The 72,089-nt window shown below is 37.3% G+C and overlaps 1 protein-coding gene and 1 pseudogene across 1 annotated transcript; both read left to right on the plus strand.

Moving 5' to 3' along the window:
* The first annotated feature begins 10,347 nt into the window (after positions 1–10,347).
* On the plus strand, positions 10,348–11,912 carry LOC114081475 (ras-related protein Rab-6A-like; annotated as a pseudogene).
* Positions 11,913–30,088: 18,176 nt separating this feature from the next.
* On the plus strand, positions 30,089–31,264 carry LOC114081499 (nucleosome assembly protein 1-like 2). The gene has a single exon (XM_027922969.2). It carries the CDS (start codon positions 30,089–30,091, stop codon positions 31,262–31,264), a length of 1,176 nt encoding a protein of 391 aa, XP_027778770.2.
* Positions 31,265–72,089: the final 40,825 nt, after the last annotated feature.

Genomic DNA, 72,089 nt, shown 5'->3' on the forward strand with positions numbered 1-72,089 from the left:
GTAGACTAGTACAACCACTGTGGAAAGCAGTATGGAGATTCCTCAAAGAAATAGGGATGGAGTCTTGCTGACCTCTGTGGAGCCCAGGCAAGTCCAGGATAGTCCTACTGACCAGCTCAGAGCCCAAGCCCAGGACCAGGACCACCCCTTCAGCCCGTGAGGAGCCCAGGCACAGGCGCTGGCACAGGACTGCTCATGGTACTGAGGACCATGCCTATACACCATAGCACTGCATCTCCAAGAGACTGCTCAAAGACATTTTTCATTCAGCCATCTCTCCAAAAGTGGTCACTGCCATCTTGGGATACCTCCAACACCCTCTCCAGTGACCCCCACTGCTGCTATCATCATCTTTAGTTGTAGCAGCTTCTATCTTGGGACACTGGTCCACGGCTGGAAGCCCAACACTAAGGTACTTACAGGATTGATGCTACCCTGCCATCAAGTACAGATGTGGCTGCTTCCATCTAGGGATAACAGCCAGGATCCAGAATACCATCTCCAAGGTACCTGCAGGATTAGGTACACTAGTGGTATCCCTGGTAGGTGTGTTAACAGCTACCATTTTGTTACAGAGGCAGAAGAGAGCCTTGCACTGGGCCACCTCCTTCTATCTTTTCTCCTATTAAGAGCCAACTTTTTTTTATTCATCTTTCACTCTTTCTATGATCTAGTACTTCTATATTCTTATCTCCTAATTCATGAACATCACACACTACACCCCCCCCATTTCTCCCAATGTCCACCATTAGAATCTGTAGACACTTTTGTAAACCTATTGTTTATATTGCAGATAATAATTGAACACATAATTCCTGTTTATTATGATAAAACTGCAATTATCTAAATAGGAGCTATTTGGTTTAAGGCTGTATATTGTTTGCATTGGGTGCTGTTGATATTGATATCCCCCTTAAAGGTGAGACATTGGTAACCTCCAGAGACACTATAAGATTATATGGTAGAAACTGTAATACCGCAGATCTACACTGCTAGAAGGGAAGACACATGGAAAACATGAAAAACAAGGGAAGAAGAAAGTGCCCCAAACAAACCAAGACGATATGATATTAGAATCCATTGAGAGCACATTAGCTGAAATGTCAGAGGACTTTAGAATGTACATAATTAAATGATCTGAAAATCAAACAATGACATAAAGAGCAAATCCAGGCAATAATTAATCATCCAACAAAGAGATGAGAGAGCAAATACAGGTAGCAAAAGATTACTTTAAGAAAGAGAGATTCTGGAAAAAAAACCCAAATCATTGAAATGAAGGAAACAATAAACAAACAAACAAACAAACAAAAAACCTCAATAGAAAGTATCACCAACAGACTAGATCACTTGGAAGACAGAACCTCAGACAATGAAGACAAAATATACACTCTTGAAAATAAAGTTGACCACACACTGAAGATTATAAGAATCCATGAACAGAACCTTCAAGAATTATGGGATAAAATCAAAATGCCAAATCTTAAGAATTATTGGGATAGAGGAAGGCACAGAGATACAAACCACAGGAATGCACAATCTCTTCAATAAAATAATATCAGAAAAATTCCCAAACATGAAGAATAAATTGGAAAATCAAATACAAGAGGCTTACAGGACACCAAATGTACAAAATTACAACAGATCCACACCAAGGCACATTGTAATGAAAATGCATAGCATACAGAATAAGGATAGCATTTTAAAAGCCACAAGAGAAAAGCTTTGATTATATACAGAGGAAAACCAATGTGGATCTCAGCATATTTCTCAACCCAAACCCTCAAAGCTAGGAGATCCTGGAACAACATAAAAAGCTCTGAAAGAAAATGGATGTTAACCAAGAATCTTCTATCCAGCAAAATGAAGCTTCAGATTTTATTTCAGATTTGATGATGAAATAAAAACCTTCTATGACAAATAAAAGAATTTACAGTGATAAAGTCTGCACTACAGAACATCTTCAGAAAAATATTCCATGAGGAGGAAATGAAAGACAACAATGAAAATCAGCCAAGGGAGGAACTACACTAAAGGAAAAACCAATCAAAGGAGAAATCAAATCAAGTAAAAAACCAAAACAAACCAAAATGACTGGGAACGCAAACCATATTTCAATAATAACCCTGAATGCTAATGGCCTAAACTCATCAATCAAAAGACATAGGCAGATTGGAAAAGAAAAGACCCAACAATATGATGCCTTCAAGAGTCTCATATTCTTGGAATGACATGTCATACTGCTTAAGGGAATCATACATCAACAAGACACAACAATCCTAAATATTTATGCCCTAAACAATGGAGCACCTATATACATCACACAAACCCTTCTCAATTTCAAGAATCAAATAGAGGGGCTGGGCTTGTAACTCAGTGATAGAGCACTTGTCTAGCATGTGTGAGGCCCTGAGTTTGATCCTCAGAACCACATAAAGGTAAATAAATAAAATAAAGTAATTGTATCCATTTGCAACTACAAAAAAATATTTTTTAAAAAGAACCAAATAGATTACAATGCAATAATACTGGATGACTTGAACACACCACTCTCACCATGGGATAGATCTTCCAAACCAAAACTAAACAAAGAAATTATAGAACTCAATAATAAAATCAATAATTTAGACATAACAGACTTATATAGAATATTTCATCCACCAACGAGTGAATGCACTTTTTTCTCAGCAACACATGATCCTTCTCTAAAATTGACCATGTGTTATGCCACAAAGCAACTCTTAGCAAATACAAAAAAATAGAGATGCTACCCTGCATTCTACCAGACCATAATGGAATGAAATTAGAAATCAATGATAAAATAAAAAATAGAAGCTACTCCAACACCTGGAGACTAAATTATACACTATTGAATGATGCATTGGTAGAAGAAGACATCAGGGAGGAGATATAAAAAATTCTCAGAGGTAAATGAGAATAATAAATAAAATTGATAAACTCCTAGACATGCTAATGAAGAAGAGAGAGAAAACTAAAATTATTAAAATTTGTGATGAAAAAGGGACTATCACAACAGATACCCCTGAAATACAGAGGATAACTAGAAACTATTTTTAAAATTTATACTCCAATAAAATAGAAAATATCGAAGACACCAACAAATTTCTAGAGAAATATGAGTTGCCCAAACTGAGTCAAGAGGACATACACAATTTAAACAGATCTATTTCAAGCAATGAGATAGTAGGTCCCATCAAAAGCCTACCAACCAAGAAAAGCCCAAGACCAGACGAATTCTCAGCTGAGTTCTACAAGAACTATAAGAAAGAATTAATACCAATACTCCTCAAATAATTCCATGAAATAGAAAAGGAGGGAACCCTTCCAAACTCATTCTATGAAGCTAGTGTCACCGTGATACCTAAGCCAGACAAAGGCACATCAAGGAAAGAAAACTTCAGAACAATATCTCTGATGAACATAGATGCAAAAATTCTCATTAAAATTCTGACAAATTGCATAAAAAAAGCATATTAAAAAATAGTGCACCATGATCAAGCGGGGTTCATCCCAGGGATGAAAGGATTTCAACATATGGAAATCAATATACGTAATTCATCACATCAGTAGACTTAAAGATAAAAATCATATGATCATCTCAATAGATGCAGCAAAAGCATTTGATAAAATACAACACACTTTCATGTTCAGAACACTAGAAAAACTAGAGATAGAATATACCTCAACATTGTAAAAGCTATTTATGCTAAAGCCCAAGGTCAACATTACTCTGAAAGGAGAAAAATAAGAGGTATTCCCTCTATGAACTGGAACAAGACAGGGATGCCCTCTCTCTTCACTCCTATTCAACATAGTTCTTGAAACTCCAGCCAGAGCAATTAGACAGACGAAAGAAATTTAAAGGGATACAAATAGGAAAAGAAAAACACAAACTATCACTATTTGCAGATGACATGATTCTATACTTAGAGGATCCAAAAAACTTTACCAGAAAACTTCTAGAATTAATAAATGAATTCAGAAAAATAGCAGGATATAATATCAACACTCATAAATCAAATGCATTTCTATACTTCAGTGATGAACCCTCAGAAAGTGAAATTAGAAAACTACCCCATTCACAATAGCCTCAAAAAAATTGGGGAATCAATCTAAGAAAAAGAGTGAAAGACCTATACAATGGAAACTACAGAACACTAAAGAAAGACATTGAAGAAGACATTACAAAATGGAAGGATTTCCCATGTTCTCGGATAGAAAGAATTAATATTGTCAAAATGTCCATACTACCAAAAGCACTATACAGATTTAATGCAATTCCAATTAAAGTCCTGACAACATTCCTCATAGAAATATAAAAACCAATCATGGAATTCATTTGAAAAAATAAGAGACCCAGAATAGCCAAAGCAATCCTTAGCAAGAAGAGTGAAGCTGGAGGTATCACAATACCAGACCTTAAACTATACTACAGAGTTATATAATAACAACGGCATGGTATTGGTACCAAAATAGACATGTAGACCAATGGTACAGAATAGAGGACACAGAGCCAAACCCACATAAATACATTTATCTCATACTAGATAAAGGTGCTTAAAACATTCGTTGGCAAAAGAGAGCCTCTTCAACAAATGGTGCTGGGAAAACTTCCATTATGTATATATGCCACATTTTGTGGATTCATTTATCTGTTGACAGGCACCTGGGTTGATTCTGAATTTGGCTGTTGTGAGAATTGTACTGTTATAAAAATTGTAGTGGCTGTATCACTATAGTATGCTGATTTTAGTTCGTTTGGATAAATACTGAGGAGTGAGATAACTGGGTCATATGGTGGTTCCATCCTCAGTTTTTGAGGAATCTCCTACTGCTTTCCAAATTTGTTGTACTAATTTCCCACCAACAATGTATGCAATGTATGAATGTACCTTTTCTCCTACATCCTCACCAGCATTTATAATTATTCATATTCATGGTAATTGCCACTCTGACTGGAGTGAGATGAAAATATAGTGTAGTTTTGGTTTGCATTTTCCTGATTGCTAGAGAATTTGAATAGTTTTTCATATATTTGTTGGCCATTTGTGTTTCTTTCTTTGAGAATTTTTTTAGTTCTTTTGCCCATTTATTGATTAATTTGTTTTTTGACATTGAGACTTTGAGTCTCAATCCCTGTCAGAGGAGTAGCTGGCAAAGATTCTATCTCATTCTATTGGCTCTCTCTTCACTCTCTTGTTTTCTTTGCTGTCCAGAAGCTTTTTAACTTGACGCATTCCACTTGTTTTTTAAAAAATTTTTTTAGTTGTTGATAGACCTTTATTTTATTTATTTACATGTGGTGTTGAGAATTGAACCCAGTACCTCACTCACACCAGGCAAGTGCGCTAATGCTGAGCCCCAGTCCCAGCCCCAGACCTGACAGCATTCCACTTATTGATTATTGATTTTATTTCTTAAGCTTTAGAGGTCTTGTTGAGGAAGTTGGTCCCTGCACATATATGATGGAGTATTGATAGTGCACAATTTTTTGAACAAGACCCTAAATGCATAGGAAACAAAAGCAACCATAGACAAAAGGGATTACATCAAATAAAAATGTTCGGTATTGTTGTTGTGCACAGTTGCACAACACCTGTAGTCTCGGCATCTTGGGAAGCAGAGGCAGGAGGATAGGGATTTCAAAGCCAGCCTTGGCAACTTAGCAACTGAGGCAGGATAATCACAAGATTGAGGCTAGCCTCAGCAATTTAGCAAGGCCCTAAACAACTTAGTGAGACCTTGTCTCAAATTTTAAAATTAAAAGATCTGGGGATGTTGCTCAGTGGTTAAGCACCCCTGAGTTCAGTTCAATCCCTGGTACAAAAAAAATTATGCATTGCAAAGGACACTGAAGAGAGTGAAGAGACAGCCTACAGGGTGGAGAAAATATTTGCAATGTATCCATCTGACAAGAGTTGAAATCCAGATATACAGATTATATAAGGAACTCTAAAGATTCAATATCAAAAAATAATAATAACGATTAAAAACTGGGCAATAGATATAAGTAAACATTTCTCTAAAGAAATCAACATCACCTATCATCAGAAAATTGCAAATCAATACTACAGAGAAATATCAGCATATCCCAGTAAGAATGAAGACTATCAAAAAAAACTGCAGATAACACATTTTGGAAAGGATGTGGAGAAAAGGGAACACTTGCACACCACTGATGGAAATTTAAATTAGTGCAGCCATTATGAAAAATAGTATGGACTTTCCTTTAAAAGTTAAAAATAGAACTACCATAAGATCCATCAATCTTCTACTGGATATATACCCAAAGGAAATGATGTCAGTATGTTGAAGAGACATCTGCATTACCATGGTTATTGCAGTACTATTTACAATAGCCAAGAAATGGAAACAACCTAAATGTCTATCATTTGATGAATGATAAAGAAAATATGGTACATATGCAAAGAAATAGTATGTAGCCATGAAAAGGGTGAAATCCAGTCATCTGAGATAACATATTTATTATGAGATTATTATGTTAAGTTATTATGAAATAAGCTTGTCAAAGAGAGACAAGTACCACCTGATTTTATATATGGAATCTAAAAATGTTGATTTTACAGACGTTGAGAGTACATTGGTCGTTAACAAAAGCCAGAACAGTGGTAGAGGAGAAAAGGATGGGAAAAGTCTGATCAATGGGTACAAAGTTATAGTTAGATAGGAGCAAGAAGCTCTGAGATACCATTTCACAGTGTGTGGATTATACATAACAATTATGTACTATCCATTTCAAAAAGCTAGAAGAAAAGATTTTGAAAGTTTTCAAATGATAAATATTTGAGGACATAAATATGTTTAACCTGATTTTAACATTATGCAATGCACACATGTATCAAACATTACATGGTACCCCCACAAATATATAACTACTTCTATTTTTTGTGTGTATTAGTTTAAAATTTTTAAAAATGAGAAAAAAATCACCTTTCCACTTTTTTGTTTATTATATGTGGAAGCATAATAAAAGTTAACATAAAATTTATATGCTTGTGGGCTGGGTTGCTCAGTGGTAGAGTACTTGACTAGTATGTGTGAGGCACTGGTTCAATTCTCAGTACTGCATATAAATTAACAAATAAAATAAAGGTCCTTTAGCAACAAAAATATGTATAAAAATAATTTTTAAAATGTATATGCATTTAATTTCATAAGTTGTGGCAGGATGATCATGATCAGGGAAATCTATAAAGGTTAATGCAACATAATTCCCTTGCTTTTACCTGATGGTGGGCAGATTAGTACTTAAACTCTCAGCATAAGGAAGAGAACAAATTTATGTAACTGATGATCTTTGGTATGACTATTCCTTATTACAGCCTTTAAACAAAGGGATATAGACATTGTGAGAAGATAGGCAAATCCAGATGGAGATATACCATTAGGATATTTAAAAAAAACTTTTTAGCTTGTTAATAAGACCATGTTGAAAGGCTGTGGCTGTGGCTCAGTGGTAGAGCACTTGCTTAGCATGCGTGAGACACTGGGTTCGATCCTCAGCACCACATAAAAATAAAATAATAAAATAAAGATATTGTGCCCACCTATAACTAAAAAATAAATATTAACAAATGTAAGCTCATGTTGAAGTGAAATGTTTCTCCACCATAGCCTATTGATTTTTTTGTCCTGATGTGCATATGGTTGAAGTCAATTTGGATTCTAATGATAAGGTAAAAAGAGCTTAGGAAAACCTTGCTTGGTACTTGAACTTGAAACACAGCTGTATGGTCCTTCAAGGTATCTCCTTTGCTGATGACTAAGAAAAGCCTCTGACTTGGTTGAACTTCTATATTTGCAGTTGCTAATTGCCTATGCCTGACTCTAATCTGAAACCTGATGCTGTTTTCTGTATGCCATTTGATCCTCAACACTAACTGTTCTGAATTGAAACTGGATGAAATTGCTCCTCCACTTGAAAAGCAGAACACAAACAGAGACTTGCAGGTTTAAGACATTCCTCTGTGTGACCATATATACTGTGAAAGCGCCCTGGATGTTGACTGAACTATCTGGGTTACATATGGCTGCTCAGGGATTTTTCTAATGTGACCTTTTAACAGAATTTTTGAAGAACTTTTAAATAGTTCATTTCCAATACAGAGATTAATTGTATTCTGAACTTGTAATTCTAGTTGAAAGTTACAAGTAAGAGAAGCATAGCACAGGGCTGTGACATGTCTACCTACTTATGACAAATTAGACACTTGACTCTTTAAGGATGGCTGGATATTGTTGACTTGTTCTATTTGACTCTGGATTAGCTGCAGTTTGTGATTGTGGATTGGTTGCCTAAGTCTACTTTCCTTGCCTTTCTCCTGTTAAACACACCTTAGTAACATAGTTTAAATATTCAATATGGATATTTTCAGAAAGAAATGATTCTTTTTTTGACTGTCATTGGATAAAAGGCCAGGACAAAAGAGGTAGGGACTGTATAAACACATTTTGAACACTTTTGAAAATCTAGGCTTTGATCAAAACAATTGTTTTTCCATGAAAATACTTTGGTCCTTCTTGAATAAAATTTATCCAGATGAATCATCCAGGTGAGACCAAAAAAATGATTGGGAAAAATGTAAATTATGATTACTGAATGAGACAACTGTTTCAGTTGTAACAACTGAAAAAACAACAGAAAACAGGCTCCCAGAGAGGCAGGGAAGGAAGGATAAGGCACCAGAGACCTTCGTTTGTCAGAACTGCTCCTAGAAGCTTTCTCCTCCTCCCCAGTGAAAGCATAAGTATTATCTTCAAGCTACTGAGAGTGCTTTGAATTCAAACTGACTGCTGAGCCTAAGATCATATCTGACAATGCTGATTATAAGACAGTACGGGTGGTCCCAGATCCTGTATTTTCTATGAAGATCACATCTGAATTATGTATCGACACAAGACAGATGTACTGACATCATGGACAAACAAAATTTGGGGGAACTGACTGCCTTCAGGCAGTCTGTCTAAAACCAAGGACTACAATGAATTAATTAGACTAGACTGAAAATCCTGGGAAGATGTGCCTTTGGGGGAAGTCACTTTGGAGGTCCTGTTAATCTGTACATTCTGAGTGTGCTTTCCTTGGGATGAACTAACAATTGCCTAATACCAGAGGGCACAGGGGTAACATTCATGCCCTCTGATATTGTTCTTCTCTCATGTGTGCTCTGTTTTTATGTTGCCATAGCCTTGGAAGGCATTCAAGTCAGCTTTGACTTACTGGTCAGAGTTGTGCTATACTTTATTGGTTGACTCATGTTCTAAAAATTGTTAATACAAAAACTCATGTAGGAAGACACTTAGCTGTCTAAAGTAGATCTCTGTGGTTAATGGGTTTTTTTTTTTTTTTTTGGACTGGCTAAATGCTGGACCCCTAAAGGGCATAAACTGAGATCAATACTACAGATTTATTCTTGTCCTGCTAACTGGGATCTTACTGATGAAGACACCCTGTCCAAGAACCAAGGTTGGGGGGTGAATTGTGGAAAAGAGAGTTAACATAGCCGGTCCAAGGCTGCTACACTCAGGAAAAACCTGCTTGCAATTTGTATTCTTGGCCTGGGGATTTGTTGGGTAACCAATTTCCTGCCCTAATTATAAACTTTCCCAGTTGATACACACGCTTGCTATGCCTAAATATTTTGTAAAAACAGTATGGTTTGTGCTGAGTTACCTTCTGGGAGTGTGAAATTTTGTATGTTCTGGTGCATATGTGATTAACCCCTAGTGAAAACCTTGGGAAATCAGTATGTTATGAGCTTCCACTAGACAATACTTCACAGGAGTTGTCACAACTCATTGTTTGCTGGCAGCTGGAATTTTGCTGGGGCCCCTTCGGCTGTGGCTCTCAACATCTCCCTCTCTCTGTTTAAACAACAAGCATGTGGCTTAGGGTTGGGCTGCCGCCAGCGGCAGCTATGGGAGTCGGGTTGCTGCGAGTGAAAGGTCCCAGACGCGTCTGCGGTTCCGGCCAGCCCCGCCACCCTCAGCCTCTCCCACCCTAGTCTCAGTGCCAGGTGCTGAGGGAAGAGATGGCGCTAGCCTCGGGAGCCCCGCACACACCCCTGGCTGCCTCCGACACCGCCCTCCTTCCCTTCGCTGCGGCTGGCCTCGCCGGTGCTAGGCTACTCTGCGGGAAGGCGGCGTCGTTGGCGACGGCTGCGTGCTGTGGAGAATCCTGCTGCCCTCCAGCCTTGCTCCTTCGCCTGGCCCTGCAGGGGCCGAGAAAGCTCGGCGCCCGCCCTTCCGCTCGCCTTCTTCGTCAGCCGGTTGGAGCAGCGTTGGTCCGGGAGGTCTCTGGGCTGAGGCGGAGGCAGCTCCTCCGCTCCATCATGTCTGCGGGCGGAGACTTCGGGAATCCGCTGAGGAAATTCAAGCTGGTGTTCCTAGGAGAGCAGAGCGAATTGCATCACCTAGGGGAGACATCCTTGGATATGATAGTTCAGTGAAGTTGGCTTGCAGCTGAGTTTTTCTACTGTGATCCCCAGTTGGAAAAACATCCTTGATCACCAGATTCATGTATGACAGTTTTGACAACACTTATCAGGCAACAATTGGCATTGACTTTTTATCAAAAACCATGTACTTGGAGGATCGAACAGTAAGATTGCAATTATGGGACACAGCAGGTCAAGAGCGGTTCAGGAGCTTGATTCCTAGCTACATTCATGACTCCACTGTGGCAGTTGTTGTTTATGATATCACAAATGTTAACTCATTCCAGCAAACTACAAAATGGATTGATGATGTCAGAACAGAAAGAGGAAGTGATGTTATCATCATGCTAGTAGGAAATAAAACAGATCTTGCTGACAAGAGGCAAGTTTCAATTGAGGAAGAAGAGAGGAAAGCCAAAGAACTGAATGTTATGTTCATTGAAACCAGTGCAAAAGCAGGATACAATGTAAAGCAGCTCTTTACGTGTAGCAGCGGCTTTACCTGGAATGGAAAGCACACAGGACAGAAGCAGAGAAGACATGATTGACATTAAACTGGAAAAGCTTCAGGAACAACCAGTTAGTGAAGGAGGCTGTTCCTGCTAATCCCTCATGGCATCTTCAACCCTTCTCCAGAAGCTCACTGCTTTGGCTCCCGTACTCTTTCATTGACTGCAGTGTGAATATTGGCTTGAACCTTTTCCCTTCAGTAATAACGTATTGCAATTCATCATTGCTGCCTGTCTCGTGGAGATGATCTATTAGCTTCACAAGCACAAAACAGTCAGTGTCTTCATTATTTATATTTTACAAAAAGCCAAAATATTCCAGCATATTCCAGTGATAACCTTAAAGATCAGATACATTTTCTTAACATTTTTCTTTTTTTAATGTTATGATAATGTACTTAAAAATGATGGAAATCTCAACAATATGAGCATGGCTTGGTTAAGGAGCAGTATGTTCTCAGCAGCATTTACCTACCTACTTGATCTTTCCCTGCTTTTCTCACCTCTCTCTTATCTGCATTCCCTATTCTCACCCTCCCACAAAGCAAACAGGAGGTGGCAATGCAGCAAACCCATTGGAATTATCTTTCAGTTTTATATATAGCCACTTGCTCTAGGCCAAGATGTCCAAAATTATTCTTGAGCACTGATATAAATTACTTAGACCTTCTTTGAGATCAAAACTTAGCCATCATGGTGGGCAATGCTTAAATGAGGAAAGGGTTCTGGTGTGTCTTCAAAATGAGTCCTAATGAACATACTGAGTACTTACAAGTAGATGAGCATAAAATTTATTTTTGACCAAGACAAATGACCCTTTCACATGTACTTTATTAGACTCTGGGAGAAAAAAAATAACCAAATGCTTCAGAACAAGTTTTTGATATTTAATTATTCATGATAAAATCAGTTCCAATTAACTCTTTCTCCCAAGGTTTTTAAAATTGTTGAGATAGCTATTGTTTGTTTTAAAACAAAAAAAACTCCACCTCACCCTTTTGAGCAATAGATTTTGCTTGTATTTTCTTTCTTTTAAAAAATGCTATGCAGGCAAGGCATTGTGAAAATCAAATTCCTTTAAGAAACAGTGGAAGAATTTAAATTTGATGATTTGATCAAAACTATAACAAATAGAAATAATGATATCTAAAGCTTACCCACAAAAGAACCCTCACAGAATAGCAAATATCCTACTCTGAACATTTGAAGTCAAAATTAAAATGGAAATAATTTTCTTGTAAGCCCCTAGAGGCAGATAAGAACATTGAAAAGGGAAAGGAGAGAATGGAAATAAAAGTCAATCCCTTAAAACACTGCAAACAAATATACTAGGAGTGCACCCTTTTAATCTTTACTAGTTATTGTGACATTGCTGTGTAAGTTAATAAACACATATATTAAATTATGTAGAGACATTAATGAACAAGAGCAAGTCGTGGCAGCTGCAGTAAAACAGGCTTTAGATGCCAGAGACATTAATGAACAAGGGCAAATTGTGGCAGCTGCAGTAAAACAGGCTTTAGATGCCAGGTCAAGAACATGCTACAATTGTGAACAAACAGGACATTTTAAAAGGAATTGCCCCATTGGAGGAGGGTTTAACAAAACTAGGTATCAAAGGAGTAGAATACCAGGTATTTGCCCACGATGCCGTAGAGGGAGACATTGGGCTAATGAATGCCATTCTCAAACCACCATAGAGGGTACTCCATTATCAAAAAACGAACAAGGACCAGGTGTTTATCCACGTTATCGTGGAGAAAGGCATCAGGCTCCGTTGCCAAAAAATGGACAGGGGGGCCCAATGCTCCGGGGCCCAAAACCACAAATATACGGAGCACTGGAGGAACCCAGCAACCCCATCAGGGTAGTGCCCAGGACACATTGTCCATCAGATCCCTCATCAGACAAACCAGAGGGAGCGCAGGGTTGGACATCTGCGCCTCCGCCAGAGCAGTACTAACTCCAGAGATGGGAGTTCAAATCATTCCCACAGGGGTGAAAGGACCTCTTCCCAAAGGAACAGTAGGCTTATTATTGGGACGCAGCTCTTCTACTCTAAAAGGACTTATGATAAGTCCTGGGGTAATTGATCCCGATTATGAAGGTGAAATAAAAATTATAGCCAGTTCTCCAAAGGGTATATCAGTAATTTCACCAGGAGATAGAATAGCACAGTTACTAATAATACCCAGCCTACATGATAAATTTTCCAGTCGTACTGTAGAAAGAGGTTCCAAGGGATTAGGCTCCACAGGTGTACATTGGGCTGTGCTTTCTTTAAATTTAGATTCTCGCCCCATGCTAAAACTAAATATTCAAGGACATGAATTTAATGGGCTACTGGATACAGGTGCAGACCTTAGCATCATCTCTCGTCAAGAATGGCCAAAACATTGGCCATTACAACAAGCCACTCAAACGCTTCGAGGCCTAGGAGTGGCGACTAATCCCCATAGAAGTGCAATGGTATTAGATTGGAAGGATCCTGAAGGATGTGAAGGAACTATACAGCCATATGTATTGGATCATCTTCCCGTAAATTTATGGGGACGAGATGTCCTAGATCAATTAGGTTTGACATTAACAAATAACATCAACCAAAATGCACCCACTATTATGACTAGACAAGGTTTTAGGAAAGGAAAAAGATTAGAAAAACAAGAACAAGGTATAGCAGCACCAATACGAATAGATCAAGGAACAGACAGACATGGGTTGGATTTTCAGAAAGGGCCACTGAGACAATAAAAATTACTTGGAAATCAGAAAGACCAGTATGGGTTCCTCAGTGGCCCCTGACTAAAGAAAAGATACAAGCAGCCCATGACCTGGTCAAACAACAATTAGTGGAAGGACATATACAACCTTCTGTATCTCCCCATAATACTCCCATTTTTGTCATCAAAAAGAAATCTGGTAAATGGAGATTATTGCAAGATTTAAGAGCCATTAATAATGAGATGGTTATTATGGGACCTGCTCAATCAGGGATTCCTCAGTTGTCTGCTTTGCTAAAAACCTGGTATGTTTTAGTTATAGATATTAAAGATTGTTTTTTTTTCAATTCCAATTCATCCTGAGGATAGTCCACGTTTTGCATTTACTATCCCTGCACTGAATCATGAAGGTTCTGATCAGAGATATGAATGGAAAGTACTCCCTCAAGGGATGGCTAACAGCCCAACTATGTGTCAAATTTATGTTAACAAAGTAATCCAGCCACTTAGAAATCAAAATCCTGAAATACAAATATTTCACTATATGGATGATGTATTATTAGCACACAAAGCTAAAAACACATTGCTAGAATGTTATGCCACACTTACAAACTTATTAAAAAATTATAATCTAGAGATAGCAATAGATAAAGTACAATTAAATTTTCCAATTAATTATTTAGGAGTTCTATTATCCTCAACCATGGTCCGTCCACCAAAAATTCAAATACGAGTAGATCAACTCAAATCACTTAATGACTTTCAAAAGTTATTAGGAGACATAAATTGGATAAGGCCTTATTTAGGTATACCAACAGGAGAGTTGGGACCTTTATTTGATATCCTAAAAGGTCCATCAGATCCAAATTCACCCCGAATGTTAACGCCTGAAGCAAGAAAGGCATTAAAAATTATTGAAACATATATGGAAAATATGCATTTGGATAGAATTGATATAAGTTTGCCTTTATTATTTATTGTGCTACCAACAAAAAATATTCCTACAGGAGTATTTTGGCAAGAAGGTCCATTATTATGGATACATTTATCTTATTCTCCTAACACTATTCTTACTAGGTATCCTGAGGCTGTAGGACAATTAATACTCAAAGGAATAAAAGCAGCAAAGGGAGTGTTTGGAATTTCTCCCAATAAAATTATTACTCCATATACTATGAATCAAATTGATGAGTTAGCTAATGAGTTAAATACTTGGGCAATAATCATGTGCAAATCTAATGTTTCATTTGATAACCACTTACCATCTAATCCTTTATTATCTTTTTGGTCATCGCATCCTGTAATTTTTCCAAAAATGACAAGAAAAACACCTATCATGAATGCTCCAAATATATTCACTGATGGATCAAATAATGGTACAGCAGCAGTAGTTACCCCTGATCAAACTTTTACATTTTTAGTACCCAAACAATCAGCTCAAAAGGTAGAGCTTAATGCAGTTTTACAAGCTTTTGTGATGTTTAAAGATTCTGTATTTAATTTATTTTCCGATAGTCAGTATATAGTTAATGCTATAGTATCCCTTGAAGATGCTGGTAGGATTTCCCCTTCCTCTACTGTTTTCTCTTTGCTTTCCACTATACAAAGTCTAATCTGGGACAGAAAAGATCCATTCTTTATAGGACATATCAGGGCACATACAGGATTGCCTGGAGCCCTTAGTTTGGGCAATGATTTAGCAGATAAAACTACACATGACATACATATTTTCTTTACACTAGAAGACGCTATAAATTTTCATAAAAGGTTCCATGTCAATGCTAATACTTTACAAAAGTGTTTTAAAATAACTAAGGAACAAGCTAGACAAATAATAAAACAATGTCAAAATTGTGTGACCTTTTTACCACAAGTTAATCTTGGAGTCAATCCTAGAGGATTGATACCTAACCATATTTGGCAGATGGACGTCACACACTTGCCAGAATTTGGAAAATTAAAATATTTGCATGTTACAGTTGATACTTCTTCTGGATTTTTGATGGGCTCCCTTCATGCCGGAGAAAAAACTAAAGATGTTATAGCTCATTGCTTACAAAATTTTGCCACTCTGGGCATTCCAAAACAGTTAAAAACAGATAATGCCCCTGGTTATACTTCCACCTCTTTTAAACAATTTTGCTCATCATTTGGCATTACTCATATAACAGGAATCCCATTCAATCCACAGGGACAAGGCATAGTTGAAAGAGCTCATCAAACTATTAAAATGTACTTATTAAAGCAAAAAGACGGAATTGGGAAGGGGTATATATTCCCCAAAGATAAACTTAAAATAACCCTTTTTACTCTAAACTTTTTAAATTTGGATTCATCAGGACTTAGTGCTGCGGAAAGGCATATGTGTCCAAAAAATGTGCATAAGCCCAAGGTACTTTGGAAGGATATTCTAACAGGACAATGGAAAGGTCCTGACCCAGTGATTGTCTGGAGTCGGGGGCCTGTTTGTGTGTTTCCACAGGGAGAACAGCAGCCGATTTGGATTCCAGAGAGATTAACCAAGGTCCTGACCCAGTGATTGTCTGGAGTCGGGGGCCTGTTTGTGTGTTTCCACAGGGAGAACAGCAGCCGATTTGGATTCCAGAGAGATTAACTAAAGCGATTTCTACAGACCAAAAAGAAGATGATTTGACTCAAGTCCATAACAGCTGATATCCAAAACTCCAGTTTGGCTATCCTTACATCTGCGATAGAATCAGGATGCTTTTTTCAATATCAATTTTATTATTGCCCTTTCCCACATTCTATTTTGTTTTTTGAGCTCATACAGACCTAGGTTAATGTTTTGCTGATCAGTTCTATTTTTTGACTATAGAGTTTTTAAACATTGCAATGGAGATTTCACCTGTAAAAAGTTATAAGGCCTTTACTATTAGGTTATGTGTTGTTTGTATTATATTATGTGTGCACATTTGTGTTTTGTGTTATATGTTTGAATGTACGTATGTCCATATATCATATATGATGAGTGCTCATGAAAAAATGGATCCAAATTTTTTTTATATTCATGTTATTTAAATGGTTTAATTTAAATTGGGTAAACAACTGTTGAGGATTGTTTTAATATGTGAACAAAAAAGGAGGTTAACAGATCTGTTTGTTTACTTTCACCTTTCCTTTTCATTATAATTCTCTTAAAGACAATGTAAATTGTTAAGAAAATTGTTTTCTTTTAGTGCCTTCTGTAATGTTACATAATTTTTTCTTTAGCCATTATTGCCAGAATTCCTATCTTCATCCCAGTGCTGGTGAAGTCAAAGATAAAACCAATCTACAGCTTCTGCAATAGCCATCACTGAACTGCTTGCAGAACTTGCCTGGACACATTGTGAACTCACCTGTATGCATTGTGAACTATCTGTTGGTGCAGCGACTTGTGGTAGTGTTGGGGTATTTTTGCTGATGATGTCATCGGTGGTACAATTTTTCCAAAAGGAGCCGTCAGTTAGCTTGGTGTGTCTTCCTCCCTTCTGCTTGTCATGATCGTCCAGCTAAAATTTGGGGGCCAACAGAGGTGAGGCAAAGAACCTCATCCCCCTGCTGGTACAAAGACTTCTCCACAGGTGTGGCTGTATACTGGACCGGTAGTCAGTGACGGGTAAGATCCAATTGCAATGGTACCAACCTAATGGGTAAGGACCATATGTACTATTGGAGAACCTAAGGCAGGCACGGTCCCTAAGCCACATGCTTGTTGTTTAAACAGAGAGGGGGAGATGTTGAGAGCCACAGCCGAAGGGGCCCCAGCAAACTTCCAGCTGCCGGCTGATGATTGGCTCACAGTGGCCCCAGCAACATCTAGCTGATTGGCTCCTCTGCGGTGATGCTCATTGGGCTGTTTCCCTGCCCTTTCAGACCACGGAGCTGCTCATTGGGGGACTTTTTTGGCTCCGCCCACATGACCCAGCCAATCGGCCTCAAGAGCAGGAGGATTGTGGGAGGTGGAGAGAGGCTTGTGTGGGAGAGAGAGGCTTGTGGAAAGCCGGTGGTGGCAGTTGAGGCTCTGAGGGTTTTTCCTGAGAGGCTGTTTTGTTTGGCGTGTGTGGTTCTAAAAATAAAGTTAGTTTCTTTTGACAAGTGGCTCCTGATTGTGCCCAGCCAGACTGCGGCAATTGTTGGAGGAATTGTGTATAGTATGATACCACTCAGAGAGGAATCTGACCTTTACCCAATGAGCCCTTCTCCTCTGCTGTTTTTGCTTTGTATCCTTTCACTAAAATAAAACTTAGCAATTAGTCTATAACATGCCAAGTCCTGTGATTAGTAGTGATCTTTGAATTTAGGGATGGTCTCAGGCACTCACATAACAATGGCTGTTGAAAAGGATTTATTATTGGGGGGTGGGCTGGGGTTGTGGCTCAGCAGTAGAGTGCTTGCTTAGCACATGTGAGGCACTGGGTTCTGTTAGGTGCAGGACAAGCTGAGTAAGTTGTCTGCAGGGCATGCCAAACAAAGTTAGCTGCAGGGTGACCTGGTCACTCAAACCCTGTGTATGGCTCTTTATCACCTGTTTGCTTCAAGCCCAAACGCCCAAGCCCCTGCTCAAGGCTGAGCGCTTTGCCCCCCTACTCAAGGCTGAACACTCAACCCCCTGCTCAAGGCCAAACATGTAACCCCCTTGTGTCAACAAGGCAGCTTGCAGACCCAGAGACCTCATTAGATTTGGGCTATAAAAACTCCCTCCTGCCGGGCCCCTCTCTCTCTTGCTTTCTCTAACTCTTTTGCTCTCTTGCTTTCTCTGTCTCTCTCTTGCGCGCGCTTCCCCCCCCTCTCTCTCTCTCTCTCTCTCTCTCTCTCTTTCTCTCTTTTCTCCTCTGTTGCACTGCTGCAATAAAGATCTTTTGGTTGCTCCGAGTGTTGTGGTCACTTTCCTTTCATTGGTGCCGAAAACCTGGGAGAGGGTTAAAACCCACTTTTGGGTCCCTCTTCCTTTGGAAGTGCCACTCACCGGACGATCTGAACCCATTTTCTCGATTGCCAGAACTCCATCAACCACCGGCCTTCGATTGGTGAGTTTCCCCTTCCTGGAGTCCTAAACCCAATGGTGGTGTCAGGAGGATTTGACTGTTGATTGTCCGGCAAACCTCTTTGCCCACCTGCGGGGAGGAAAACACCCCACCACAGCCTTTAAGGCCACGGTGGCCCTCAGAGACTCCTTCCTCGGGCAGAATAGACTCCTGGGTTCAAAATTATTCCCTTCCCTTCCCAGTTGGTAGTTAACCAGCATAGGCTTTGTAGGTCTCCCTCAAAGGACTGTGTAATCTCCAGGAACACATAACAGAGAACTGAACATCACACCCCACCCAGATCTTCACCGTCTCGGTGGCTCTCCTAAAATCCTAGTCCTCACACCTTCAAGACTCGGCCGCTAGAGACACACTTACCCTCCCCTTCCTCTCTCTTCCCCTGTCTCACTCTTTCCCCTCTTTCCGGCCTTGGGAGTCTCCGGCCTCTCCAGGAGGGGTCCCGAAAAGCCTTGGCCAAGGTCTCCCACGGCTCTGGCTCCATCCAGGATGAGAGCTTCAACTGTCAGGATTCAGTGACGACAAATCTCTGCAGCTCGAACCTGCCACTAAGGCACTCCTGATTTTTGGCTCTAGCGGGGACGCCCCTTTTGCCAATAAATCATTTTCCTCCTTCTCTCTTATACTATCTTTGTGTCTCCTTCCCTCTCCCCTATTCTATGTTTGCATCCCCTTCCCTCCTCCTTATACTACGTTTGCGACATGGGTAATGTGTCCTCTGTGCCAGTCGACTCTCCCCTACAATGCCTCTTGAATAACCTCAAAACCCTCTCCTTGACACCAGACATCAAACCCCCAAAATTGATCAAATATAGCACCCAGGCCTGGCCCACTTATCCCTTAGACAACCAAAACAGATGGCCCCCTTTTGGGTCCCTGGATCCCTCCATTCTGAGGGATCTCTACAATTACTGTGAGCATTCAAAAAAATGGGTAAAGATCACTTTCTTCTTGCTCCGAGCCAATCCTGGTCTCTGCACCTCTTGCAAACCTCTACAAATTCTTCCAGCTTGCAAACCAGCTCCCCCAACCACGATCCCCAACTTTCTCCTCCTCTGGACTCATCCACTACTTTTGACCCTGCTAATGAACCTCCATCCTATCGCCTGGCTCGAATAGGTCCTCACCCTCAGCCATCTGCCCTAGACTCTCCGCCGTCACTCCCACCTCAGTAACCTGCTTTCTCCCCTCCAATTACTAGATCAAAAATGTACACCACCACCCTTCCTCAGACCATTGCCTCCTTGCTGAGGTAGCAGTTACTGAAGGAATCCACCCACCCACTCACTCCTCTCTTCTACTGTTAGCACCCACACTGGGTCCCACCAGGTCCTCTTACCAGCTAACCCAAAGCTCAAACCAACTGAGGAGAGCCCTCAGACCTCTATCCAAGATCTAGTAAAAATGGCCTTTAAAATTGCTTTGTTATCACTGAAAACAGGTTACTAAGAATTTAAAGTCCTTCACAGGCTTTTTGGGATATTCACTCCCATCTTCCCCTCTGCTCTACCTGTTCTACTGCTCAAATTTTCCTTGCTAGGGAAAATCCCAAACCCCTTTCCCATTATTCTTTCACATCTCCTTCTTCATTCTTAGATCCACCCTAGCTGCTCTCAACCCCGCCTTCCCATCTTCCCCCTCCCTACCAGGCCCACAGAAAAGTCTTAACTGACCTTCTCCAGAATATTCACCATGGCTGATTTTAGGACTTTCAGCAAAAGAATCTCTACAAAAGAGTTTAATGTAGATAAACTTCCTATTTTCGTGTTGCCCTGTTTTACTTGACCACTGTCTGAAAAAATCAGCACTCCAGGTGCTGGACAACCCCTTACTAGTTTTTCACAAAATATGTAAACAAGGCCTCTGGCCTTGAGCTGGGCTTCACAGTGCTGACTACATTTCTAAGATAAGAGAGTTACTAACTGGGATCCATGGTAACAGCTGGCAGGGGGAGGAAAGAAAGGGAAGAAGTAGTTCTCCCCCTCCCAGGTATCCTTGAAGGATTAACTTGCCCAGAACAGAAAACAAAACAAAACAAAACAAAACTGCTTTTTGTGAACTTCTACAGACTGTGAACTTCTGAGCCCCACCTTTTACATGCTAGGTGCAAAATTCTGAAACTACCTAAACTTGGGGTTCAGGGATTAATTGATTACAGCAGAAGATATGCTCTCTGAATCTGGCTGCAACCAAATAAAACTGTTTCCCTAACTTCAGTGCTATCTTAGGTGCCTTGCCTTGTCCGTTCCTACAACAATATAATTCTATACATTTAAACATTGTTTATGGTTTCACAAAATGGTCAACAGATGTGATTAATTGTGTACTGCAAACAACAAAATCTCTTATTAAAATTGAATAATTTGCCTAAATTCAGAAATTTACAAGGATTGTTTCAAAGTGTGAATAAAAAAAGAGTTAACAGATGGGAAAGAGAAATTAGAAGGTTCTAAGTATGGATTTAATAGAAGGAAAAGATGTTTCTGGATAAGAGAGTCTATTAAGTAAATAAGAGGGTTTAAGCAAGTGATAAAGAAGGTCTGTGTATGTTGGCTATATAGGTTTAAGTAAGTGATAAAGAAGGTTTGTGTATGTTGGTTATATATGTAAGTTTTTTGAGCAAGTAATCTTGAAGGAATTAAGCATTATACAACTATGGTTAAACAACAACTGTTATTTTGCAATATTGTAATATGTTATTTCTTTAAGAGCTAAACTTGATAAATATAAAAACATCAATGTAATTGTGGCACTATTACTTTTCTTTGTATATTAAATGTGTTCATATTTTCCAGGTATATAAGTCTTTAAGATAGAAGCTTAAAAAATTATATTAAGCTGATATTCTCCAAAAGGTTGCATGATAATTTTAGGCTTATAAAAATAACATATTGGAAATTTATTTATATCATTTAATTTTCTATAACTGGACCTGTTATCAATAAGATTAATATAAAGTTCTATAAAGTGGGTACAATTTAAATGTAATATATTATGTTAGCTAGTATTCATGTGACCTCAAACAACAATATATGTAAACTTTATAAAATAATATTTAAACACAAAGACCAACTTCAATACTAGAACACTTTACCTAAGATTTATAAAGAGCCCTGCCTTACCTGAGATAAGGCTGTCCCTCCCATCTTACTACATGTCAGAATGACTCCAAAGTAGGCCAGACTTCAGCTAAAGCCCAGTACTCTTAATTTAAGGTGAAACTGACTTTGCTGGATGTTTATTATCAAGACTTAAAGTTAAATTAAAATGGCCAAGAAAACCAATATTTGGCTCTGGCCCTCTGAGTCACTCTGAAATCCAGGGAACAGGGAACTTTTCTAAAGAGCTTTGCAACTCTAGGTCACATAACCTCCTGATCAGGGAGATTATTGAGACCACTGGAGAATGAAAAGCCAATCAGTGCATTTGCTATGAAGAGGAGGGTCATCGGAGAAGGGAGACATCTCTGATGCTTCCAAGGGAAGCCACATGGTCAAGCAAGACCTGGACCCATCCTAGCGCAAATGGCACTAGCAGAACTAAGAAGCTGCTCTCAAGTTCCCCCACAAGTGACCCATATGGGAACTCGGGTGACTCTTAACTATAGATAAAAACAAAGTCAATTTTGACCAGCTTGATCTTAAACACCTACCAAAACCAGTTAAGCCAAAACACACTCATTCTTGGGGGTAATGAAGGACAAAGAACAGCTAAAAAAGAGGAGACAGCAACTAGGCCAACAGGCTCCATGGGGAATGTTCAGTCAAGTATGGCCTTGGCTTCTCCAACTTGCAGGACCCCTATTAGTCCTCTTTATGTTTCTCCTAATAGGACCATGTCTATTAAATTGCCTACAGAAGTTCCTGCAAGATCAGATACACAAATTCACCAACCAGTCAGTCAATCAACCACTTCTTTAAGACTACCAGCCCCTGATGCCCAAGACAGACACCTACGACTCATGACCAACTCCTCTAGCTTCAGAGACTCTGCCCCCACCTAAAACCCTCCCTGTGGTGAGCCGTTCCTATAGACCGTGGCCGCCATTAGAAGATGGCGCCGGCTTCCACTGTGGCCTGTGATAAACAACTCCTTTTATGGAGAATTGGCGCGCAATCCCTTACCACCCTATGAGAAAGATCCACGTGGCAGCTTGGGATTGGTATGCGGGAGGCTTTATTAGGCTGTGCTTGGGCGCTCGGCGGGCGGGCGCTAGAAGATGATACATGACTCAAGGCCTGAATAAACTGCTGAAAGAAGAATCCTGTGTCGTGTTTTTCCCTTGCCGGCGAGGGGACGCGACACCTCCCTAACCCCTTTTCCAGATTTTACAACCCCTCTTTCACTTCCTAGGAATGAGAACTACTCTCCAGCAGGTCCACTCTGCTTGTTCTGTCTGCTCTACAGTGTCCCCATAAGGAAACATCAAACCTACACTTCCCACACATCAGATGAGGAGTCACCAGCCAGACGAAGACTGGTAGATCAACTTCACTCATGTGCCTAGGCATAATAAGCTTCACTGCCTACTCACTTTGGTTGATACTTTTCAGGTTGGATAGATGCCTTCCCTACATCCAGGGATATTGCTGACACCATTGCCTCCATCCTCATTGAGGGGATCATTCCCAGGTTCGAACTTCCCGCCTCCATCCAGTGAGACAATGGTCCAGTTCTCACTTCTCAGGTTGTTCAGCTAGTCTCCAAAGGCCTCAACATCACTTGGAGGCTCCATATCCCCCACCAACCCCATCCTTGGGTAAGGTTGAGAGGCTTAACGGCATTCTCAAGGACCATCTCACTAAACTTGCTATTGAACTTAGGCTCTCCTGACCCAATCTCCTGCCGTTGGCCCTCACCTGAATTCAGGCAGCCCCAAGGGCCCCCTCAGGCCTTAGCCCCTTTGAGCAATTCTATGGATGCCCTTTCTTAACCACCCAAAGCTTTCCATTCACTCCTCCTCCCCTTGTGTCCTACCTGTCCTATCTTACACTTCTACGCAAACTCCTAAGGAAACATGCAGACCAGTGCCTTCCTGCACCATTCATTGCCTCATCCCCCATCACAACCACAAACTGAAATGGACCTTCTTCAACTGGGTGATACAGTCTTACTTCCAGAACTGCATTCTCAATCGTTGTAACCTCGCTGGACAGGACCCCATACAGTCATACTTACTACCCCAATGGTGACCAAGCTTTTAGACACTCCCCCTGGTACTGTCTCCTGCCTTAAAAAGGCACCTGTTCCAAATGTCCAGTCCTGGACTTCCACCACACCCACTAAACTCAAAAATTTTTGCCAACTCTCTTCTTCTTTTATTAATCATTAATCTCTCTCAAGTTTCTATCCCAACCACAGATGGCACTTTAACATCCAAGCGACATGGCACCAGGATGACACCACCCACTCTCAGTTTATGGCTGTAATCGGGCTGTCACCCTTAACATTACCGGATTCAACCAAGCCACCTCCAATACTTCCTAGAGTCCCTACAACAGGACCAATGGCTGATACCAAGAATCTCCTCCACCTAGGACTGGTTTGATGCCATCAACGACTTGTGGCTTCAAGACTTTACCCCTACCAAAGTAGTTATCTATAGCCACTGAGTGTTAATTTTGGCTGCCCTGGTGTTCTCAGACCTGTCCCCTGAACATTCCTCCACTTCCCCTTCTAGGCCCAACGCTGCCCACCATTAAGCAGGAAGTAGCCAGAGGACTTTACACCGTCCCCCGTGTCACTTAGAAAAACAAAAAGGGAGGAATGTTAGGTGCAGGACAAGCTGAGTAAGTTGTCTGCAGGGCATGCCAAACAAAGTTAGCTGCAGGGTGACCTGGTCACTCAAACCCTGTGTATGGCTCTTTATCACCTGTTTGCTTCAAGCCCAAACCCCAAGCCCCCGCTCAAGGCTGAGCGCTTCGCCCCCCTGCTCAAGGCTGAACACTCAACCGCCTGCTCAAGGCCAAACACGTAACCCCCTTGTGTCAACAAGGCAGCTTGCAGACCCAGAGACCTCATTAGATTTGTGCTATAAAAACTCCCTCCTGCCGGGCCCCTCTCTCTCTTGCTTTCTCTATCTCTTTTGCTCTCTCTTGCTTTCTCTGTCTCTCTCTTGCGCGGGCTTCCTCTCTCTCTCTCTCTCTCTCTCTCTCTCTCTCTCTCTTTTCTCCTCTGTTGCACTGCTGCAATAAAGATCTTTTGGTTGCTCCGAGTGTTGTGGTCACTTTCCTTTCAGGTTCAATCCTCAGCACCACATAAAAATAAATAAGTAAAATAAAGGTATTGTGTCCAACTACAAATCATTTTTTAAAAAAGGATTTATTATTGGATTTTTATTTGCTTTAGGCAATTCAGGTGAGTGCGTAAGCAAGCTAGAGGAGACTAGCGCATAGGCTATATGATTATAAAGCAAACTGTAATCAGTAATGTAGAAGCAGTTACTCCTACTGGCCAAGAAAAGGGAGTGTTTTGTTCATTTTTGTGCTTTGAACACTGTCCATGTATTTTTGTACAGAGGTTTTTTTTTTTTTTTTAAATCTCAATCCATCATTGTCAGTGGCTTTTTCTTATATTGGTGTTGTTAGATTGTTTATGTTAGGCAGAAGAGTACTGTGAGTACTAGATTACCTGCCTGTTCTCTTTCTCAAGACTATTATCATTCACCAAGTTTTGAAAAGTTTTCCTGGATGAGTTTTGTAAATTTAACTAGTCTTTATGAAGCATGAGGAGGAACTTGGGAAATTTGTGATTTATTCCCAACATTATATGACTCAGGGCTTCATTTTCTGATGAAGAAGCTGAATGGGGAAAATATGTGGTGAGGATTTCATAATAAGTCATGGAATCATAATAAATCTCTCAGGTTCCAAATAAAAAGGCCTTTATAAAACACATTTTGAAAAAGATTGGGAATACTTGTTGGATTTAAGCAATTTCTTTTTTTTAAGCAGGAATACAAAGTTTTATTTACAATAATTTTATAGTTTTTTATCTTTACTAAACAAATTAAAGTTGTATATATTTATCACATACATCATGGGAATTTTTTTAAAGTTGTAGGTGGACAGCATGCTTTTTTGTTGTTTAGTTTTTTATGCGGTGCTAAGGATCAAATGCAGTGCCTCACACATGCTAAGCAAGTGCTCTGGCACGGAGCTACAGCCCCATATGTTTTGAAAACATATATATTGTGTAGAATGAATAGAGCTAGTTAACGTATGTAATACCTCACATATTTATCTTTTTTTGTGGTGAGAACACTTAAAGTCTGAAAATAAGGTATTTCTCTACCTATAAACTCATATATAAGTCATTTGTTTTCCAAAAGTTTATTTTGAGTTCAAATACAGCAAAGCCATGAAGGAGAGGGAATTTATAATGTGAAAAAATAACTAAAGTTATATATAGGATTTAATTTTTGTTATTTAGTCCTATGTGGTTAATAATAACGACAACCTGTAAACATAAACTATGTAAGATGTAGGAATGGTGTGATTTCGTCTATGGAAAAAAAATGTCTGTGCATTTATTTTTGGGAGGTTCATAGAGATGGTGTTTTTGGTGGCAAAGTGGTATGAGTATATTGGGGATTTAAAAGCCCAGCAAAACCCCTTGACCACTATGCATAAAGAATTCAAATCCAGACACACATTAATTTGTTATTTTCTTCATTCTACTATAAATATATTCCAAGGGGGACGCTTTTCTTTTCTTTCTTTCTTTCTTTTTTTTTTTTTTTTGTGTTAGCTATGCTGTTTTTAGAAGATAGCCCAATCAATTCATTGGAGATTTTGTTTTTCTTGTAGCCCACACATTGTCCTCTAAACTTAATATCTTAAACCTAGACCATAGTATTTAAGTTGCCCTTTTTTTGTAAGGTATATTTCCATATACCACCTACTGAAGGATGTTTCTGAAATCAATCATTCAATCAATCAATCAAATTGACCAGCAAGTGTATATTTGATATTACTGTCACTGTTCTTAGTGCGAATTAGAGTGTTGATCTGGTTTTCTGATTTTATTCCTTCATTTTAGAATTAGAATTATTATAGTGTTATATAGGACTTCCATTTTCAGCTAATTAAAGTTCTATAATAGAGCAAAGATAAAGAATTTTCATAGTTAAATGAAGGATGAACTAGATAGAACAAGCTGCACTATACAAAACAAATCTTTTGCAAAGTAGGAGTTAGCAGTAGTTACTGAATTATTACTGTATGCCAATCAAAGCTTCCTAAAAGATTCTGGAATTGTAATGTTTGTAAATCACATTTACTTTAATTATAATATATAAAAAGCAACCCAAATGTAAGTTTAAACAGAAGGAGTTTAGTAGTGTTACTTGTGTTCTGCTATTGTACTTGGGTATCATAAGGATTTGTATTAAACTTCTTGATACTCTGAAAACTACTTTTGTTTCTCAAAGTACATGAAAAAACAAAGAGTAATTTTAAAGACAATTATATAATTATAAAAGAAAATATAAATGCATATTTTCCTCTCATGATGGTTAATAAATATTTTATCTTATTTATCTAATCTATCTTATTGGTTCTATTTCTCTGGAGAACACTGACTAATACAGTAACATATTTCTAGGTTGATAAGAGTTCCAAAAATTTTCGCCTGCTATTATTTAGAAAATAAATGATGGAATTAAAGTGTTTTGAAATGCCTGGAGCATGCAAGGCTATATTTAAAGAAAACATATAAGTGGGGCAGAAGACACTAAAAGTAGTGAATTAGTGTTTCCCATGACCAAACCCATATTTGAGTTGGGCTCCCTCTGAAGGGAGGTCGGTTATTTTCTGTTGAAAAGGCTGGGACTCCATTCTTTTCTCCTCATCATTTGCAAAACTAATAGGTCAGAAATACTGACAAGCATACAAAAGAAAAATTTAAATTATCCCCAATTCTGCATCTCCAGATATAGCATTCTGATACTTGTTAAAACAGCACAGAAGTCTTGATTCAGCACTATTGCAGCAAGTGTCAAGATTATTGAGGTGGTGAGATAAATTATTGTTTAACTTCATGAACATAAGAACAAGATTTATAGCCAAAGTTGCTGGTTGATAAGGGTGAATCCTAGTATATGTTGATTACTTCTCCTTAACAATGTTTAATTTCATGTACTCTTAAAGATGTTTTCCTTTTGACTTTAAGACTGCTTGTGACTATAAGGAGAAATTTACAATTTTGAAGTCATGTAAATGAATAGTATTCTTCATTTGATCTCATTTGTTATTTACTAAACAATTTTAATTACTTAAATACCAATAGATAATCTTTTAAATCATAATTTTGAAGAGTATTTATTAAAATAGGAAGATGCCTATAATAGGAATCTAAGAGGGGAAATAAGCAGATATTGAAGAGTCAATACTATACAATTGTATTTTTTTTTGAAATGTACATGCACAAGGAAGAAAAGAAGACACTAATGTTTTTGCATTAATTCTCTCAAAATGGCTAGATTGCTAGTGGTTTCCTTTATCCACTATAAATCCATAATTTGCCAAATTTTCTAAAATAAGCGTATATTTATTATCAGAAAAGGAAAAGAGATTTTGTAATTGCAGAAATTTGAAAATTTAATGAGAGCATTTTAGGACTAAACTATGAAAATATGGCACAGATACTTGAACCTGAACCTTGACTGAAACTTCACATATTATTTGCCTTTGTTCTATTTTAAGTGCAATGTGTTTTAATTGAACATGTGCAAGCACAAATAGAGAGTAGTTGATTATTGATATGATAGTTTTTGAGGAAAACAACTTTTTTCATATTCTATTTAAGCAATACCTACCAACTTTATGACTCCCTAACATGGACCATTTACCCTAGTGGGAATAATCTCATTCTTGTCCTATTTTTCTTCTACAAATCTCATTTCTTCTCCTCTTCCTCCTTCTCATCAAGATTGTTTGTTTAATGAAAATATGGATGTACAGAAAACGGCATAAGGCAACACCTCAAATATAAAACCACCAATCACCTTAGAAACCCATCACCTAAAAGGGAGGCTGTGAGATAAAGTGAGTAGAAACACTGAAACAATACTGTAATGATACTTTTCTAAAACTAAAACACATTCACACATATCTAAAAATCTGGAAATAAATACACTGACATCCTAACTATTACAACACTAATGAATAAACTGTTAAATCAGAAATAAATCTTCTTTAACAATTAAAATCTTTGTTATACCTGATCTGTATTGATGTATCACACACCCCCTACCCCCAAAAAGCCACTCTGTTTTCTTTACCTTAGGGAATTTGTAATGGGATGTTTTCCATGTTATGTCATCTTCTGAACACATGATCATGTGTTTAACCTTTTCACTAGTGCTGGGTCATTAAATATTTACAATCTATACAGAATTTCAAGGCAAATGTTTTGATTTTCCTTAACATCACATTGGAGCATCCTTTTATTTTGACTCCAAAATAACCATCATGGACAAAACATAATTGGCAATTCAGCAGTAATACTCTGGGATATTGATAACCCAGATGTAAAGTATTAACTAGTCATATATACATTTGACTGTGGGCACCAGTCACCATAGGTCTTCTCTTTCTTCCATCCTCATTCCAGCTCACACACTCCTCTCCAGGAAATAGTATTAGTTTGGCTCAAATCTAAAAAGAATGCACACCTTCAAAGAAATTTTGAAAATTCAAAATTCGAAAATTAAAAATCCCTGGGGAATCACATCACCTAAAGATTTCCACTCTTAATATTTTGGTGTTTCTCTCCCTTCTCTTTGTTCATGTATTTGAACAGAAGACTTTTGAGTCACCTTTCTGGTCTCCTTTCTTGTTGGTTAATTTTCTCAGGCTTTCTTGAAACTACTGTTCAAGCAGTTTCAACCAGCTCCTGCCCTCCCGAATTTTCTCCAGTAAATCCCCCTCCCGTCTTGGAGCTGCTACCTCTGGGAAGGTGGGTGGCGCTAGAGATGTGCTGGATCTAGTCACTCATTGGACGGGACCTTGTCAATCACCGTCATTCAGCAAATAGGGTGAGATGTGAAGCCAAAAGAGGAGTTCAGAGGGTTCTCTGTGTAGTCGGTTTACGGCACCTCCTCTTTTTGCCACGGCAGCTAGTGGAAGAGGTCTTCATTGGGCTGTTTCTGCCTTCGCCCTACGCCTGCTTTCTTATAGCGCCCGCCTCGTCCTCCGTGGCGCGCTCCACGTTACGCCAGCTTCTCCAGCAGCCGTTGCCTCTTCTGCCTCTGTGTTGGCCCCCGCTGGTGCCTACGGACCAGGCCAAGCCGTCTTCTTCACTTTGGTGAGTCTTTTCCCGTCAAAAAGCTGAAGATGGAAGGGCTCGGAGAACAAGGCGCAGCCGGTGCAGTGGGTCCGTTACTGGGCGCTGTGGCAGCCCCAGCCTCTCCGCAGCTTTTGCTGGGGTACTCCTTAGACGCGGACTTTATTGAGAGTCTGCCTCTGGCAGTTAAGTGCCGAGTGTATGCTCTCAAAAAGCTTCAGGCTAAATCCGCCGGCCTGGAGGCAAAGTACCTCAAGGAATTTCATTCCATCGAGAGGAAATTTGCCAAGATCTATGGGCCTTTACTGGAAAAGAGACGTCAGATCATCAATGCATTGTATGAGCCCACGAAAGAGGAATGTGAGGTGAAATCCACGGTCGCAGACTGTAACTATAAGGTGGCAGAGAACTCTGAGGCTCAGGTGTATGGTCCGGAAGAGAATTCGGAGTATGAGGACTTGGAGGAGTATTGTGAGGAGGGTTTTGAGGACGTTGAGGAGGTATTTGGGGAGTATGGAGGAGGAGAGGGACATAATGTGGACGGAGAGAAAGAAGATCCTAAAGGGATCCCTGATTTCTGGCTCACGGTTTTAAAGAATGTACAGGAGATCACTCCGCTGATTCAGAAATATGATGAGCCTATTCTGAAGCTCTTGCAAGACGTGAAAGTCAAGTATTCAAAACCTGATGAGCCTCTCACCTTCACGTTGGAATTTCACTTTGAACCCAATGACTACTTTACAAATGAGGTGCTAACCAAAACATACATGCTCAAGTCTAAGCTTGATTACTCAGATCCCCACCCCTTTAGGGGTTCTGCGGTGGAGCATTGCATTGGCTGCAAAATAGACTGGAAGGAGGGAAAGAATGTCACTGTGCAAAGGGTCCTGAAGAAGCAGAGGCACAGGTTTTGGGGACTGATGCGTACCACGACCCAGGAATTTCCCCGAGAATCCTTCTTCAATTTCTTCAATGCTCTCCGATGGGGCCTAGATGCCGATGAGGATGAGGAAGATGTTTTCATTGCTCACACTTTGCGCACCTTTGTCATCCCAAGAGCTGTGTTATACTTCACAGGAGAAGCTCTTGAGGCTGAGCAAGAAGGGATGTTCAGGGAATGTAATAACCTGACTTCTGACAGAATCACACAGGAGATCCAGGTGGCTGCAGTTGATGGTGCAAAAGTCCAAGACCTGGTCTCCCAGGCAGAAGACATCGATCGCTGAAGTAGAATGGTTGGAGTTTGTGAGCCCTCTGTTTAATAACTGGAAGTTAAAATAACCAACACTTAATCATAAATTACCTGCAATCTTAGTGTGTGTATCTCTTTTGGTAGTTTCATATAAAATGATATTTATATATATTTAGCAATGCATTTCACCTAACACTACAGTGGTTTAAACTTTGTCAAGAAATGTAGAAGGAGGTGAGCTCTCTAAGCACGTGAATAACTTACTATTGTAAATTCATGGTTTTTGTCAGGTTACTATTAGTCTCCAGCTATGGAAAATTACCAGAACTTATAACAGATTTATATGTTTGGTTTCTCCTCTCCTTTGAAGCAATAAAACCTGATAGCCTCCTTTCCCCAAGCCCTCTCAAGAGGCTTTAATCTGTTGTGCTAGCTGTGCCTTCATCTCTTTGTTATAGATATGTAGCAAGTAACACTAACTAAATTACACTTGATTTATAATTTGAGAAATTGCTAGTATAAGAATAATTTGCAGCAAATCCACATTTAATAACTGTCACTTTGTTTATAGGCTCCTGTGTTTATGTGATATAGTTATCTGCTCAAAACCTAGTTTTATTATTGCTTAATAATAAATTAAATGCATTATGCTTAAAACCATTTCTCCTAAGGCCTGCCATAATTGTACCATGTACTTCTTCTAGATGGGCTAGAGTATGCATTTTCATTTCTGTATTGTTTTCATCTTTCTTGTAAATGGATTACCTTACATTGTTAGTTAAGCTTTATTGCCTTGTGTTTGCTCATTCCAGAATAAAATTATCATAAATGTTAAGCACTGTGTTCTAAGGGTTTTGGAGTGACAAATGCTCCTCCAAATGCCAAATGAAGGATTTGGTTGGGAGGTTTCAGTAAGTCAGACTTATCTATTGGACATAACAAGCACTGTGCCTACAGTCTAATTTACTTTTCACAGCCCACAAAATATTTTAATTTTTTTTTAATTATAAGAAAAATGAAGTGGAGCATGGTGTCGCATGCCTGTGATCCCAGCAGCTCAGGAGGCTGAGACGGGAGAATCATGAGTTCAAAGTCAGCCTCAGCATGGGTGAGGCACTAAGCAACTCAGTGAGACCCTGACTCTAGATAAAATACAAAATAGGGCTGGGGATGTGGCTCAATGGTCTAGTGCCCCTGAGTTCAATCCCTGGTACAAAAAAAAAGGAAAAGAAAAAAATGAATATAATAGTACATAATAATAATCTAGCTTGGATCATATATGTCTTATACCAACACAGATATAAATATTATTTATGTATTTCGATATAAATATCATCATGGAAAGGGTCCAGACAAGCATAACTGGCTGAATTCCATGAAAATCTTGGGTTCCAGCTTAAAAAAGAGGGGGAAAATGGAGAACATGGAATGGTTGACAGGGATGATGATATGACAAAGGAGGGGGGGGGGAGGAGAAAAGAAAAAAAAAACAAGCAGAGTAGGGGTCCTTGGGAGAAAGGAATATGTGGATCTTGGAGAGGTCAGTAAGGCCTGACTGACCAGAGGGAAGAGGGTTGACAGGGTGGGACCAGATCTGCATTGGGCCCTGGCCAGCGATAAATTTAAATTGGAGGGGCTTTTGCAAAGGAAAAAGAAAGAGAGGAATAAAAATAGAGGAGGTAGAAGCGGAATTGAGGAGGTAGGAGAAGTCTGTAGAGCAGAGAAGCGGGGTATGAAAGGGTGAACCTTATGAGAGAGAGGAGAGCATTCCTTGGTTTGAGGTTATAGAAATCTGGCTTTGTGATTTTGATACCTTTGCAGAAACATCAGTACTTTGTTTCAGAAAAGGGGTCCAAGCCAAAGGGGAACTAGAAGACATCTTGGCCTATTATATCCAAACTTTAATCATGTTTTCATTGCCAAAGTACATGTACACATGAATTAATTGTTATTTTATTCACTGAACAATATAAAGTGTTCATTGAATAAAATAACATGTGCACAGACATTGTTCAGAGCACTTTATAAGTATTAACATCTGTAATATCTGTTTTATGAATGAAAAAGTGGTAGTTGTCCCCTTTTTTATAAAAGTAATAAATGCAAGAGTGGAAGCTATAGCTGGAAAAAATTAGTGCCAATGAATAGGCCACTCTTAACCTCACTTTAACTAATGAGCATATACTTTTGTATCCTGCTTATAAATAAACTTATCATCATAGCATTAGTATTTTCCTGTATTAATACATTTTGAAATCATGATTATTAACAATCATGTAGTATTGTATGTACATGGGAACATAATCTTACCATTATTTTAATGTTGGTCATTGCTTTCTGATTTACATAATGCAGTTTAGCAAATGTTCTGCTTTTTTAAAAAGATGGACACAACATCTTTATTTATTTTATGTATTTATTTTTTATGTGGTGCTGAGGGTCGAACCCAATACCTCACAAGTGTGAGGCAAGCACTCTACCGCTGAGCTGTAACCCCAGCCCCGAATGTTCTGCTTTTTAATATCAAGACTTTTCATTTCAGTTCCCTTTTTAAGCTTTAAATTCCAATGCATTTGTAAGCTCTACAAAGTGCTAAATGGCAAGTGAGATATAGGATTCATATCATTGATGAGCTGGGGATTCAACAAGAAATACAATTACTAGAATATAACTTGATCATTCCCATATCTAGGTACAAACCATGGCAATACTATTTGCCTACTCAACATGTACTCCTTTGCCTTCTCACAGCACTAAAAATGTGTGAATAATACGATTTTGAGAAATATGACACATCATGTTTTTCACACATTTTCCACACAATATATAAGAACTTGAGAAGCAGAGTTCTCTTGAGCCTTTGCAGGAGAAACAAACTTTAGACTATCAAGAAATGAATGGAGGGGCTGGGGGTGTGGCTCAAGAGGTAGCACGGTTGCCTGGCGTGCATGTGGCCTGGGTTCAATCCTCAGCACCACATACAAACAAAGATGTTGTGTCTGCCGAAAACTAAAAAATAAATAAATATTAAAAATTCTCTCTCTCTCTCTCTCTTTTTTAAAAAAAGAAATGAATGGAGGATCCAGGGCAAAAGTGCCAATGGTAAGCATGAAATCAATTGAACTATAAGACTAAGACCAGAATAATGTAACAAAAATAAAACACACCTAGACAATAACTTGCTATACTAACACTACCAATATAGATGCAACTAGCAAAAGTTGGATCTGCAAGGGATTTATTTTCTAGCTGGGGATCAAAAAATCTGATAAGTAATAGACACATAAATATATAATTATAAATGTTTTGAGAAAAAATATAATAAATGAAAATTAGTGTTTTTCCCCTATTATTGCTTATGGCATATCAAGATAGTAGATATTTTATAAGGAAATCACTAAGCATTAAATAAAATTGTAGTTGGGAATGTAATAACTAGAAAAACAGACAAGCTTTCCAAATTAAAAGAAGAAAGATTCAAGCCAGGCACAGTAGCACATGCCTGTAAGCCCGGCCGTTTGGGAAGCTGAGATAAGAAGACTCCAAATTCTAGGCCAGACTCAGCAATTTATCGAAGTCCTAACAAAATTAGTGAGACCCTGTCTTAAAATAAAAAATAAAAAGTGCTGTGAGATTTAGGAAAAAAGTGCTTCTGGGTTCAATCCCCGGAATCCCCTCCCCAATAAAATAAAATAAATATAGTTTTAAAAAGCCAGGTGTAGTGATACATACCTGTAATCCCAGCAGCTGTGGAGGCTGAGGTCATAGGATTGCAAGTTCAAAGCCATCCTTGGCAATTTAGTGAGGCCAGCCTCAGCAACTTAGGGAGACCCTGTGTGGAAAAAAAAAAGAATAAAAAATGGCTAGGTATGTGGCTTAGTGATTAAATGCCCTGGGATTCAATCTACAATACAAAAACCAAAAAGATTCAAAATTAAACTAAGAAAATATAGACTATTTAGTAAATAAAGAGAAAAAAAGAGAAGCACAAAGCCTAACAGATAGGTAATTTATTTCACTCCTCTTTCCCTAGCAGAATTCAATGAGTTTTGTAGTGAGGAATAAATGAAATAAGATGTGACATTTGACTTTACCCTGTGTCCATGAAACTCTTCCTTAGATATCCTCATGGATATCTCACCTCTTTCAAATCTTCGTTCAAATGTCACTGTCTCAATGATACTTACCCCATCATTGTTTTAAGTTATATGTGTCTCACACACATAATTTCCCCTTACCCAGCTTGGATTTCCTGCATAGAAAAGGCATCACCTTTTAACTCACTATGCAATTTGCTTATTTGTTGTTCATCAGGTTGCTTGTCCTCCCACATTAAATTTAAGTTCTGTGAGAAAAAAAGATCTTTGTTTATTGTTGTGCATTGATCTTTGACCCTAGTTTATTGATGTAGCCCAAGCACCTGTGTTTGGTATAGAATAGCAATAAATTTGTTGAATAATCAATATCTGTCTCAGTAAGTGCAAATGAGATAATTTATCTAAAATGAAAACAGGGCTAAACCTGGTATTATGCTATCATTTTTTTAAATCAGAAAAGAATATAAAGAAATCTGGTCATGTATCAATCATGTATTTATCCTGTACTCTTGGACATTAGTAATGATGACACACTAGTAATAATTGTTGCCTCTGTGGAAGGGAATGGAAAGATAAGGGTAGGAGGGAGACATTCTTTGTGGTTTTCTTCCTTTTGAATTTATGTAATTGTCACAGGCATGAAAAACTAGGCTCCTATGAAAGTTTTGGAAAAATTGCTTTATTAGAATTAGATTATTTATCTGAAATATTGGGAGAACTTCTTCTCTGGTTGCTCTATTAATACTTTTTACTTTTGATTACTACTTGCTTCTAAGAGACAAATGAAAAATAGGGCACATTAACATGAAAAGAGCCTGGAGCCTGAGGTGGCAGAAATGTTTGAGGAAATTTTAAAAACAGGAATGTTTAATATTCAATTATGTTTTTATTGTTGTAGGGTACATTTATCTCTCATCTTTTGCAAAATATGTTTTATATATGAAGAACTTTCTATATGTTCTGGGGCCATCAAGTATGGGATAGCAAAAGTGTGTACCAACTTAACATATTCAGCAAATCTGTAGCTAGGAGCCAGAAAAATGGAATGTCAAAAGCTATTATCCTTTACAATTGACTATCTTTAAATATTGGTTGGTCTAGTTTGAATCTGTAATTCTCAGAGAGTGTCTATGTGTATATTCCTTTAAAATACAGTACTGGTATATAATTTATTTAATTCCTCCTTCCCTAGCAGAATTCAATGAGCTTTATAGTGAGGAAAAAACAAAATAAAACAAAAATACTGTGCTTGATTCTTTCCTCACTCCATTCCTTAGTGTGTGATTTCTTTGTTAAGTACTTGAATCACTGAGTCCTGGTTTCCCCATGTGTAAAGTAGGTATAACAATACCCATCTTAATGGACATATGTTTTGTATTCCTATGACATCACCCTCCTGCCAAATATCCTTCTCTTTTGAAAGGCTTTTCCCTTTTCTACTCCTAGAATATTGGTTCTAGTGGAGTTTGTGTCTCTAGACACAAATATGCTCATGTGGCTCAAGCTAGTACAATTTGAGTCCATCCCTAGAATTTCTTTTAGCTGTTTCTAAGAAGGGCAATCTCACTGTCTCAAGTGGTAAGGCTATGATGAAACTTGAACAGTGTGTGCAGCTAAGCATAGTCTTATCATCAAGATAATGATGTCCAGATTGCATCTCTGGTGTCTGCTTTTCCAGACCTTTGATATTTACCAGTTCTTTCTTTTATTTGGTAAATATCTTTCCAACTCTATGTGGGAGTTCTTACATGGAGTTAATTTTCTATCATATGTAACTAAATTATATCTACCTCACTAATTACATCTGTGCTCACAGGGTGTCAAATGCTATTAAATGAGATAATATGGTAAAATGCTTATCCTAATGTACTACCATGGTTAAAGTTAGACTTATGTACCTAATTTAGTAGGGAAAAGGGAGAAAGTTGAAAGGTTCTTATGGAAAGAATAAACAGATTTCTTTCAGAAAGTCAAAGGGACTTTTAGGAGAAATGTGGGATAAGAAAGTTTGTGATAATATTGGTTTATGCATATATGAGTGGTCTTTTTCATGGCCATGAAACTTCACTGAGAGGAGATTTAAGGTAGACTTACTTCCCAGAAGTTGCTGCTTTTGAACAAATAAAGGAAGGTTTCTTACTGCATCTGTTGAATCTCAAAGTTTCTCAGCTTAAAATAATCTTTCTACCAGCTCTGGGGTTGCCAGAGGATCACTATAATGTCCATTGAGGGTAATAGTAGGAAATGTGTCTTAAGCACTTTATACCTGTCAATTTACTAAGCATCTTGGATGTAACAAGTCTTTTAATGCAAACAAAAAGTGGGCAATATTACCATTTTTGCTCTACAGAGGGAAAAATTAAACAAGTAACTTTCCAAAGGTTTCAGAGCTGGTGAATGACATATCTGAGATTTGAACATGGTATCTAATTTGGTCCATTACACACTATAGAGTACAAAGGCAGTTTTCAAATATTATAACAGCTATCATGACTATCAACCAAAGATTGTACCAATGATTTAGGTAAGGCTGAATTGTCACATAATTAAAAAATTGATATAAAACATGAATATACTTTTTTAAATTCACTTTTTAAATTTGTTCTAATTAGTTATACATGACAGCAGAATGCATTTCAATTCATTATATACAAATGGACCACAACTTTTCATTTCTCTGGTTGTACACAATGCAGAGTCACACCATTTGTTCAATCATACCTGTACCTAGGGTAAGTATGTCCATCTCATTTCACCCTCTTTCTTACCCCCGTACCCCATCCCCTCTCTTCCCTCCCCTTTACCCAATCCAGAGTTCCTCCATTCTTCCCACACACCCCCACCCATTATGGATCAGCAACCACTTATCCGAGAGAACATTTGGCCTTTGATTCTTGGGGATTGGCTTGCTTCCCTTAGCATGATATTCTCCAACTCTATCCATTTACATGCAAATGCCATGATTTTGTTCCCTTTTAATGCTGAGTAATATTCCATTGTAATATTCCATTGTGTGTGTGTGTGTGTGTATACACACACAGTTTCTTTATCCAATGAATACTTTTTGAGGATATTGAAACCTTATGTTTATTGATAGTTAAAACCATTCACATAATCGAGTAATCTAAATTTTAGTGACTCAGAAGCTTTACATGGTGAGAAAACAGCAAAAATTACAAATTTCTATTACATATTAGTCGAGTGTGTAATAATCTCTAAAAGGGAACTTTAAAATAACTGAATTATCTGCAAATTACGTATTTATAATAACAGGTGTTTATGGGAAGGAATCAGTTTATAAATAAGATGATGATAATTTGAAACTTAGGTTATTTTTTAAATTAATGTTTACAAAAAATATTCCTGTTATACAGAACACGGTTTTGTTCCAGAGCAGGGTTAGGGTACAAAGGGAAGCATTCTAGAGAAATGACTGAACTAGTCCAAAAATTTTAAATAAATGGATCAAGATATCAATGATTTAAGAATGCCAAAGTTTTAATAGCCTGATGATGAAATAATGGATTTTATTGATTTTATCTTACTTTATCCAGCTATGTTCCAAGATGCATATCCCCAGGCTACCCATTTAGTAATACTATGCAGTTATCAAAACTCCCATTATTCCTTGAGGAACATAATTTGTGGTATATAGTCTCTCAAAACATCTTTGAAAAAGACAACAGTAAGAGAAGTACTGCTTAACATTTGAATATAATATACTCAGTGATCCTGTTCAGATTGTAAACAAAAGTAATAGTAAAGTTAGGAAGCTTAGAGCAAAACTTGGCTATGATTTCATTTAATGGTAGATTTATATTAAGCCTATTTACAAACATTAACCTCACTGCCAGAGACACTTAGACCCCATTACTAAGAAAAAATACAAGTATTCTGTCATCTTTTGGGACATTATGGGGGAATTTAGTTCTTTTTGTATATGATATTATACAACACAAATTGATTATCAACCATTATAGGACATCTTTGAAATAACACTTTAGCTTGAAAGAAGCGTGATTTTGTGAAGATCCTGATTTTTGACAAGCCTCCCTATGTGCCAGTGAGTAAATGGTCTCTCAGCATCATAACGATGTATCAAATATATTATATCAAAAATATTATATATTGTCCCCATAAATATGTACAGGATATGTCAATCAAAATAGGATTGAACAAAAACAAACCAGGACATAAGTGGCACATTCTATTTCTAAAAGTTCACCAGCATTTTTGGTATTTGTTAACAGAAAAAATTGGTTCTCCAGAAAAAGAATATGGGAACCCAAAGTGGTACTAAGATTATTGTAGACCTCAGGCTGGATATGGATAAATAAGAATTCAAGGGACTCTATGATATATGGAATAGCTTTAGGGACCTATGTCAAGGCTAATTTCAAAAAACTAGACTTCTTTTGGAGAGTTAATCTTTTTGTAAATTTATATATGACAACGAAATGCATTATAATTCTTAAATACATATAGAGCACAATTTTTTCATATCTCTGGTTGTATACATGGAGAGTTAATCTTTTATAAACTATTTGAACTTTTGAAATAATTATAGATTTAAACAAAAGTTGCAAAAGAAATGAATAGGTAGGTCTCCTGCACTGTTATCCAGCCTCTGCCAATGTTGGCATGTTGCATAACAATGACAGGACATTAACATTGGTACAATCCACAGAGCTCTTTCAAATTTCAATAGTACTGCATGCATTCTTTCTCTCTGTCTAGGCCTATGTAATTTTGTCATATGTGAGCTTCATTTTCACTATCAAGACACAAAACTATTCAGTTACTCCAAAGCCCCTTCTTATTACTATTTTATAGCTATATCACCATTTTAACCACCCCAATTTTAATCCCTGACAAATTTTTCTTCATATATATAATTCTGTTATGTAAATGAACTCATATAATATTTGACATTTTGAGATTGGCTTTTTTTTCACTCATCATAGTTCCCTTGATGTCCATCCAAGTTGCCATGTGTAGCATTGCTGAATAATATTCTATTGTATGGATTTGCCACGTTTTATTTAATTAATCCAATGAAATCAGTTCCATTGTTTCTAGTTGTAAGCTATTGAAAACATACTAGCATGAACATCTATGTACAGGTTTTGTGTTAATATAAAATTTAATTTCTTTGGAGATAATTACCCATTAATGCAATTGCTGAACCACATGGTAAATACATTTTTAGCATTTTTTTTTTTTTTTGCAATGCCAAGGATTGAACTCTGGACCTCACACATGCTGGGAAAATGCTCTTCTACTGAGCTACATCCTAAGCCTTGGAAATAACATTTTTAGATTAAAAATTTGCCAAACTGTTCTTGAGAATGACTGTACTGTAACAGTGGTCCATTCATTTTCTGAATGTAGCCCTCATTGCTCTAAGGTTTATTTTTTTAAAATGTTTTTTTCTCTCTTCTCCCCTCTCCCCCTCCCTAACAAGATTTGGGAGACAGTGTTATCTTTTCTTCCCTAGTTAACTGACCCTTGAACACACCCAGGACAGGAAGGAGATGCCTGCTGAGGATCTGGGAAGTGATTATCTCCTAAATTAACAGTGAATCCTAACACATCTAGGGCGCTCTGGGACTCCCTATCAGAGCATACTTGGAATATAACTCTTGAAGAGTTCCTTTAAACCGCCCTATTACTCCAGATCTAGAGAGAGTCATAACCTTTGGGACAGGAGCCCCTGTGTTTCTCCTTTGCTAACAAAGCAACAAACCTTCTTTTCCCCTTTTTTTCAAACCTCTATTAAATCAGCATTGATTGGCATTGGGAACAGGGACTGAGGTTTCTGTTACAGTACCATTTATATCCCCATTAATGATATGTAAATAATCAAGTTTATTTACATCTTTGCAGTTATTAATATTTTTTAATTTAGGCCTTTTGATAAATGTGAAGTAGTAACACATTGTGGTTTTGATTTATATTTACCTAATGACTAATAATGGTAAAATATTTTCATATGTATATTTTCCATCTGCATTTCTTCTATATAAAATATTTTCCAATGGGTTTTGAAGTGATATTTTAGAGTGTCTCTTTATTGAAGTGATCTTTCACTTCCTGTATTTTCTCTCATTTCATCCCTTACATTTTCTTTTAGCTTATAGACCAGTTTAACTATGAACTTTCCATATTCCTTCTGTGACATTTCCTCTACTGTGTGTCAGCGATGTCTGTTGTTGAAGCATTATGAATTGTTTGGGATGGTTTGTTCCCTTGGTTCTTCATATTATTTGTCTACCCATCTATTGGTAGAGTTTTCACATCTTCTTTTATGTAAGGGTTACTTTGTGAGTCTTTTTTTTTCTGTTAAGAGCCCTGGATTGGGTAAATGTCCAGTTCATAATATTTTAAGTCAATGTGTGACCTTGTTGATACCATTATCATCACCACTTTAAGAGATGCCACTGAGCCCTATTTACTATAGTCACTTCCGTGCCAAGCCTTGTTCTATTCAACCTTGTAAGAAACAAAAACTTGTTGCAATTGTTCTCCATAGTTCCTCAATTTAGGCATAAATCTATAATAAATTTTTGGAATAAGTTAAAAAAATAGTTGTTAAATTTTGTAATCTTAAGTGGGGGCTAAAGGAGGGGAGGAAGAAAGATTGGCAAAAAGAAGAGGGAAAAGAGAAAGAAAGAAGGAAAGAAAGAATAGATATAAAATAATTTATATCTAATTTATATCTATATCAAAGGTATAAAGGAGAAATAGATGAATGGTTGGTATTCAAAGTAGTAGCAGATACTGCAAGAGAATAAATAGAGGTAAGAGAAGCAGATATAAACTAGAGCTAGGAAAATAAAGATTGATTCCAATTAATACTTTAAACCATTAGATGAAATACATTCAAATGGGCTAAAGATACAATATTGACTATTGGTTTAACAATTATTGTTCAAGTTGAAGAGTTATTTATAGGATCAAAGTGGACATTAGAGTTTTTTATAGTATACCATGTCAAGATGAAGAAAATTCTTGTTGAATCTTAGTTTAGAATTTGGACATTTAGCATATATCTTTCAGTCTTTGGCTGTGGATCTCTCCCAAGTTGCAAGGGCACAGGAGCCAATTCCCTAGTTTCTATGAACCTCATATCAGCAGCTTCTTGTCTGTCAGCTCAGAAGCTTGCAGCTGACTGCTAACTGCTGGGAGGGTGCAGTGTTATGGGTTGTCCATTACTACTGTGTGCATTAGTTCAAGATGGAGGCTCTGGATTATCCCTGTGATTGATGTGGGTCACCGTATACCTGATCCACTGTACGGGATCTTTTTTTGCAGTAGTGAAGATCCTGGTGGCTATCTGTGAGCAGAGGAACTCTGGTTATGGGTTTTCCACTGGTGTTCTTTGGTGCAGAAGTATTTCCCCAGCCCATGCTACTTTCTGAGGTACTATAGAAAAGGGTCTTGAGTAGTTCACTTGGACTCTAGTTTCCACTGCCCCAGGTTGTGAATGGTTGGCATTGATTGCCTGTGTTTACTAAGTTTGATGCAAGGTCCTGCACATATCCAAAAAATACCCTTGTCACTCACTAGTTGTGATCATAGGCCAGGCTGTATCAACCCCTTCCTGCTGTGCAGACTCTGGTAATTTTCTGCAGGGTCCTTATGTCACTAGATGTTCAGGCAGTTTCCCCATGATCCCAGGGACTGTCCCATTATGCCTCCCTCCAGTGTCAGTGGGTGGGGTCTTGTGCATCTGCTTTTCTCTGTTTGGGGCCAAAGTTGCTATCTTGCAGTCACCATCTGAGTTGAGCAAGTGGAAACTGTGATGAGCTTTCTGCCCTTTTGGGGTCATATTGAGCAAGGTTAACTGCACTTCCTGGCATAGTTCCCTACCATCCTGTTTCCCTTGTTTGTGGTGAGGGGGAGATAGAAGGGGTTTCAGCAAGTTCAGCTAGTAAAGGTCATTCTAGAAGTTCTTTCTGGTCAAATTATTAAGACGTTCTCATGGGACTTCTTAAGTTGGCTGGTTTAATTTGCAGCTGTCTGGACCTGGGAAGACACTGTGTTGATTATGGGAATGACTGGTTGGCTGAGGGCTCCACAAGATGGCTGCAGACTTCTGGCTCAGCTTTCTTTTCATGATTTGGTTTTAAGCTGTTTGCTCTGCTTTAAAGACTCTTTCTGTTACAGTTGTACTTTAAATTTTGTCCGTCTTTCCAAAAAAAAAAAAAAAAATTTTTTTTTTTTTTGGTGCCAGGGATTGAACCCGGGGTGTTTAACCACTGAGCCACATCCCCAGCCCTATTTTATATTTTATTTAGAGACAGGGTCTCACTGAGTTGCTTGGCACCTCGCTGTTGCTGAGACTGGCTTTAAACTCATGATTCTCCTGCTTCAGCCTCCTGAGCTGCTGGGATTACAGGTGTGGTCCGTCACACCCAGATTTCCAAATGCTTTAAAATGCCTGAGTTTAAGAGACATTTTTGCCCTCCCCATCTCTCTGCTGCCTCTTCCCCTTCTCATCCTCAGGTTTGGGTTTGGCGTTAATGAATTCTGAGTTTATTTTCTACCCTGGTACCCTATCTTGCAGTATCTCCAGGTCTCAGACTTTGTGATATTTAGTCTTAGAGCATTTATTTGTCACCCATCTCTCAATTCTGCTTTTCCTTCGCTGCCTCCTTTCTGTATTGTGAAGAGAGTGGAACTTACTGCTTAGCTCTCTTCCACCCTCTTCCTGGCTCTTCTTCAATACAATTTTAGAACATTTTATTTCCTTCAAAGAGAAACCTCATATCTATTAGAATTCAATCCCTATTTCCACTTAACCTACCTCCTTCCTAGGCCTAAGTGAACACAAAAAATCTCATTCTATATTTGCCTATTCTGGACATTTATACCAGAATAATCATGTTGAAAGTTGTATTTTTTGTCTTTCTTTTTTTTAATTTTAGTGTTTTTATTTTGCATTAAAATTAAACATAGTATTGGGGCTCATTGTGGTGTATTCATACAGGCAACTAATTTCCTCCATTTAATTCAACAGGACCCCCTTTTTCCCTCCCCCTGAGCTCCTTCCTATACTCTAGTGATCAACCTTCTGTATATTTATTTTTAATTGATGCATTATGATTATACATAAAAGTGGAATCCATTGTGTCATATTCATACATGTACATAACTACATCCCAGCCCTTGCCATCTGTCACTTAGCATAATGTTTTCAATATTTGCCCATGTTGTAGGATATATCAGAACATTAGCCCTTTTTATGGCCGAATAATATTTCATTATATGAATATAACCACAATGTACCTATATATTTATCAGGTGGAGGGTGTTTTGGTAGTCATGTTTTGGCTATTATGAAAAATTGCTGCTATGAGCATTCAGGTATCAGTTTTTGTATGGGTGTGTGTTTTCATTTACCCGTATAAATATAGCAATATAGTTCCTAAGTTATATGGCAACCCTACCTTAACATTTCAAAAAAATTGCCAACTGTTTTCCAAAGCAGCTGTACAGTTTTACTCTTCCCACCAGGAATATTTATGAGGGTTCATATTTAATCACACTATCACTGGTACTTTGTTTAAATCCTTTGCCTATTTTTTAAAATTTTTATTATTAAATTATTGGACTTCTTAATCTACTCTTGAACCAACTCTTTATTAAAGACTTGCAAAATTTTCTCCAATTCTGTGTATTGTCTCTTTACTTTTTGATAGTATTATTTGCAACACAAATAATTTTTATGTTGATATCAAATTCATTTATTTTTTTCTTCAGTCACTTGTGATTTTGGTGTCATATCCAAGAAACCATTACTCAACCCAATTTACAATGATTTACCTGTGTTTTCTCCTAATGATTTTATACTTTTGCTTTCACATTTAGATCTATGACCTACTTTATGTTGATTTTTCTGCATTTTGTATACTTTTCAGTGCACAAGTCCTATTTATAACTAAGTACGTTAGGTTTTTATTACTGATTCAATCTCTTTACCAGTTCTAGGTCTGTTCATATATTTCCATTCTTTATGGTTCACCCCCCCTGCACCCCCTGCCCCCTGCCCCCCCAGTGCCCCTGCCCCAAGACAGAATGTTACTATGTTGCCCAAGCTGGTCTTGAACTTGTGGACTCAAGCAATCCTTCACTTCAGCCTCTAGGAATTCTGGGACTGCAGCTGCACACCTCTACATCCAGTATGAATCAGTTTTGATAGATTCTGTGTTTCTAGGAACCTGTTCATTTCATTTATATAATCTAATTTTTTGGCATACAAATTGCTCAGAGATTATTCGTATAATGCTTTTTATTTCTGTACAATTGGTAGTAATGTTGCTACTTCCATTTATGATTTTAGTAATTTCATTTTTCGCTCCTTTTTCTTAGTCAATGTGGCTAATAGTTTGTCAATTTTATTCAACATTTCAAAGAAAATATTTTATTTTGTTAATTTTCTCTATTGTATTTCTATTCTCTATTTTGTTTTTATTCCAATCAAATCTTTATTATTTTCTTTCTTTTGCAAGTTTTGAATTGAGTTACCTTTTTTCTAGTTCTTCAAGGTGTAAAGTTAGGCTTTTGTTATGAGATCTTTTCTTTTTTTTAAATGTGTTTATAGCTAGAGATATTCCTCTTAGTACTTCTTTTGTTTTATCACCTGTTTTGGTATATTGTATGTTCATTTTCATTTGTGTTGAGGTATATTCTAGTTTTCCTTGTGATTTCTTCTTCGACCCACGTGTTGTTTAAGAGTGTGTTGCTAAATTTCCACATATTTGTGGCTTTCCAGTTTTCTCTCTATTATTGATTTCTAGTTCCATTCCATTGTGCTTATAAAAATACTTTATAGTTCAATCTTAAATTTACTAAAGCTATTTTGGGCTGGGGCTGTAGCTAGAGTGCTTGCCTAGTGTGTGCAAGGCCCTGAGGTCAATCCCCAGCACTGCAAAATAAAAGAAAACAAAAAAACCTTACTTCATGGCCTAATATATGACACAACCTAGAGAATGTCCCATGTGCACTTGAGAAAAGCATGTATTATGCTGTTTAGGGTGATGTGTTCTAAATATGAATATTAGGTCCAATTAATTTATATAATTTTAAAGTACTTTATTTCCTTTTTGATCTATCAGTATTTTCTACTATTGAAAGTACTGTCATGAAGTCTCCAATTATTTTTTGCAGAACACTCTCATTGATTCTATAAATACTTGCTTCATATATTTTGGGTTTCTGATATTTGACTCTTTTATCTATGTATAATGTTCTTTGTCTCATGAAAAAATTTGACTTAATGTCTATTTTATGTGATATTAGTATAGATTTCTTTTAGAATACATTTCCCGTCTTTCCCTTTCAAATTGCCTGTGTATATACACAAAGGGAGTCTCTCATAAATAGCATGAAGGTAGATCATTTTAATACATTTTTTGCCAATTCATATCATTTGCATTTGAGTAATTCCTGATAAAGGACTTACTTCTGTCACTTTGCTATTTGTTTTCTGGTTTTTGTCCTTCATTATCTCTATTAATTTCTTTTTTATTTTTATTTATTTATTGTTTTGTGGTGCTAGGGATTGAACCCAGGGTCTTGTGCATGCAAGGCAAGCACTCTACTAACTGAGCTATATGCCCAGCCCCCTAATCTCTTTTTTATATTTAATATTTTTGTTTAGTAGTGATGTTTTGATTTCTTTCATTGTATAAATTCTATAGATATTTTCTTTGTCTTTACATGAACATTATATAACATACTAAAGTTATAACTAATTTGAATTGATGCCATCTTAACTTCATTGCATACAAAACCCCCACACTTATAAAACTGTCCTCCCTCTTATGCTATTGAAGCCTAAAATTTTCTCTCTATATATTATGTGCCCAATAACATAGATTCATCTTTATTTTTATGCACTAGTATTTTGATTTCTTTAGATAATAAAGAGTGAAACTACAAAAGAAAATACAAAAATATACTGGAATTTATATTTGCATATGCATTTATTCTTATCAGAAATCTTCATAAATTCATATGGCTTCAATTTACTTTCTAGGATCCTTTCATTCCAACACCAAAGCACTTCCATTAGTTTTTTGTGTTGCAAGTATAGTGTTATTTTCCTTAGCATTTGTTTATCTGGTGGTATTGTTTAAATATTTATCTCATTTTGAAGGATAGAATTCTTGGTTGATAGTTCTTTTTCCCTTTTAGTATTTTCAATATATCATCCAACTGCCTTCTGATCTTCAAGGTTTCTGATGATAAATTGGTTCATAATCTCAATGAAGGTTCTTTGTACATGATGAGTCATCTGTGGTGTTTTAAAAATTCTCTCTTTGTCTTTGGTTTGTAACAATTTCATTATAATATTCTGCATGTGGGTCTCTTAGGTGTATCCTCCTTGGAGCTCACTGAGCTTTTCTGATTTAGAGGTTCATATTTTTTCTCAAATTTGGGGAGTTGTGGGCGATTATTTCTTCATATATTTTTTGACTCTGCACCTTTTAACACTTTCTTCTTCTGGCACACAAATATATTTTTTTCTTTGCTGGGGATTGTACCCAAGACCTTGTGCATTCTAGGCAAATGCTGTCTACTGAACTACCTACCCAGACTCATAATTTTTAATTCAATCTGTTTAATGGTGTTCCATAAATCCCTTAGGCTTCTGTTCACTCTTCTGCATTCTTTCTTCCTTTTCCTCTGACTCAGTAATTTCTCTTGTTCTTTATGCAAGTCCAAAGATTCTGTATTCTTTCTGTTTGAATCTGCTGTTAAATTCTTGTAGTGAAATTTTCATTTTAGTTATTATACTTTTCAGTCCCAGAATTTATTTTTTGTTTCCTTAGTAATTTCTCTCTTTTTGATGGTAGTCTCACTTTATGTATATATTGTTTTTCATTAGTTATTTGTATATAATTTCACATAGCTCTTGAACATATTAAGGCAGTTGTTTTAAAGTATTTTCTATTATATATGATAGTTTTTGTCAATATACTTTTTCCTTTGGACCATATTTCCTGTTTTTTTTTAATCATGATTTTTTTGTGTGTGGAAAATTGCCCTTTTGATTATTGTACTTTGGTAACACTGGAAAACAGATTCATCTCCCATTTTCCAGTGCTGCTGTTTTTTTTTTTTTTTTTTGTAATTACTGAAGGTTAAAACAGAGTTTATGTGTTTTGAGACTTTTCCAAATGATTATTTCAAAGACTAATTCTTGTGTGTACTCTCTGAAAAATTCTGTTTCTTTAACCTATGTTCAGCTTATATCCTGACAGAGATTTTCTTGAATGCTAGGAGCTGAAACTAACCAACCCCAACAACAAAAAATCATAATAAAAAAAAGAATAAACATGACTTCTAGTCTTTGCAGATTGGCTCTATGCTTAGGCACTCCTTTACCAATTATTTAAGCTTGCTCTCACCCTAGGGTAAAAGCTTTAGGTTTTCATAGGACTTTTCTGAGTTTGCATCTTACCTGGGCATGTGTGTGGTTTTCAAAATTCCTTGAGGCTATGGACTGAATTCTAACCCACCCTCAAAATTATATGTTTATGCCCTAACCCATAATACCATCATATTTAGAGATATGATCCTTAGGAAGTAAATAAGATTAAATGAAGTTATAAGGGTAGACCTCTAATCTTACATGACCTTTACCTTATAAGAAGAGGAATCTTTCAATCTCAATCTCTCTCCCTCTCTCTCTCTTTTCCTCTGTGGTCCCAGAGTGCACAGGTCCAGATGTAAGGGCAGCACCTCACTGAGCCAAAGAGGCAAGCCATGCCACTGAGCTGTAAATGGGAATGCTGATTTCACTCCGTGGACCTGAACAGCCAAGTGTCTAAGAGGATTAGTTTTGGATCTTAATGTCTAATAGAATTTGTCTTACTAGGTTTCGGACATGTTTGAGACCTATCACCCTTTCCTTCTTCCCTATTTTTTTTTTTTTGTTTTGAATGGGAATATCTATTCTATCCCTGTCCCTCCATTTTATTTTATAAACACATAATATGACTGGTTTTACAAGTTCTGAACTGGAGAAGAAATTTTCCTTAGGATGAATTATTCCTCACTTTTCACCCATATCTTATTTAGATACTATTTAGATAAAACTTAAGAGTTCAAATATTAGAGTAGTGCTGCAATTACTTAAGACTTTGGGGGCTGTTGGGGTGGAATTAATGTATTTTATGTTCAAGAAGGTCATGAATTTGGGAGGGGCCAGGGAATAATACTATGGAGTGAATCATGGCCACTAAAAGTTTACATGTTGAAACTTTAACCCTAAATGTGACAGTATGTGCACATAGGATCTTTAGGTGGTAATTAAGGTTAAATGAGATGGGACTATGGTCATATGAGAAGAGGAATAGATTCTGTCTTCCTCTCTCTCTCACCCTAACCTTAGACCGCCAAACTCCAAAACTATGAGAAAATGAATTTCTATTGTTTAATCTACTTAGTCTATGGTATATTGTTACGACAGCTCAAGTGGATTAATAGACCTTACAAATGTGGCTGATTTTGAATGTCTTCATTTCCCAAAGAGTTTCACCCAGATTTTCCTCCGGGTCTTAGATGACCCATTCATTGTAAGTCTCCACTCAGAATCTTTACCCTAAGTCTGTGGGTTTGTAGTCAAATTTAATTTTTACTACATATCACTTTTGTGTGTTTGTGGTACTGGAGATCAAACCTAGGGCATGCTAGGCAAATACTCTATCACCAAGCTACATTCCCAGCTTTTATCACTTGTATTATAGTAATGCCAAACAGGAACTGGCTCCTTGTTTCATTCTTTCAGGTATTTCTCAGACAATGGACAACAGACATACACAATAATTTAATAATAGTCTGCTCTTATCCCTCCAGTTTGAGGTGTGGAGACTGGGAACCAAGCTGCTGCCTATTAAACCCCAAGATCATTGCTGAGGGAAGAATGTGGGGTAAGGCAAATAAAAAATGCCATAAAACTTTATTACTTTTTTGAAGAGGGCTTTTTAAAAAAATCGGACATTTACTTGGTTGCTACAAAAATTTTATTATTTTCCAGAGACCCTACAGAGGAGTTTCAGACAGGTTCTGGTTGTTTTTGATATTTTTGTTGGGGGAAGAAGAGCCTTGAATTTCCTAGCCTGCCCTTTTCTTTAGGTCACACCCATGCTACCTTTTCTCAGTCTTTGCTGGATTATTTTTCTCACTCTAAATATGGAACTCTATCCTGGGCTCACTTTACCTCTTTATTTACAAGCTAGTTAACTTTATCCAGTCCATGATTTAAGTGGTGAATTGTATTCACAAAGATGGATGCAAGAATACCTTGCATCTCACATGCCCAATTAAGAGATGTAGTCTTTTCATTACCATTTGAACTTAGAGAGGATTTTCGTCAATAACAATATATCAATATTGATTCTTTTTTTAAACCAATCACTATCTTTTTATTGTTGTTGTTGACAGACCTTTATTTTATTCATAGGTGGTGCTGAGAATTGAACCCGTACCTCACACATGGGAGGCAAGTTAGTTGTAACAAGTGCAACATACTGAACTAAGATTTAATAATAGTGCAACGGCACATATGATATATGTCTTGAAAGATTTGCTCTTGGAATCTAGTATCTGTATTATGTGGAAACCCAAAGTCCTATCCTGACCAATGTAATGAAATGGGCATAATGATGTATGACTTTAATGTCTAGGTCATGAAAATATCATCCAGTTTCTGCCTAGTTCTCAGAATTCTTGCTCTAAGGATCCTGTTCCCATGCTGTGAGGAAGCCTAGACAGCTATTCCCACTGCCTTGTCCAAACAAGTGCAAATGATGTTTTGTGACATGAAGTCATTCAGCTTCTTTTTGGAACATAAATAGGAAATGTGACTAAAACTAATAAAATCTGAGTAAAGAATAGACTTTACAACAATGTAGCAAGATTGGTTCTTTTAGCTGGGTGTGGTGGCACAGGCCTATAAACCCAGTGGCTCAGGAAACTGAGTGAGGAGGATAGCAAGTTCAAAGTCAGCTTCAGTAATTTAGCAAGGCCCTAAACAATTTAGCAAGATCCTGTCTCAAAATTTAAAAAATAAAATAAGAAGGACTGGGGATGTGGCTCAGGGGTAAAGTGCTTCAGTTCAATCCCTGATATCAAAAAACAAATGAACAAACAAACAAAAAATGAACAAAAACAAGAAAAGATTGGTTTAAGATGTAACAGTAGTGCAATATTAAAATATTTGCTCTTGGAATCCAGTAACTATACTATATGGAAACCAAAGCAGCCTGTGGAGATGCACAAATGGATAGGAGCAAAGGCCCTTGGTCTGTTTCCCTGATGAATCCCTAGCCAACAGCTAGTACCAACTTACTAACTATGTAATTATCTTGAAAGTAGATACTCTTGCCTTCAGTCCATTCCAAGGCCTGCCAATGTGCAGAATTCCAAATAAAATAATTCATTATTGTTATTTAAGAAATTAAGTTGCAAGGTGATTTTGAATGTAGAAATCAAACACAATTTTCTTAAGGAAAAGGAAAGATGATTAAGGGTTAAAACCAAGAGCACAGAGAGTGGAACCAAGGGCCTTGAAAAACAACTTTTGAGTACTAGGGATAAGCCAGTCCAAGGAATAAGCAACCTGTGACCAAAAGGTTTTGGTGTACCAGTGACAATTACATATGTCTTGTTTCCCCTCAATTCAAAGAGAATTGTCTATAAACATTATCTCACATTTCTGAACATTGTTTATAGGTTGACTGGGTGGCAAATAACTTGTCTCTTTTGTTCAGAATTCTTCATATTGAGAGGAACCAGAGCAGAAGAACCACATTAAGCTGCTTCATTCTAACCTGTACTTGATTTAGATAATGAGATCCTGGAAATTCACTTTTCCCTGTGAGAGCTTTATATTTTTCATGTGAGAGAATGTAAATTTTGGCCAAATAGCAGACTGTTACAGATCATATTTTCTAAAAATGGCTGCAATATCTTCCATCCACCATGGTTTTTACAATGTAACTGTGACACCCTTCCATTAAGAAATAAGGCTTGCATCCCTTCTCCTTTGAATGTGGATTAATTTATGACTACAGCAGAAGTGATGCTACACAACTTCTGAAGGTGGGTCATAAGAGATGATGCAAGAATGATATCACAGAAATAATGGAACACAGAGTTCTGAGAATAAGTCCCTCCTCTAAAGCTGAAAAAAAAAAACCAGAATCAACAGAATTGATCTTTTGGGGACTTGGAGTTGAATAAAAAAAGCTTGCACTAACCAGGGGAATGTATAATGAAGTTTAGTAAGAAAGTTTTGGTTATTTCATGTATCTACCTATCATTTCTCTTACTTCAGATCAGAGATAACCATGAGGGTTGAAGCCTACATTACTAGTGTCACCTGCATGGTCAAACTGAGGAGGTCAATAATTGTGGCTTTGTGTTTTAAACTGTCTTGCAGTTTGCTGAGGAACTAGCATGGAGGTTGACCTTTCTTTTGCCCTCATTGGGCCAGAACAGCTTTCTGGGTGGAATCTCTCAAAGGCATTTGTATGTGTGTGTGTGTGTGTGTGTGTGTATATCTATATATCTATATATCTATATCTCTATATATCTATATCTATCTATCTATCTATCTATATCTATATATATATATCTATATATATATATATCTGGTAACCTGAGGAGAAACAGCAGATTGGGAAAACATCAGGTGGATTAAAAAAGCAGGTAGAGTGTAGGCTGAGCAGGAAGTTATTTAAGAGAGTAAGGGTTTTGAAGGATCATCATATATTACAGGTGTTCCAAAGTACAATACATATGCCCAGGGACAGACACATGCTTAGAAAAAAAATTTTTAAAGAACCCTAGGATTCTATCTCTGGCTGATCTTGAATCTATGTAAGGAGGAAGTGGAGGCTTAGATAGAATTGTAGGTGGCTGGGTTTACTTTGAAGGAGTGTCATAGCTCAATCAATCTGCAAAGATCAAGAGAGTTTAGGGTTTTTATTTGCTTGTTTTGTTTTCTGCCTAGGTACTTATGTTGTAATCTCTGTCAAATAACAAACTAACCAATGATACTGACACTGACATAATAAGAGATTTCATTGACAATATATGATGAGGAATAGCTCATAAAAAAACATTTGGAAAAATCACTAAATAAATGAGTGACTGCAGCCCTCAATAATCAACAATAGCAAATCCTGAGGAGGGAGAGGAATTTTATTTAACACATTATAATATTTAAAATGTCTAATTTTTGTTCTGAAAATTATAAGCCATGCAAAGAAACAAATGTATAGCCTGTACAAAAGAAAAAAAAATCTGACAGAAACTCCCTGGGTAAGTCCAAACATTGAACTTACTGGGAAAATACTTTAATTCAACTCTATTAAATATATTCAAAAAGCTAAAAAAGCCAGAGAGAAAGAACTAAAGAAAATTATGAGAACAATGTCTCAATAAGAAATGCCAATAAGGAGTCCAAATATAAAAAGGAACCAAATGAAAATTGTGGAGTCAAAGTGCACAATAACTCAAGTGAAAATGCAATAGATGGGTTCAATAGCATATTTGAGCATGCAGAATAAAGAATCAGAAAATTTGAAAATAGGATCATTGAAATTATCCAGAATAAGGAGCAGAAAGAAAGAAGAATGAAGAGAGCTGAAGGGGCCCATCAAGCATACCCACTTGCATTGTGAGTGTTGTAGAAGGAGAAGATAGAAAGGGGAAAAAGAGTATTTTTAAATGTCTGAAAACATCCCAAATTTGCTGAATTATATAGACATTAAAGATCAACAAACTAGGCAGGATAGGCTCAAGTGATTTAAATAGAAAAGAATTATAGTCAAGTTACTGAAAGCCAGGGCTGGGGTTGGGACTCAGTGGTAGCACACTTGCCTGGCATGTATGAGGCACTGGGTTTGATTCTCAGCACCACGTATAAATAAATAAAAATAACGATCTATCAACAACTAAAAAAATATTGAAAAAAATATTGAAAGCCAAAGATAAAAATTATCTTGAAAGCAGCAAGAAAGAAACAGACTATCATGTCAATAAGATAATGAGTTGATTTCTTATTAGAAACCATGGAGATCAGAAGGTAGTAGGAGGATGATTTAAGTGCTGAAAGATAGAATTTTAAATGAAGGATTCTCTGTCCAACAAAATTGTCTTTCAATGAAAAGAGAAAAATTAAAACATCTTCAGAAAATAAAAGTTAAGTGAAGTCATTACTACTAGAACTTCCCTGTTAGGTTGAAAGAAAAAGACATTAGATTGAATTGAAATTCACAAGAAAAAATAAAGAACACTGGTAAAGGAAACTACATAGATAAATATAAAGACACTATTGTTATATTTTTTGTTTATAAATCTTCCTTGTTTTCCTATATCACTTAAAAGACAAAAGCATAATTTTTTGAAGGGTTAGGAAAAAAGAAATAAAACTCTCCTTTATTCAGAGACGTTGGAATATGTAGAAAATCTCAGAATTAAAGGCAAAAGCAAACAAGCAAACAATGACAAAACACACATACCACTTCTGGACCATTAATTGAATATATCAAGGTTGCAGGTTATAAGGTTTATATACAAAGTTCATTGCTTAAATTTATATATCAGCAATGAACAACTGGACATTTGAAATTGAATACACATTATAATTTATATTAACACCAAAAATGAAATGTAACAAAAATAGGTATAATGTTTATATGAAGAAAACTACAAATTTTCAATGAAAGAAATCTAAGGAGATCTATAAAATTTTAATGAAAGAAATCAAAGGAGATCTAAAACATTGGAACAATATTCCATATTCTTGGATAGGAAGATGCAATATTGTCAAGATGTTCTTCTCAGATCTATTTATTGAACCAAATTTTAATATATACTTCAACAAGTGTTGAGAGCCACAGCCGAAGGGGCCCCAGCAAACTTCCAGCTGCCAGCAATCCAGCTGCCGGCTGATGATTGGCTCACAGCGGCCCCAGCAACATCTAGCTGATTGGCTCCTCGGCCCCAGCAACATCTAGCTGATTGGCTCCTCTGCGGTGATGCTCATTGGACTGTTTCCCTGCCCTTTCAGACCACGGAGCTGCTCATTGGGGGACTTTTTTGGCTCCGCCCACGTGACCCAGCCAATCGGCCTCAAGAGCAGGAGGATTGTGGGAGGTGGAGAGAAGCTTGTGGGGGGAGAGGGAGGCTTGTGAAAAGCCGATGGTGGCAGTTGGGCTCTGAGGGGTTTTTCCTGAGAGGCTGTTTGTTTGGCGTGTTTGGTTCTAAAGTTAGTTTCTTTTGACAAGTGGCTTCTGATTGTGCCCAGCCAGACTGCGGCATCTGGTGGCTCGCACGGGGAGCGACTGAGGGTAAGTGAACTGCTCGCCCCTGAGGGCAGGGCGAGAGGATGGGTAGCCATTTTAAGATTCTTCTTTTGTTATTTTGTTTCACTTTTGTTTTAAGTTGCCTGTCCCTGGAGATGAGTGAGACGGAAGAAAAACCGCTCACATCTGAGGAAAAACTATTTACGTCTGAGGAACAGATAGGGAGAAAGGACGGATGCACATGTCAGGAGGATAGAAAGGCTATAATGACTTTTTGTTGTTCCCTTTTTATCTCATTCTGTCTCGGTTTTGTTTGGCGTCATCTTGTTGGGTTGTATTATAGTAGAAATACGGGATCAGAAATTAGTAAAAAACAAACTGAAAGAGTGTTAAGTAAATTGTTAGAGGAAGGAGGCATCCCAGTAAAATCAATAGCAGTCAGGGCATACGTTGATACAATACAAAAATGTAGCCCATGGCTTTTTAAGGAGGAGTTGTTAAATATATCACAATGGAACCATCATGGTGAAGATTTAAAAAGAATAGAAAAGAAAAGCCCAGGGACTCTGCCAGTTGGCACATTGCCATTGTGGACGTTCGTATCTTGTTTGCTTAGTCCAAAGCCTTCAGTTCAGACAATGGTAGAGGAAGGAGAAGACATAATGATTCAAGTAAAAGAGAAGGTCTCTCAAGTTAGTCAGACAGAGGAAAAGATTCAAGTAAAAAAGAAGGTCTCTCAAGTTAGTCAGACAGAGGAAAAGATTCAAGTAAAAGAGAAGGCCTCTCAAGTTAGTCAGACAGAGAAAGAAAGTGTAAAACAGAAAAAGCCATCAGGGGGAAAGTTACAACAGGAGATTGCTACTAACACCTTTCTATCACCAGAGGGTGTAAGTGTCCAACCAACAGCACCACCTCTACAGGAGACTGCTACTAACACCTTTCTATCACCAGAGGACGTAAGTGTCCAACTAACAAGGCCACCTCCATATGCTGGGAGGTCCCCAACCCCCGCAGTTGATAGTTGGGATCCTGAGACAAGATCTCAAATATTAACATGCCCTGTATTTGAGGCAGGAGGGCAGCGATTTTACCAAGTTTTAAATTTCAAAACAGTGAAGCAGCTAAAAGAGGCTGTAACAACCTATGGTCCTCAAGCACCCTTCACTGTAAGCTTGGTCGAATCCATTAACAACTTGAACATGACGCCAGCAGATTGGGCTAATATGTGTAAAGCTGTGCTAAATGGAGGACAATACCTGTTATGGAAGGTTGCCAATGAGGAATTTTGCAAGGAGACGGCTAGGCGAAATGCAGCAGCTGGTTATCCTCAGAGAAATCTAGATATGTTGTTAGGAAAGGGACCTTATGAGGATCAGCAGCAACAAATTTCATATGATCCTGGCGTATACGCACAAATTGCTGCAGATGCAATTAAGGCATGGAAGACTTTACAAGGACATGGAGGTTTACAAGGTCAATTATCTAAGGTAATACAAGGAGCTAATGAACCTTATGCTGAATTTGTAGATAGGCTTATTCAAACAGCTACCAGAGTTTTTGGGAATACAGAACAAGCAATGCCATTACTAAAACACCTGGCTTATGAGCAAGCGAATCGTTGGTGCAGAGATATCATTAGACCATGGAAACATGAAGATTTAAACACATATATTAAATTATGTAGAGACATTAATGAACAAGAGCAAGTCGTGGCAGCTGCAGTAAAACAGGCTTTAGATGCCAGAGACATTAATGAACAAGGGCAAATTGTGGCAGCTGCAGTAAAACAGGCTTTAGATGCCAGGCCAAGAACATGCTACAATTGTGAACAAACAGGACATTTTAAAAGGAATTGCCCCATTGGAGGAGGGTTTAACAAAACTAGGTATCCAAGGAGTAGAATACCAGGTATTTGCCCACGATGCCGTAGAGGGAGACATTGGGCTAATGAATGCCGTTCTCAAACCACCATAGAGGGTACTCCATTATCAAAAAACGAACAAGGACCAGGTGTTTATCCACGATATCGTGGAGAAAGGCATCAGGCTCCATTGCCAAAAAATGGACAAGGGGGCCCAATGCTCCGGGGCCCAAAACCACAAATATACGGAGCACTGGAGGAACCCAGCAACCCCATCAGGGTAGTGCCCAGGACACATTGTCCATCAGATCCCTCATCAGACAAACCAGAGGGAGCGCAGGGTTGGACATCTGCGCCTCCGCCAGAGCAGTACTAACTCCAGAGATGGGAGTTCAAATCATTCCCACAGGGGTGAAAGGACCTCTTCCCAAAGGAACAGTAGGCTTATTATTGGGACGCAGCTCTTCTACTCTAAAAGGACTTATGATAAGTCCTGGGGTAATTGATCCCGATTATGAAGGTGAAATAAAAATTATAGCCAGTTCTCCAAAGGGTATATCAGTAATTTCACCAGGAGATAGAATAGCACAGTTACTAATAATACCCAGCCTACATGATAAATTTTCCAGTCGTACTGTAGAAAGAGGTTCCAAGGGATTAGGTTCCACAGGTGTAGATTGGGCTATGCTTTCTTTAAATTTAGATTCTCGCCCCATGCTAAAACTAAATATTCAAGGACATGAATTTAATGGCCTACTGGATACAGGTGCAGACCTTAGCATCATCTCTCGTCAAGAATGGCCAAAACATTGGCCATTACAACAAGCCACTCAAACGCTTCGAGGCCTAGGAGTGGCGACTAATCCCCATAGAAGTGCAATGGTATTAGATTGGAAGGATCCTGAAGGATGTGAAGGAACTATACAGCCATATGTATTGGATCATCTTCCCGTAAATTTATGGGGACGAGATGTCCTAGATCAATTAGGTTTGACATTAACAAATAACATCAACCAAAATGCACCCACTATTATGACTAGACAAGGTTTTAGGAAAGGAAAAAGATTAGAAAAACAAGAACAAGGTATAGCAGCACCAATACAAATAGATCAAGGAACAGACAGACATGGGTTGGATTTTCAGAAAGGGCCACTGAGACAATAAAAATTACTTGGAAATCAGAAAGACCAGTGTGGGTTCCTCAGTGGCCCCTGACTAAAGAAAAGATACAAGCAGCCCATGACCTGGTCAAACAACAATTAGCGGAAGGACATATACAACCTTCTGTATCTCCCCATAATACTCCCATTTTTGTCATCAAAAAGAAATCTGGTAAATGGAGATTATTGCAAGATTTAAGAGCCATTAATAATGAGATGGTTATTATGGGACCTGCTCAATCAGGGATTCCTCAGTTGTCTGCTTTGCCAAAAACCTGGTATGTTTTAGTTATAGATATTAAAGATTGTTTTTTTTCAATTCCAATTCATCCTGAGGATAGTCCACGTTTTGCATTTACTATCCCTGCACTGAATCATGAAGGTCCTGATCAGAGATATGAATGGAAAGTACTCCCTCAAGGGATGGCTAACAGCCCAACTATGTGTCAAATTTATGTTAACAAAGCAATCCAGCCACTTAGAAATCAAAATTCTGAACTACAAATATTTCACTATATGGATGATGTATTATTAGCACACAAAGATAAAAACACATTGCTAGAATGTTATGCCACACTTACAAACTTATTAAAAAATTATAATCTAGAGATAGCAATAGATAAAGTACAATTAAATTTTCCAATTAATTATTTAGGAGTTCTATTATCCTCAACCATGGTCCGTCCACCAAAAATTCAAATACGAGTAGATCAACTCAAATCACTTAATGACTTTCAAAAGTTATTAGGAGACATAAATTGGATAAGGCCTTATTTAGGTATACCAACAGGAGAGTTGGGACCTTTATTTGATATCCTAAAAGGTCCATCAGATCCAAACTCACCCCGAATGTTAACGCCTGAAGCAAGAAAGGCATTAAAAATCATTGAAACATATATGGAAAATATGCATTTGGATAGAATTGATATAAGTTTGCCTTTATTATTTATTGTACTACCAACAAAAAATATTCCTACAGGAGTATTTTGGCAAGAAGGTCCATTATTATGGATACATTTATCTTATTCTCCTAACACTATTCTTACTAGGTATCCTGAGGCTGTAGGACAATTAATACTCAAAGGAATAAAAGCAGCAAAGGGAGTGTTTGGAATTTCTCCCAATAAAATTATTACTCCATATACTATGAATCAAATTGATGAGTTAGCTAATGAGTTAAATACTTGGGCAATAATCATGTGCAAATCTAATGTTTCATTTGATAACCACTTACCATCTAATCCTTTATTGTCTTTTTGGGCATTGCATCCTGTAATTTTTCCAAAAATGACAAGAAAAACACCTATCATGAATGCTCCAAATATATTCACTGATGGGTCAAATAATGGTACAGCAGCAGTAGTTACCCCTGATCAAACTTTTACATTTTTAGTACCCAAACAATCAGCTCAAAAGGTAGAGCTTAATGCAGTTTTACAAGCTTTTGTGATGTTTAAAGATTCTGTATTTAATTTATTTTCTGATAGTCAGTATGTAGTTAATGCTATAGTATCTCTTGAAGATGCTGGTAGGATTTCCCCTTCTTCTACTGTTTTCTCTTTGCTTTCCACTATACAAAGTCTAATCTGGGACAGAAAAGATCCATTCTTTATAGGACATATCAGGGCACATACAGGATTGCCTGGAGCCCTTAGTTTGGGCAATGATTTAGCAGATAAAACTACACATGACATACATATTTTCTCTACACTAGAAGAAGCTATAAATTTTCATAAAAAGTTCCATGTCAATGCTAATACTTTACAAAAGCGTTTTAAAATAACTAAGGAACAAGCTAGACAAATAATAAAACAATGTCAAAATTGTGTGACCTTTTTACCACAAGTTAATCTTGGAGTCAATCCTAGAGGATTGATACCTAACCATATTTGGCAGATGGACGTCACACACTTGCCAGAATTTGGAAAATTAAAATATTTGCATGTTACAGTTGATACTTCTTCTGGATTTTTGATGGGCTCCCTTCATGCCGGAGAAAAAACTAAAGATGTTATAGCTCATTGCTTACAAAATTTTGCCACTGTGGGTGTTCCAAAACAGTTAAAAACAGATAATGCCCCTGGTTATACTTCTACCTCTTTTAAACAATTTTGCTCAACATTTGGCATTACTCATATAACAGGAATCCCATACAATCCACAGGGACAAGGCATAGTTGAAAGAGCTCATCAAACTATTAAAATGTACTTATTAAAGCAAAAAGAAGGAATTGGGAAGGGGTATATATTCCCCAAAGATAAACTTAAAATAACCCTTTTTACTCTAAACTTTTTAAATTTGGATTCATCAGGACTTAGTGCTGCGGAAAGGCATATGTGTCCAAAAAATGTACATAAGCCCAAGGTACTTTGGAAGGATATTCTAACAGGACAATGGAAAGGTCCTGACCCAGTAATTGTCTGGAGTCGGGGGTCTGTTTGTGTGTTTCCACAGGGAGAACAGCAGCCGATTTGGATTCCAGAGAGATTAACCAAGGTCCTGACCCAGTGATTGTCTGGAGTCGGGGGTCTGTTTATGTGTTTCCACAGGGAGAACAGCAGCCGATTTGGATTCCAGAAAGATTAACTAAAGCGATTTCTACAGACCAAAAAGAAGATGATTTGGCTCAAATCCATAACAACTGATATCCAAAACTCCAGTTTGGCTATTCTTACATCTGCAACAGAACCAGGATGCTTTTTTCAATATCTATTTTATTATTGCCCTTTGCCATATCATGAAGTTCTATTTTGTTTTTTGAGCTCATACAGACCTAGGTTAATGTTTTGCTGATCAGTTCTATTTTTTGACTATAGAGTTTTTAAACATTGCAATGGAGATTTCACCTGTAAAAAGTTATAAGGCCTTTACTATAATGTTATGTGTTGTATGTATTATGTTATGTGTGCACACTTGTGTTTTGTGTTATATGTTTGAATGTCCATATATCATATATGATGAGCGCTCATGATTAAAATGGATCCAAATATTTTTTTTTCACGTGATTTATATGGTTTAATTTATATTGGGTAAACAACTGTTGAGGATTGTTTTAATATGTAAACAAAAAAGAAGGTTAACAGATCTGTTTGTTTACTTTCACCTTTCCTTTTCATTATATTTAATAATTCTCTTAAAGATAATGTAAATTGTTAAGAAAATTGTTTTCTTTTAGTGCCTTCTGTAATGTTACATAATTTTTTCTTTAGCCATTATTGCCAGAATTCCTATCTTCATCCCAGTGCCGGTGAAGACAATGTAAATTGTTAAGAAAATTGTTTTCTTTTAGTGCCTTCTGTAATGTTACATAATTTTTTCTTTAGCCATTATTGCCAGAATTCCTATCTTCATCCCAGTGCTGGTGAAGTCAAAGATAAAACCAATCTACAGCTTCTACAATAGCCATCACTGAACTGCTTGCAGAACTTGCCTGGACACATTATGAGCTCACCTGTATGCATTGTGAACTATCTGTTGGTGCAGCGACTTGTGGTAGTGTTGGGGTATTTTTGCTGATGATGTCACCGGTGGTACAATTTTTCAAAGGAGCCCTCAATTGGCTTAATGTCATGGCATTTTGCATCCTCCTCTACTAGTGATGGTCTAAAATTTGGGGGCCAACAGAGGTGAGGCAAAGAACCTCACCCCCCCACTGGTGCAAAGGCCTATCCACAAGTATGGCTGTATGCTGGACCGGTAGTCAGTGACGGGTATGATCCAATTGCAGTGGTACCAACCTAAGACAGGAGGCTGACGCCTAGAGGTCAGTTCATCCGATGACGGGTAAGGACCATATGTTGAATTGGACTGCCTAACAGGCACGGTCCCTAAGCCACATGCTTGTTGTTTAAACAGAGAGGGGGAGATGTTGAGAGCCACAGCCGAAGGGGCCCTTACTATAATGTTATGTGTTGTATGTATTATGTTATGTGTGCACACTTGTGTTTTGTGTTATATGTTTGAATGTCCATATATCATATATGATGAGCGCTCATGATTAAAATGGATCCAAATATTTTTTTTTCACGTGATTTATATGGTTTAATTTATATTGGGTAAACAACTGTTGAGGATTGTTTTAATATGTAAACAAAAAAGAAGGTTAACAGATCTGTTTGTTTACTTTCACCTTTCCTTTTCATTATATTTAATAATTCTCTTAAAGATAATGTAAATTGTTAAGAAAATTGTTTTCTTTTAGTGCCTTCTGTAATGTTACATAATTTTTTCTTTAGCCATTATTGCCAGAATTCCTATCTTCATCCCAGTGCCGGTGAAGACAATGTAAATTGTTAAGAAAATTGTTTTCTTTTAGTGCCTTCTGTAATGTTACATAATTTTTTCTTTAGCCATTATTGCCAGAATTCCTATCTTCATCCCAGTGCTGGTGAAGTCAAAGATAAAACCAATCTACAGCTTCTACAATAGCCATCACTGAACTGCTTGCAGAACTTGCCTGGACACATTATGAGCTCACCTGTATGCATTGTGAACTATCTGTTGGTGCAGCGACTTGTGGTAGTGTTGGGGTATTTTTGCTGATGATGTCACCGGTGGTACAATTTTTCAAAGGAGCCCTCAATTGGCTTAATGTCATGGCATTTTGCATCCTCCTCTACTAGTGATGGTCTAAAATTTGGGGGCCAACAGAGGTGAGGCAAAGAACCTCACCCCCCCACTGGTGCAAAGGCCTATCCACAAGTATGGCTGTATGCTGGACCGGTAGTCAGTGACGGGTATGATCCAATTGCAGTGGTACCAACCTAAGACAGGAGGCTGACGCCTAGAGGTCAGTTCATCCGATGACGGGTAAGGACCATATGTTGAATTGGACTGCCTAACAGGCACGGTCCCTAAGCCACATGCTTGTTGTTTAAACAGAGAGGGGGAGATGTTGAGAGCCACAGCCGAAGGGGCCCCAGCAAACTTCCAGCTGCCAGCAATCCAGCTGCCGGCTGATGATTGGCTCACAGCGGCCCCAGCAACATCTAGCTGATTGGCTCCTCGGCCCCAGCAACATCTAGCTGATTGGCTCCTCTGCGGTGATGCTCATTGGACTGTTTCCCTGCCCTTTCAGACCACGGAGCTGCTCATTGGGGGACTTTTTTGGCTCCGCCCACGTGACCCAGCCAATCGGCCTCAAGAGCAGGAGGATTGTGGGAGGTGGAGAGAAGCTTGTGGGGGGAGAGGGAGGCTTGTGAAAAGCCGATGGTGGCAGTTGGGCTCTGAGGGGTTTTTCCTGAGAGGCTGTTTGTTTGGCGTGTTTGGTTCTAAAGTTAGTTTCTTTTGACAAGTGGCTTCTGATTGTGCCCAGCCAGACTGCGGCAAACAAGTTATTTTATGGATGTTGATAAACTTACTAAAGTTTATGTAGGCCAGGAATAGATCCAGAATAGCCAACACAATATTGAGTGAAAACAGTCAGAAGGTTTTCATTATTCAACTGCAACACTTATAGGACTACAATATGCATTGTAATATTGCCAAAAGAATAGTCAAATAGATCAATAAGTCAGAAGGCTCAAAATTATACACACAAATATGTAGTTCACTGATCTTTGATGAAGGAGTGGAGGTAATTCACTGGGGAAAAGGTTGTCTTTTCAATAGATGGTGTTGGAATAACTATATATCCTTGCCAAAATAATGCTTCAAGATACAGACCTCATAGATTCTAAACATTAAGCCAAAATGGATCATAGATCTAAATGTAGAACTCAAAACTATAAAACTCTCAGAAAATGTCATAGGAAAAAAATCAGATCACATTGGGTTTGGTGATAACTTTTTAGATACAATACCAAGAAGCACAAAAGTTGATAAATTTAACACATAAAAATTAAAGCCATTTGCCCTGTGATAACACCATTCAGAAAATGAAATGATAAGACACAGGCTGGTAGATAAATATCTGCAAAACACATATCTGATAAAGAACTGATATTCAAAATATACAAAACATTTGAAACTCAATAATAAGAAAACAACCGCATTTAGACATGGGCAAAGTATCTGAACAGACACCTAAGAAAAGAAGAAGATATACAGATGTTGAATATGTACGTGAAAATTTGCTCAACATCATACATTATTAGGAAATTGCAAGTTTAACCATAAGATACCACTACATTCCTATTGGAATGGCAAAAATCCAGTGAAAGGAATACTTATTTACTGTAAGTTGGAATGCAAAATGGTACAGCTCTTGGAAGAGAATTTGTCAGATTTTAAAAATCTAAACATACTCTGACTATATGACTTGCATTGTTACCCCTGATAACTTCTCATGTGAGATGAAAAGTTAGTTTCACAAAACGCCTGTACACAAATGATTATAGTATATTCATTTTTAATTACCAGAACTTGGAAGCAATGAAAATGTCTTTCTATAGGTGAATGGTGTGGTTCATCCATGCAATGGGAATATTATGCAAAAATTTGTAAAAATTGAGCTATCAAGCCATGAGAAGACTGGAAGAAACTTAAATGGTAATAAGGAAGTGAAAGAAGTCAATTGGAAAAGGCTAGATAGTGTTATCATTTCAAATATATGACTTTCTGGGAAAGATGAGACTATGATGACAGTAAAAGATAAATGGTTTTCATGAGTTTAGGGACAGGAAAAGAAGGATGAATAGATGAGTTACAGGGAGTTTTTAGGGTGAAAGTATTCTGTATGATGTTATGGTAGATACATATCACTATGTATTTGTCTAAACCCACAGGATATACAATTTAAGGAGTGAAACTAATGTAAACTATGGAATTAAGTTAAAATTGTATCAATATGAACTCATAAATTTTTACACATATACCACATTAGTGAGGAAAAATAACATGGAAGAGGACTTGGAAGATGGAAGAAGGGAGCTGGGCAATAATTCCTGATCTCCTTATAGCACAGAGAGGAGGCAATGAAAGAAAAACAGAATTGAGAGGTGGGTGACAAAATAAATGCTCAAAGACTCAATATTATAAAGTCTGAGACATAGAGAGACTTGAAGATTGGTTAGCAGAGTAGAAAATAAGCACAGAATTCCCTCACCCCCAACACAAACCAGGGTGGGGAAAGGGAGGGAGGGGCAACAGAGTGGAAAATATCTTAGGCTCACCCACTTAAAAGCACTTATAAAGACAGACAAAATTTAAAGTATAATGGGAAAAGCAGGGTTCTTAAAGCAGACCATCTTAGAACCAAATCCTTTAAAAAAAACTGACTTGGTCGTCTGCAGCCAACTTGTGGAACCCTCAGACAACTAGTAAGCTGGAATGGGTATACTAATATCAGAAAAAATCTTTAAGTCAAAAATTGTTACAAGACACAAAGGAGGTTTTGCATTATTATATTTTGATCAAATAGTCAAATGAACTAAGATATTGTTATGGTTTGGATGTGGAATTTCCCCTAAAGGCTCTTGTGTTGAAAGCTTTGTTCCCAATGCAACAATATTCAGAGGTAGAGATTTTGGGAGGTTATTGAATCATGAGAGCTCTAATCTCATCAGTGGATTGACTATTGGGAAATGGTGGACACTGTAGTAGGGGGGACCTGTTTAAATGGAATGAGTCCTCAGGGACATTTTCTTGGGGATTACATCTTGTTCTAATCTCTCTCTCTCTCTCTCTCTCTCTCTCTCTCTCTCTCTCTCTCTCCCTCCTCTTTCTGTTTGCTTGCTGCATTAAATTGAACAGCTTTGCTGTGCCACATTCTGTCTACCATGATGTTCTGCCTCACCTTAAGCTCACAGCAAAGGGATTGAGGGACTGTAGACTAAAATGTCTAAAATTGCGAGCCAAAATAAATCTTTCTTCCTTTAAGTTGTCTTTCTCAGGTATTTTTTTCATAGAAAAAACTGACTGTTACAGATAACATGGAATTAGAAAAAAGATTTGAAAATCATAAATTTAATAATGAATTAATATTCAGAGTATATAGGGATATTTAGATAACTTAGTTTGCTGACAAGGAAATTGCTTTTCCTGGGAATTAAATTATTCTGTATTGTTGAAGGTAATGACTGCTATGTTACTCTAATATTTGAAAGTCCAAATAAAATATTTGATGCAGAAGATTAAAATGTATTTTAAGAAAAAAAGAATATATAGAGAACTCAAAAACAAAAAGACAAATGACCCAACTTTAAAAATGGGCAAAATATGTAATATACATTTCTCCAAGTGGTCAATTCTTCAAGAAGATATGACAATCTTAATTGTGTATGCAACTACCAAAGGAGAATCAAAAATAAAGGTGGTAAAAACTGATAGTGCTCTCTAGGCATGGTGGCACATGCCTATAATCCCAACAGCTTGGGAGGCTGAGGCAGGAGGAGCACAAGTTTAAAGCCAGCTTCAGCAAAAGCGGCACACTAAGCAACTCAGTGAGACCCTGTCTCTAAATAAAATACAAAAAAAAAAAAGGGCTGGAGATGTGGCTCAGTGGTTAAGTGCCCCTGGGTTCAATCCGTGGTACCAAAAAAACCAAACCAAAACAAAACAAAACACAAAAACAAACAAACAAAAAACAAACAAACAAAAACACCAAAAACCAAAAAAATGCTGATAGTAGTGACAGAAAAATTGGACAAATGCACTATATAACTACAATTTTCAAAACCTTTGTTAGTAACCAGCAAATCAAGGAGGTAGATAATCAATAAGGATACTGATGGCCTGAACAACACTATTAATCAACTTGATGTAATTAACATGTATAAATTACCTCATTCAACAAAAGCAGAACACACATTCTTTCTCTATGCACAGTCACCAAGATATATCACATTGTGAGCCACAAAACATGCTTTAAGAAATTTAAAAGGAAAGAAATCATATAACATATATTCTCATACAGCAGCAGAATTAAACTTCCTGATTTATTTTTGATAACCTTACTCTTTCTAAAATTTGCTTGTTCTGAAATTAACACAGCTATTACAATTTCCTTTAGAGTAACATAGCATGACATACCTCTTGCCATTCCTTTATTTTTATTGTTTTAATGTAGAAAAGTACACCTAAAATTTACCATCTCAACAAGTTAAGTATACAGTTCAGCATTATTAAACATGTGCATAATTATAGAGAGGTGTCCAGAGCCTCATTATGGCATTTTTCTTCCTTCTCAGAAGGATGTAAGACATCTAAGAAATTAAAGTCTAGAATGATTAGTGAAGAACAAAAGACAAAGTCAGAAAAAATAGTTTCAAAGGAAGGAGAACCTGATAGGTCCAGTCCACACATAAGCTGGAGCTAGACAATTAGAAAATAGCTCCTATGGTTTATTTAAGGGGGTACATCAAAGGCAGGGAGAAGGTTTCAGGGGTGGAGTCTTCATGGTGTCTTGCAGTCAGCAGGTTGATTGGCATCTTGTCAGATCACGCCCATCTCAGAAAGGCTGTGAGGCTGCAGCAGGTCACCCTATATCTGGTGCTGTGTGGGACCTGGCAGAGCTGAATAGGGCTCACAATGTGTCTGGGCAGTCTTAGAGGAAATTTCCACTGGAAGTTCCCAGACACCAGATTCTTTAATCCACTAGGCTGCGATGCTGATGCAGTCCACACACAGCCCTTGAATGGTTCTCCACACATAATGTTGTACAAGCATTACCACTATCAACTTCCATAACTCTTTCACTTTGTAAAACAAAAACTCTATGCCTACCAAATATTAAGTTGAGCAGAAAAAAATCTGGAAAATATACAAATATCTGGGAATTAAATAAGAAATTTTTAAATGTTCCATAAGTAAAAGTAGACTCTCAAGAGAAATGGTCAAGTATTTTGAATTAAATGAAAATAAAAATGCAACTGATCAAGATTTGTGCTAAGAGATCTAAACTCAATAACATAAACTTCTTTTTTTTAATAAAGTGGAGAAATAAGAGCAATGTAAGCAAAAAAAAAAAAACAAGAAAATTGAAAATGAACAAGATAGTAATCAATTAAATGTAATAAAGAAAATAAGAAAAAAAATGCCAAAAGCAAAAACAAACTGTTTGAAGTGAACCACTAAATTAATAAACTTCTAGCTAGGCTAATTATGAAAAAGAGAGAGAAGACACTAAATACCAATTTTAGAACTAAGAGAGGTATTACTACTGATTCTATGGACATTAAAATGAAAACAAAGGGAAACTATGAACAATGTTACATTCACAGATTTGATATCTTATATTAAATGTACTTATTCCTTAAAAGACACAACTATAAAAATTCACTCAAGGAGAAAGAGAATATAGTCCTATATACAAGATAAATTTAATAGTAATTTAAAGTCCCCCCAAAGAAAGGAAATATGTTAACGAAGATGGTTTTCTTGGTGAATTGCAGTAATTATGAATGAAATATTAATTCTATATAACTTCTTCCAAAAATATTTCTTGTTTTTGATATAGTACCAAGTATAAAAATTTTTATCATTACACTTATTTAAAACAAAGGCTACAATCCTAACTACACAGAGAGACCTACCAATTACTTTCACATCCAGGTTTTCTGGAAACTCTTTAAGACATATACTTATGTCTGATATATGCCTGTGTGTATCTGTGGCATTGCTCTTACTGCATTATATTTACTTGTCTGGTTCTATGTCTGCAACAGTTAGGTTCTTAAAATCAGACACTTTTGTCTCATGTGTTTTTCTCTCACAGTATTTTATTCTGCTTGGTGTTTAACAAATAGCTGTTGAATACACATTTAGGTGGTATGCTGTAGATCATATAAAGTATTGGATAATATTATAAGTTATGTGCAAGTAATTCTGGTCTCCCACTCTCATCAAATAAATAGAAAAAATATCAAAAAGTAACAGCATAAGCAGGGTGGTTATTTATGTCATTTTTATCTCACAAAACTTATGAGCTTAAAGAAAACTTACTGCAGTCCATGAAGATTATGACAAGTGTTGGAAGTGTCCCAGGGAAATCTGATGACAGCAAAGTTACAGTAGGGTTTTTAAGATTTCGCTAGTGTTCATTCTTAAAATATGCCACCAGAAGACAAAAAAAGCAAAAGCAATGAATGTACTAAAAGTAGATGGGAAGGTATAATACAAAAAATAAAAATAAATAAAAGTAGATGGAGAGAGATCCAAGATGGCACGCTAGAAGGATGGGGATGTGGCTCAGTGGGTGAGAGCCCCTTAGTTCAATCTCCAGTATCCCCCAACCCCTCAAAAAGATTATACATTTTGTCCTTATTGCCTGAGGTTCTGCCTTCCAAGTGATCTAGACTGTTGGTGATGCTTTATATTGAGTTTTTAATTTGATTTATTGTTTCCTTTATTTTAAGAATTTCTGTGTTTTTTTTTCAGAATCTCTATCTCTTTGTTGAAGTAATCTTTTGCTTCCTGCATTTTCTCTATTATCTCTTGTTTGAAGTGATCTTTTGCTGCATGTGTTTGCTCTCTTATATCATCCTTTACTTCACAGATCATTTCAATTATGTACTTTCTGAACTTCTTTGACATTTCTTCTACTGCACTGTCAATGTATTCTATTATTGTAGCACCTTGTTATTTGGGGTGCTTTCTTCCCTTGTTAAAAAGATAGTGTCCCACAATCAAGTGAGGTTCATCTTATGTATGTAAGGTTGGTTCAACATATGGAAATCAATAAATGTAATTCATCACATCAATAGACTTAAAGATAATAATCACATGATCATCTCAATAGATGCAGAAAAAGCATTTGACAAATTACAGCACCCCTTCATGTTCAAAACACTAGAAAAACTAGGGATAATAGGAACATACCTCAACATTGTAAAAGCTATCTATGCTAAATCCAAGGCCAACATCATTCTACATGGAAAAAAATTGAAAGCATTCCCTCCAGAAACTGGAATAAGACAGGGATGCCCTCTTTCACCACTTTGATTTAACATAGTCCTTGAAATTCTAGCCAGAGCAATTAGATAAAAAAGAATTAAAAGGGTACAAATAGGAAAAGAAGAACTCAAAATATCACTATTTGCCAATGACATGATTCTATATTTAGAGGACCCGAAAATTTTCACTAGAAAACTTCTAGAAACCAATACATGAATTCAGCAAAGTAGCAGGATATAAAATCAATACCCACAAATCAAATGCATTTCTATGCTAAGTGACAAGTTCTCTGAAAGAGAAATTAGGAAAACTACCCCATTTTAACAGACTCAAAAAAATCATATTTGGGAATCAACCTAACAGAAGAAGAGAAAGACATCTACAATGAATACTACAGAATGCTAAAGAAAGAAAATTAAAGAATATCTTAGAAAATGAAAGCTCTCTCTTGTTCTTGCATAGGCAGAATTAATATTGTTGAGATGATCATACTACCAAAAGTACTATACAGATTTAATGCAATGCCAATAAAAATCCCAATGATGTTCCTCATAGAAATAGAAAAAGCAATCATAAAATTCATCTGGAAAAATAAGAGACCCAGAACAGCGAAAGCAATCCTTATAAAGAAAAATGAAGCAGGTAGCATCACTATACCATACCTTAAACTATACTACAGAGCAATAGTATCAAGAACAGCTTGGTATGGGCACCAAAATAGACTGTGTAGACCAATGATACAGAATAGAGAACACAGAGACCAATCCACATAAATACAGTTATCTCATACTAGATAAAGGCACCAAAAACATACATTGGAGAAAAGATAGCCTCTTCAACAAATGGGGCTGGGAAAACTGGATGTCCATATTCAACAAACTGAAATTAAACCCCTATCTCTCACTATGCACAAAACTCAACTCAAAGTGCATCAAAGACCTAGGAATTAGACCAGAAACCCTGCACCTATTAGAAGAAAAACTAGGCCCAAATTTTCATCATTTTGGATTAGGCTCTGACTTCCTTAACAAGACTCCTAAAGCACAAGAAATAAAATCAAGAATCAATAAATGGGGGCTGGGGATGTGGCTCAAGCCGTAGTGTGCTTGCCTGGCATGCGTGAGGCCCAGGTTCGATCCTCAGCACCACATACAAACAAAGATGTTGTGTCTGCCGAAAACTGAAAAATAAATATTGAAATTCTCTCTCTCTCTAAAAAAAAAACCAAAAAAAAAACCCCAAAATTTGCAGCTGACTGGCACCTGGTCCCCCAACCTAAAGGGTCAGCTGCAAGTTTCTTTAAAAAAAAAAGAATCAATAAATGGGATGGATTCAAACTAAAAAGCTTCTTCTCAGTAAAAGAAACAATCAATGAGGTGAACAGAGAGCCTACAGAATGGGAACAAATTTTTACCACACGCACATCAGATCAAACACTAATCTCCAGGATATATAAAGAACTAAAAAAACTTAACACCAAAAAAAAAAAAAAAAACCCAATTGATAAATGGGCTAAGGAACTAAACAGATAGTTCTCAGAAGAAGATTACGATTGATCAACAAATACATGAAAAATGTTCAA

The sequence above is a fragment of the Marmota flaviventris genome, chromosome X (assembly GCF_047511675.1).
Source record: "Marmota flaviventris isolate mMarFla1 chromosome X, mMarFla1.hap1, whole genome shotgun sequence".
Classification (NCBI taxonomy): Eukaryota; Metazoa; Chordata; class Mammalia; order Rodentia; family Sciuridae; genus Marmota; species Marmota flaviventris.

Bases quoted from the DNA above. Each gene is read 5' to 3' on its own strand.
- LOC114081499 (XM_027922969.2), top strand. From the start codon at position 30,089: ATGGAAGGGCTCGGAGAACAAGGCGCAGCCGGTGCAGTGGGTCCGTTA.